The sequence below is a fragment of the Ailuropoda melanoleuca genome, chromosome 6, assembly GCF_002007445.2.
Source record: "Ailuropoda melanoleuca isolate Jingjing chromosome 6, ASM200744v2, whole genome shotgun sequence".
NCBI lineage: Eukaryota > Metazoa > Chordata > Mammalia > Carnivora > Ursidae > Ailuropoda > Ailuropoda melanoleuca.
Window position 1 is genome coordinate 53283223 of NC_048223.1, and position 61646 is coordinate 53344868.

At 38.8% G+C, this 61646-nt stretch overlaps 2 protein-coding genes across 12 annotated transcripts in view; one reads left to right on the plus strand and one right to left on the minus strand.

The window, feature by feature from the left end:
* Positions 1 to 15183, minus strand: part of ZNF248 (zinc finger protein 248) — an 18789-nt gene extending 3606 nt beyond the window's left edge. Inside the window, exons 1-7 of one of the 6 annotated variants that reach the window (XM_019794286.2) lie at positions 14990 to 15182; positions 14135 to 14206; positions 13308 to 13409; positions 13166 to 13207; positions 3394 to 3520; positions 3008 to 3103; positions 1 to 793 (exon numbers count right to left, since the gene is read on the minus strand). The exon at positions 1 to 793 is cut by the window's left edge and continues 3606 nt beyond it. In XM_019794286.2, coding sequence (XP_019649845.2) covers positions 1 to 793; positions 3008 to 3103; positions 3394 to 3520; positions 13166 to 13180 — 1031 coding nt within the window. In that variant the 5' untranslated portion in view covers positions 13181 to 13207; positions 13308 to 13409; positions 14135 to 14206; positions 14990 to 15182. The other 5 variants (XM_011218642.3, XM_034662413.1, XM_011218639.3 and 2 more) reach the window with 5 other exon arrangements.
* A 6870-nt stretch (positions 15184 to 22053) lies between these two features.
* On the plus strand, positions 22054 to 50433 carry LOC100476283 (zinc finger protein 33B-like). Of its 6 annotated transcripts, none has more exons than XM_011218637.3 (5): positions 22054 to 22248; positions 24434 to 24496; positions 31957 to 32083; positions 32336 to 32431; positions 42821 to 50432. In XM_011218637.3, exons 1-5 carry the CDS (start codon positions 22069 to 22071, stop codon positions 45070 to 45072), a joined length of 2718 nt encoding a protein of 905 aa, XP_011216939.3. In that variant the 5' UTR covers positions 22054 to 22068; the 3' UTR covers positions 45073 to 50432. The 6 variants fall into 6 exon arrangements, with proteins under 6 accessions (XP_011216939.3, XP_034518307.1, XP_034518306.1 ...); XM_034662416.1 differs by lacking the exon at positions 22054 to 22248 and adding an exon at positions 22256 to 22470; XM_034662415.1 differs by lacking the exon at positions 22054 to 22248 and adding an exon at positions 22256 to 22409.
* Positions 50434 to 61646: the final 11213 nt, after the last annotated feature.

A 61646-nucleotide genomic window follows, 5' to 3' on the forward strand; every position in this document is an offset into this window, starting at 1 on the left:
TGTACTATCTGATGTTTAAAGACGGTTGACTTTTCCCACATTTTAGGACCCACTTTGTATTCGTGGGGAATCTTTCTTGCATAGGTTCCCTGATGGATAATGAAAGTTGAGTTATCACAGAAGGTTTGCCCATATGCGTCGTATTCATAAGGAGTCTCTCCTGTAAGAGTTCTCTGATGTCCCAATCTTAAATCTGTATAGAAGGACTTCCCACAAATATTACATTCATATGGCTCCATCTCCAGATGAGTTCTCTGAGATAAACTGAGTTCTAAACTGTGGATGAAGGTTCTTCCACATGCATTATATTTACAGAGCGTCTCTCCTATCTGTATTTTCTTGTTTGTGAAAAAGGCCGCTTCCTCACAGAAGGCTTGTCCATTTTCATTATACTCAGAAGGCTGGTCAAAAATTGGCTGACTGAGATCATGGCTATGATTAAGCACATTCCTTTTCTGATTATATTTGTAAGATTTCCCTCCAGGAGTTTTTTCATGCTTAATATCAAGGAGCAATTTCTCATATACATTAAACTCATCAGGCTTCTTTCCAGAATAGCTCTTTCTACTAATAATTAAGCCTGAAATATTTTTCAAACTCATTTCACACGAGTCACATATCTTATATGGAAAATTTCTTGAAGGAACAGAATCTGTGCCCAGATTGAAAGCTTTTGTTACTCTATCACCACTATCTATATTTAATGTTTTGTTGGTGGTGAAAGCAAGTTGCCAAAAATGTTCATCTTCATTGTCCTGGCTGCGGTCTATCAGGTCATCAACTTTCCAGTCTTCTAGAAATGAGAAAAATAACCACATCTTATGAATCCTAGTACACGTCTAATGGGACTGAACTCACACAAACGCCCTTTCATGTAGTCGATTCTTTTGTTTTAGGCTCAGTTTCCTGGCGTGAACTACATCCAAGCATACATTTCCTTTATCCTCCTGGTCTCAGCCGAAAGTAAACACATGCTGCAGTGGAAACTGGGAATGGAAACTGGCAAGGACATTTAACATTTTAAATATAAAACCTTCAAAACTGGACAGAAAAGGGTGTAAATTCAAAGCACAGGGAGCTGGGAGTGGCTGATTCAGGGAAGCTCAGAGAATGGGGTGAGCGGGACAGAGACACTGAACATTGAATTAAGTGATGGTGCCATTTAAGGTAGTAATAGGACGGTAGGATGTTCCTTATTGGATTCCTAGGAAACTAGGCTCTCCTGTTTTCACCTTGCTTAGACCCTTCCTCCCCAAGCTCCTCTCGTGATGAGATTGAATGGATTTTCACATCTTGTAAAAGTGGAATTGTTCTAGGACCACTGCTCTCATGTGTAAGCAACCACTCTCTAGAAAAGGAGTCTGCACACTAAGACTGCTGAGCAAGGGTCCTTGAGCTATGAGTGTTTTTTACATTTTCAGAGGGAAAAGATAGCAGAGACAGTAGGGAGGAGTGAGGAGGAAGAAGAAAGGGGAGGAGAGGGAAAAACAGAATCAGGAAAGAGGAAGAGCAGACACCCAGACCACATGTGGCCCACCAAACCTAAAATATGTGCTACTGTCTTTACATAAGAGTCCACCAACCTCCGATCTAGAAGCTCTCACCCAGCCCCGTGCCTTTACCACCACCCACAGCTGATGCCTCTCGTGTGGGCACTTCTGGCTCTGGCCTCAGCCACGTGCACCACACTCACATAGAACCAACGTCTTATTCAACACACAGACTGGGTTCTAGCAGTTCTCTCATGTCCAAGTTTAGGTATGTCGTAAGTCCCCTATAATCTAATTTCCCCTCAGTAAATGGTACCCTGATTTACCCAGTTGCTTAAGACCTATCAGTTGAGTCATGCTGGACTCCTGTCTCTCTTCCACACTATCAACCCAACAGCAAATCTTGTTGGCCTCATCGTCAAGATATATGTACAAACCTACGACTCCTCAGCCCTCCCAACATCACCTAAGCCACTATCCGCTCTCCTCTGGACTACATGATAGTCTCCTAAATGGTAATCCTTCCTTGCACGTGCCTAAGCACCACCTAACCACCAGATTGTATTTACTGCATAAACTGTAAATCAGATCTGATGATTTAATCTCACTTATATTTACTCAAAAAAACAAAAAAAACCCCAAGGATTTCTCACATCACTCAACATAAAGTTACCATGGTCCATGCTATTTCTTAGACATCACCTCCTATCACTCTCTCCCTCACACATGCTCACCTCTAGCCACAACAGCCCCCTTGACATTTTTCAAACACTAAGAACACAGCTGCGAAGTTTGGCACCTGCCTGGAAGAGCTCACACTTTCACTTTACTAGGGCCTCATCCCTCCTGTGGACCTCATCAAACAGGTATTCTCTGACTTCCTTACCCATTAGCACGTGCCATCATTCTCCACCCCCTCCCCACTGCTTTAACTGTCTCCACGGTGCTTACCACAACAAATACTGCATGTACACATTCACACACATACACTTGTGTGTGTGTGCACACACACACAAACATGCTTCTTGTCCCTCACTGTAATACACACTCCATGATAAAAGGGATGTTAATCTCTTAATTACCTAAAAACGTAACTGGGTTGTAGTGAGTGTCCAACATATATTTGTTAAATGAATATCTCAAGTATAGCATGAATACATACCAGGTAACAAAAGGTGTCCAAAGAGAATAGAGGGAAGGCAAACAGTTTTAAAAGATAAATTAACCATGAAAAATTACCTAAGATGACGTCAACTGAGTCTGCATTATAGGTATTGGTAAATCACTCTAAAATATCAAAGGACAAAGGAAAGCATTTATGCAAGAAAGTGACATGTGGAGGAGTGTGATTAAGGTAATGGAGGGATGTGGGCCAACTGTCCCTAGTCACTTCCAAAGGTCTAAAATTAAAAAAAGAAATTTCTGAAGAATATTTCACAAGCAATAAACCCTAAACCAATGGCCTAATAAGACCTCATTCCCTTGTCTTCCACCTGCCTGTGCAGTCACTAACTCACCTTGGTTGCAGTGGCTTGGGAATCCTGCCTCTAATATCCAGGGCTCTTCTCCTTGTTCTATCTTGAAGACCACTTCTGGCTTAGTAATGCAATATCCTGTTGAGCAAAAATAATACAAGATGATGGCTAAATAGCCTGGCTTCAGGGACTCTGAAAAAATGATGGGGAAGGAAGGTACAGCTTCAGAAGTTGCCCAAGGGAGATGCCCATATGAACCAATGCCTAAGCAGTTTAAGAATACAGCATTGTTTATGGTGGACAAAGAGACTGGTCATCTTAGGGCCTTGAATCTCAAGTGTCAATCAAAATTCCACAGGCAGTTCATATGTTTCAACAACTAGAAACGCATGCTACTGGTAGTCACAAGGAAAAAGAAAGATTCTTACCTACTGAGACAAAATGGCTGTAATTTTCTAGAATCACATCTCTGTATAGTATCTTCTGAGCAGGATCCAGCAGATACCACTCTTCCTGAGTGAAGTCCACACATACATCTTTGAATGACACTTGTTCCTGTAATAGTATATTCCTTTTCTATATGAAGCCGTCAGAACTATATGACATGGAAGAATTTTAAAAGAGCTAATCCCTTTAGAGTTTGCTAAAAACTGATACACAGGATGCCTTCTTTTGTGCTATTTACTTTGTAGGATAAAAGAAATATCTTGTACAAACAGCGTTTCCACTAAAGGCCTAAAACTGTTCTCCTTGCTGCAAATACTACTGATGAAAACAAACACACAACATTCCTATTCTCAAAGTGCTTATGATCTAATGAGGAGATACATACAATAACATTTATTAAATTGTACACTGCAGGAGCTAGCAGTATGCACACAGTAGACAGGGAAGGAAAGCAGACCAAGAAAAAGTTAGTTCTTTAATATTATCATTTATATGATAGAAAAAAATAGACAATAAAACAGACAAAGCAGACCAGAAGGGGACCCAGATACCAGAAATAATAAACAGGAACTTCAAAATGGAATGTGATTAATATGTTCAATATAACAGAGGAAAATACGAACAAAATAAGTGGGAGTTCAATGAATATATGGTATGTGTACTGTGCAGAACAGAATTACTAGAGCAGGCCTGAGACTGCCATCCTTTGAAAGGTCTGCTGCTATGAAGGTATCCCTTGGCTGGCATCTGGGAACTTAAATTCCCTAATAAGAATGGTTCACTGAGCCTAAACTCTTTGTGTAAGCAATATGGTTTATGCTGCACACATACATTCCTTCTAAGTCCGGAAGTTTCTGCGCCAAGCAGAGAGGACCAATGCGATCAACTCCCAATTAAAAACACTGAGCACCGTCTGCTAAGCTTCCCTGGCAGATATTTCACATTTATTGTCAATCTCATTGCTAGATTTGGGAGAAGACTCTTAGAAGTTTGCTCCTGGCTTCCTCTCAACTATGCTCTGTGTGCGTCTTTTCCCCTTGTTGATTCTGCTTTATAATATAAGTCACAGCCGTAAGTAGAACCAGCCGCAGACTCACCCTAGTAAGTCACTGAGCCTGGGGATGGTCTTGGGGACCTACGATAGATGTGTATACAGACACATCTACATGCACATGCATACAGAGATACAATGGGTATTCTAGAGCTGAGAAATACAACACTGGAATTAGGAACTCATTAAGTGGGTTCAAAATCCTATTAGGGAAAACATATATAAATCTAACAAGAGTATCAAAACATGTATGCGTCTAACAAAATGGTACCAAAATACATATCCCCAAAACTGATAGAACTGAAAGGAGAAATACACAAATTTATAATCATAGTTGGGAGGCTTCAACATCCCTCTGTCAAAACTGAGAGTTCAAGGAGGCAGAATATCAGTAAGTATACAGATGACCTGAACCGCACTACCCATCAACATGATCTAAATGACAGTTACAAAATACTCCATCCAAAACAATAAAACACACATTTTATCATTCTATTCTAGCTCATATGTAACATTCACCATGAGAGACCATAGTCTTGGCCACAAAACACATCTTAACAAATTTAAAACAATAGCTATCATACCAAATACATTCTCCGAATACAATGGAAAAGAATTCAATAAAGAGAGAGCTGGAGAATCACTCGAACACTTGAAAATTAAACAACACACTTATAAATAACCTGTAGTTCAAAGAGAACTCGAAAGAAAGTTTTAAATATTGTACATGAAATAAAAATAAAAACGCCACTCATCAAAATTTGTGGGATGAATTGAAAGCAGTACATAGAAATTTACAGCAAGTGTATATATTAGAAAAGAAAAATTTTAAATCAGTAACCTAAGTTTCCATCTTAACACACTACAGAAGAAAAGTAAATTAAGCCAAAAGGAAGCAAAATAAAAGGAAATATTAGAATAAACCAATGAAATTGAAAACGTGAAAAAAAGAAAATTAATGAAACCAACAGCCACTTCTTTGAAAAGATCAATAAATTAATAAACTTCCAGAAACCTAACCAAGAAAAAAGAGAAAAGAAACAAACTGTGAATCTCAGAAATGATAGGTCAACACTACTGATCCTATGAACACTAAAATAATAAGAGAATACTACAAACAATTTTATTCCTGAAAAATTAACTTAAATGAAATGGATAAATTCCTTAAAAGACACAGAAGGGGGAATGAAGCATGAGAGACTATGGACTCTGAGAAACAAACTGAGGGCTTCAGAGGGGAGGCGGGTGGGGGAATGGGATAGGCTGGTGATGGGTAGTAAGGAGGGCACGAATTGCATGGTGCACTGGGTGTTATACGCAACTAATGAATCATCGAACTTTACATCAAAAAAAATAAATATAAATAAATAAAATTTTAAAAAAAGACACAGCTACCAATTCACACAAGGAGAAATAGATAACCTGAACAGATCTATATCTGTTAAAAAACAAAAAACCAACTGAATTACTAATTAAATCACTTCCAAAATAGAAAGTACTAAGCCCATACAGTGTCACTGGTGAATTCTACTAAACATTTAAGGAAAAAAAACTAATTTTCCACAATCTCCTCCAGTAAACACTTCCAAACTCATATTATAAGGCCAACATTACCCTGATACCAAAACTAGATAAAGACATGAGAAACTAAAGACCAGTACCTCCCATTAGCATACATAAAAAAATCCTCAAATACTGGCAAATCAAATCTGGCAATATATACAACACATTATAAACCATAACCAAGTGGAATTTATTCCAGGTCTGGAAGGCCAGGTCAATATTTAAAAAAAAAAAATCAATCAATACAATGCAGCACATCAATGAGCCAAAGAAGAAAAATTACATGATCAAATCAATTGATGGAAAAAAAGCATCTTACAAAATCTAACAGCCATTCATGATGAAAATTCTCAGTGAACTAGGAATAGGGGGAATGTTCTTAGCTTGATAAAGACCATCCATAAAAACCCTACAGCTGACATCATATTTAATGTTAAGAGACTGGGACACTTTTCCCCTAAAGGGCAGGAATAGGGCAAGGATGTCTTACCTCAATACTCCTATTCAACTCTGTACTAGAAGTCTTAGCTAGTGCAGGAAGACCAAAACCAAACCAAACCAACCCAAAACCAGAAATAAAACATAAATGATTGGCTCTCTATCCTGTTTCATTGATCTACGCGTCTATTTTTGGGCCAGTACCATACTGTTTTGATTGCTATAGCTTTGTAGTATAGCTGGAAATCTGGGACTGTGATCAATTTGTGAAACAAATCCAACTTTGTTTTTCTTTCCTAAGATTGCTCTGGCTATTCAGAGTAGAACAGAACAGAGAGAACAGAAACTAGACCAACAGTTATATGGTCAGCTAATTTTCAACAAAGAAGGCAAGAATATCCAACGGAAAAAGAGAGTCTCTTCAACAAATGGTGTTGGGAAAACCGGACAGCCAGCTACATGTAAAAGAATGAAACCGGACCACTTTCTTACACCATACACAAAAATAAACTCAAAATGGATTAAAGACCTAAATGTGAGACCTGAAACCATAAAAATCCCAGAAAAGCACAGAGGTAGTAACTTCTTTGACATAAGCCATAGCAACTTCTTTCTAGATGTGTCTTCCAAGACAAAGGAAATAAAAGCAAAATCAAACTATTGGGACTACACCAAAACAAAAAGCTCTGCACAGCAAAGGTAACCATCAATGAAACAAAAAGACAACCTACTAATGGAAGAAGATATTTGCAAATGATATATCCGTTAAGGATTTGATATCCAAAATATATAACTTACACAACTCAACACCAAAAAAACCCAAATAAGCTGATTAAAAACTGGGCAAAGAACCTGAATAAACATTTTTCCAAAGAAGACGAACAGAAGACCAAGAGACACATGAAGAAATGCTCAACATCACTAATCATCAGAGAAACTCAAATCAAAACCACAATGAGATATCACCTCACATGTATCAGAATGGTTAGAATAAAAAAAAAAAAGAAATTACAAGAGTTGGTGATAATGTGAAGAAAAAGGAACACTTGTGTACTGATAGTGGGGATGAAAACTGGTTCAGCCATTATGGAAAACTGTGTGGAGTTCCCTCAAAAAATTAAAAATAGAACTATCCTATGATCTAGTAATTCCACTACTGGGTATTTTCCCAAAGAAAATGAAACCACTGATTGGAAAAGATATGTTTATTGCAGCACTATTTACAGTAGGCAAGATATGGAAGAGTCCATCGATAGATGAAGGGATAAAGAAGATGTGGTTTATATATACAATGGAATATTACTCAGCCAAAGAATGAAATCTTGATAACTGCAACAACATGGATGGATCTAGAGGGTATAATACTAAGTGAAATAAGTCAGAAAAAGAAAGACAAATAGCATATGATTTCACTCATGTGCAATTTAAGAAACAAAACAAAGCAAAAAAGAGACAAAAAAAGAGACTCCCAAATATAGAGAACAAACTGGTGATTACCAGAGGGAAGGTGGGTGGGAAGAGGGGATGAGACAACTGGGGTGTATCACTGAGAAGGAAAAACAATACTCTCTTTATTTGAACTCAATATTATTGTCTCTATAAAAAATCTCAAGTAACTTACAAAAAGAAAGAAAAAATCTACTAGAAGTAAAAGGAAATATCAAAACATCACAGGATTCAAGGTCAATATAAAAAAGTCAACTGTTTTCCTATATCTGAATAAAGAATTAGAATTCCAAATTTTCAAATGAAAAAAATACTATTTACAATAGCACCCCCCAAAAAAGTACTCAAGTATAAAGTGTAACACAATATGTATATACAGAAAAACAAAACAACTGATGGAAGAAATCAAAGATCTGAATAAATGGAGAGATATTCCAAATTCATCAATAGGAAGACTCAAAATGCCTAAGATGTCAATTCTTTCCAACTTAATCTATAAATTCAGTGCAATCCAAATAAAACCCCCCAGCTATTTTGCAGATATTGACAAAATGATTCTGAAGTTTACATAGTAAAGAAAAGGATCCAGAATCGCCAACACAATGTGGAAGAAAAATGAGAATTCACATTGCCTTATCTTGAGACTTACTATAAAGCTACCAGTAACCAAGACAGTGTGATAGTGCTGAAAGAGACACATACATCAACAGAACAGAATAGAAGGTCCAGAAATAGTCTACCAAAATAAAGTCAAATGTTTTGACAAAGGCACAAAGGCAATAAAAAGAGAAAGACAGTCTTTCAACAAATGGTGCTTGAACAACTGGACACTCATGCAAAAGAAATGAACCTAGACACAGACTTTACACAAGTGTTAACTAAAAATGAATCAGAGATCTAAATGTTAAATGCAAAACTTTAAACCTTCTAGAAGAAAATACAGAACAAAAAATAGGTGAAAAATCTCTGTGACCCTGGATTTTGTGACAAGTTTCTAGATACAACAGAAAAAGCATATTCATTCCATGGGGGGGGGGAAGCATGTGATGGATATTATTAAAAATAAAATCATCTGCTCTGTGAAAGACATTTCTAAGAAAATGAAAGGACAAGGCACAGATTGGGAGAAAATATTCACAACACATGTATCTAATAAAGGATTTGCATCCAAAAAATACAAAGAAATCTTAAAGCTCAAGAATAAGAAAACAAATGACCCAATTGAAAAAGGGCAAAAGAGCTAAAGAAACATTTCACCAAACATATAAGGATAGCAAATGAATATATGAACAGGTGCTCAACATCACCTATTAGTGGGAAAATGCAGACAACATGACACATTTATTAGAATGATTAAATCCAAAATAATGACGATACCAATTTCAGGTCCAGAACCAGAACAACAAANTGCAGACAACATGACACATTTATTAGAATGATTAAATCCAAAATAATGACGATACCAATTTCAGGTCCAGAATCAGAACAACAAAGATTCTTTTTTTTTTTTTAAAGATTTTATTTATTTATTTGACAGAGATAGAGACAGCCAGCGAGAGAGGGAACACAAGCAGAGGGAGTGGGAGAGGAAGAAGCAGGCTCATAGCGGAAGAGCCTGATGTGGGGCTCGATCCCGTAACGCCGGGATCACGCCCTGAGCCGAAGGCAGACGCTTAACCGCTGTGCCACCCAGGCGCCCCAGAACAACAAAGATTCTGATTCTGATTCATGGTTGGTAGGAATACAAACTGATACAGCACCTTTGTAAAAACAGTTTGGCAATTTCTGCAAAGCTAAACATACATACATACATACATACATATATACATAACTGACCCAGCAATTCCACACTCTACGTGTTTGAAAAATTATGTCTGCTTAAAAATCTACATGTGAATATTACTAGTACCTTAATTCGCAATGGCCCCAAACTGGAAGAATCAAGAGTCCATGGGTTAACAACTCTGAAATCATGTATGTGTATTCTGGAATTGAACTATCAAATAAGTGAAATCCAGATGATGTTAGCCGGATTCTCTTTGTAGAGTGGGAGATTACAGATAAGCAAGGAGAGAAGGTTAGAATGTTCCACGTGGTAATGTTTACAACAGGAGACAACAGTGTGAACTAATATTTAGCTTAATATGGATATAGATGGTTACATACTGAAATATTTATAGACACTGTATATACACGAATGAGTATACACATATATTTCCTTGTTCAGTTATTTGAGAGGGTCTGCAAGCAATGACACACCAGTAGCAACAAACACACCTAGTCCCCCAATCTTGGTTTCTCATACTATGCTCCAATGAAAAGAACCAGAGCTATTTAGGGGGAAAAAAAAAAAAAGGCTAGTTCTAGAGCAGGAAACCTGGAAAATCTACTACCAGGGAGAAAGGAAGAAGTATTCAAACAATAACGGGGTATGTCAAAAGACACAGGAACCAACAGAAGGTGCTTTTTAAAAGATGTATTTAATTATTTTTGAGAAAGAAGGAGACGGAGAGAGAGCGTGAGCAGGGTGGAGGAGCTGAGGCAGAGAGAGAATTTCAAGCAGGCTCCACACTCAGCAAAGAGCCTGACGTGGGGCTCAGTCCCAGGACCCTGAGATCATGACCTGAGCCAAAATCAAGAGTTGGCCACTCAACCAACTCAGCAGCCCAGGCGCCCCTAGAAGATGCTTTTAATAACCAACCTGGAACAACTTGAGCAACAAAAGGAACAACGGAGCACTATACTATAACCAAAATATAAAATAACTAGCCATGAATTCATCCTGATATAAATAAATGGATTAGTAAACAGGAGAGAACAGAAAAATCTCCTGTGCAGAATTCCTGATAATTTATGTAGATGCTCCAGCAGGAAGGAGGTATACTGTAACTCCCGACTTCCTTCCAAATAGTACAGTGTGAAAACAGAGGAAAGAAAAAGTAGCTTTACCACTACTCGTGACCACATTACTTCAGCCAAGTGATCAACAGTGATACATCACTATAATAAGTCATGTTGAGAGCGCTTACCCTTGACATGATGTGACCAAATGACATTATATCTCTGTGGTCTTCCTCCAAGAAACCCATAACCTCAGTCTAATCATGAAAACAACAGCAGACAATTCCCAATTAAGGGACAGTCTACAAAACACCTGAATGTACTCCTCCAGACTGCCAAGGTTATCAAAAACAAGGAAAGTCTGAGAAATTGTCACAGCCAAGGAGAGCCTTAGGAAACAACTAAGTGAAATGTGATACCCTGAAACAGAATACCTGCATGGAGGAGAAAACACCATGGTCAATTATCAAAAGACAAATTACATACCATAATAGTTTGCAACCCATATAACAGACAAGCATTAGTATCCCTATATATAAAGAGCTAGTCACTGAAGAAAAAAAAGACAGAAACTTAAGAGCAAAATGGGCAAAAGATATGAACAGAGGGTTCACAGAAATGTAAATACATCTTTCAAATATATGAAAAAATATTTAACCTCACCCAGTTAAGAAAACTGCAGATACAAAGTTCATAAAATACCACTTTGTATCTATCTGTTGCCAAAATTCCAAAAGTTGAACCATGTGTTCTATGGGAGAAGCTACAGACAAACAAGCACTCACGAGGTGCCAATGGGAGTGACACAAAATGATACCATAATCCCAAATGATCAAGTTTATCAATTATATTCACCCTTTGACCTGGCAGCCCACTTCTGGGAATTTATCTGATAGAAAAACCCTGTATGTACCAGGTCATCCATTAGAACATGGTTTGTAGTAGCAAAAGGTTTGAAATAGTTCATAACTAATAACCAGTTTAATAAACTGTGGAATGTCCATGCTTGGATTACTGTGCAGTTATAACAAAGAAAGAAGCAATCCACGTTCTGTTTACAGAAAGATGTCTGAGACAGGTGGAAAACAGTGGAAAAAAAAGCAAAGAAAGAATGGAAAACCGTGTATAGACTCGCTACTCAAAGTGTGGTGCCCGGAGCAGCAGAGTCAGCTTCACCTGGGAGCTTTTTAGAAATGCAAAACCCAGGGCCCCACCAGATCCACCAGATCAAAATCCGAATTTTTGCAGATGCCAGTGATGTACAGGTGCATTGAAGTTCGAAAAGCCCTAAGGATGATGGAGTCCCTTCTAAATAAAAGTAGGGGGCATACAAGAGTATCTTTTAACTGAATAAAGAAACACTGGTAGGACAAACAAGAAAGATGGGTATCTACAGTAGGGTGACCATACAGTCCCATTTGTCTGGGACTGTCCCAATATATGCCAGTTGTCCCACCATAACTTTACAGAACCTCTTTCATTCTCGGCGGAAGTGTCTCAATTTAGATGAGAAATAAATGTCACCCGTCCTAGAGGGAACATAGCTCAACCTTTTAGCCATGTTAATACATTACTAATTCAAAAGTATTTTATTAAAAAAGAGAGACAAAACCAGTCAAGAAAAAAGACTGAAAAAAGCAGTGAGCCAAGGACAGTTAAGCAATATACCCAAGGAGAGGGAACATTTGGAGCTAAAGGGAAAGACAACTTCATGAGGGACAGAAAGAGAATGTATCAGAGTTAAGAAAGGAGAGCTAGGAGGGAGGTGTCAGAGACAAGAGAGACTGAGGATTATGCCACAGGACGGTCAAGTAAGACAAAGACAAAAATTAGATTTGACTACAATATGGTGGCCTTTTCCAGAACTGATTCAGGTGAGTGGTGGTGGTGAAGGAGCAAGAATGCATGCATGAGGTTGAAATGTAAATGAGAAATTCAGAGACCAAACCCACAACAGTCTGCTACTTAAGTTAGAAACACAACCAAGCTGACACAAACACTTATGGAGAGCTATCTGCAGGACGTGTGGTCCGCCATTCTGCCAGGTCTTCAAAGTCTTATTCCTGCATCAAGCAGGACCATGGAGGGCTGTCTACTCAAACCTCTTTGTTTGGTCCCCTGAAAAGCATCCACACATCTTTGGCACAGTGCTGTGTCTATCAGAAATGATTATAGGCAATTTCAGTGTTGTTATTAGAAAAATTAGAGGAAATTTTACAACTTGCACAATTCTGTGAAATTAAGAGTCCTGCATCTGATTCTGCCAACTGTTCTTTGAATTTGCTACTCTCAACATATTTCCCTTCAAGTAATTCTTGCCTATTTCTATTTTTTCTTTTTAAAAATATGAGTCCTTACAAACTTTAGAAAACCCATTTTAAAACAAAGTGGGAATAAATAAACAAAAAGCTCACCTGGGATCTGTTCATTTTCGGCTCTTACTGAAGGAGGGAGAGCTGAGGAAGACGGAAGGGAGAAGGAAGTTAGGAAAGACTTGGCCTGCCTTGCAGTTCCTGGATTTACCTGCCTACACAGCTCCACATACAAGATACTTACGTGTCCATGTGTGGCTCCGATATATGTTGAGCTTAGACATGATACTTTTCACTGAGTGAATGTAAACATTTGTTTCTTATTGATTTATTACCAATTTAGGTTCTGTGACACAGAAAAATTAAAAACATGAGAAGATGAGTTTAACATTTAACAGTAACCTAAAGGAGGAAACACTATGGATTTGTCAGAACTGATGTGGTACGGAAAAATTAAAAACCTCAAGCCACATTGTTAATCTGTTTTCCTCTTAACACCATTAATCCCTTGAGGTTAGATTATCCAAGAAACCTCTGAAAAAAAGAGATGGGGGTGTTTAAGGCAAGATAAAAAAATGTTTCACGCTTGTTCTAACCTTCTTACAACTTTCAAAATGTCTTTTAATAAGAAGCTATCTTTGACTTAACAGTGACAAAATGGGCAGTGGCCTGGGAATTCGCAGACCTTACTTTTAACCATGGTTCTGCCACTAACAAACTGCATGATCTCGGTCAGTCACCTCAGACTTAAAATCTTTTTTTTCGTTTTTCAAATAAGGTCAGAACAGATAACCTCAAAAAAAAAAAAAAAAAACCTTGCCTGCACTACCATCCCGTGCGTCTACGAGGCCAGGAGAGCGGGAACCTCCGCATCTTTCTAGATGCCATCAACAAGGGGAAATAGTGAACGGAAAATGAGGGGAGGAGGCGGTGTTCAGGGAGGGGTGATGACAGATTTGCCTTCGTTATAGCTGGTGAGCCTTTCATTCCCGACCATGCCCTCACAAACTCTCCAAAGAAGTGACATTTCCTGTGTCGCCTGCGTGCCCACCCCTCTCAGCTCCAGCTCACCTCGCTCTTCTTAAATTTGTCCCAGACCTTCCACCGTCACACAGCCTTCGATGGCTTCAGGATACTGTCATGCTTATACATAACAAATAACAAATGAATACATAATAAATAATAACTGGGGACCTGGGGAATGTCAGAGCCAGGAAAGGGCCTTGGTGGCTAGCTAGCCCAGCCTCTTCCCTCTTCTATTGCACAAATGAGTTAACTGAGCAATGAAGGCCCCAGAGACTTGTCCAAGCTCCAGCCGCATGTATTATATACGTAACAAACAAATACAACAGCAGCTAACAAAATCTGAGTGCTCAGAACAATGCCACGCAGTAAGTATTACTGACATCCACACTTTACAGGTAAGGAGACGAAGTCTCAGGTAGACTATTCAGTCAGAGCAATTCAGTCACATCAGACGCCCTGCCTGGTTCCCCTACAACCGCACCCCTCCTAGTACGCCCGGCGCACATACGACGCACGCGTACACGTCACAACGCCAAGCGCGCACGCACGCGCGCACGCGCACTCACTCCTTCCCAGCCCCACCCCCTCCCCGTGGGCCCAGCGCACACGTCACGCACGCGCACTCCCCACCTGCGGCCGCGCGACGGCGCAGCCAGCTTAACGCTGGGGCTGGACACCTGCGGGCCTACGAGCCCGAAAGCCCTTGTTTCCGCGCGGGACCCTGGGTCCCTTAGTAAGAGACGCCCCCGCCCGCCGTCCTTTCAACTCCGCAGACGCCGCAGACGCCTGGGGGGGTCCCTCCAGTGTCCGCGGGGCTATCACCGCCGCCCCCGCCGGACTCCCGAGCGGCGCAGGGACCCCTCGGCCCACGCCCCCACGCCCCCAGCCCCTGGGGCTCACCCGCAGCTCCCTCGCCGCGTGGACCCGGAAGCCAGGAAAGGTTTCCCACGAGGGGCTGGAGGCCGGGGAAGGACGAGCCGGGAGAAGGCGGGGATGCACATGCGCAGAGGGAGGGAGCGGAGCGGCGCGGCGCGGCGGCGGAGGGTAGCTGAACTCCGCTCCTGGCAAGTGCCTCTACCCTTAGAAGGGATGCCTCGCCCCAAAGCTAACAGTACCGAGCTAACAGGGTTTTAGTGAAGCTTAGAGGCGTTTAGGACGTATGTCTGGCACATAAATTGTTCAGTGGCTCTCGCAAGATTCTCTTCCCCTGTGTACATCATGCCCATTTCTTGAGAAATCAGCTGGAGAGTTTCTGCCGACTTTGCTGAGTTGAGAGATTACTGAGATACTCACTCCTGCTGCCTGGAGCCAGACTTCTGTCCTTGCCCCTCTACCTGTGCATCAAAGCAGTGTGCCTTTTAGACACAAGCCGAGAGAAGGAAAGCTGTGCTTGAATTTCATTTACATATGTGGTATCTGTGACCAACATGGTTAAACAATGCTTAAAAAAAAGTTGATGTGTAAAAAACTTCGTCTACCAAACTTGAGGAAAGCACGCTGTCATCTCCCACAAGCTCCCATATACACTTCACCCAACTTTCCCCAATGTTAACATTTTACAGAGCCATGGTACTTTTATCAAAACTAAGAAAATAACTCGGGTGCAATTCTATTAACTAAATTAGAGTTTATTAAGATTCCGTCAGTTTTTCCGCTAATGTCCTTTTACCGATCCAGGATCCAATCCCCATCCGACAGTGCATTTAATCATCATGCCCGCTTCAGTCTGTGGGAGATTTTTCGTCTTTCCTTGTCTTTCATGACTTTCACATGGTTGAAGAATAGTGGGCAGGTATTGTGAAGAATGTCCCTGAATTTACGTTTGTCTGTTTTCTCCTTACTGGACTGAGGTATAAATTTTTAGGAAGAATACCTTTGGGAGGATGTGCCCTACCGATATATCAGGTGACATGATATCAACATGATTTGTCATACTAACCTTTAGTACTTGGTTAAGTGGTATCTGACAGGTTTCTCCACTATATAGTTAGGATTTTTCCATTTCCAGTAAACACTTGAGTGGGTTGCTAAGTCCAGTGCACACTCAGGGACAGGAAATTAGCTCCATTTCAAATTTGTGGTCATCTTTTAAAACCACCACGTATATTAGTAAATTTGAAGAGAGGCCCTCTGACGCTACCCAAATGTACTGTTTCTATTTAGAGTTTTGGCCACTCATTTTAGCTTTCATTTCTGGATCTTGTCTGCAACCACTTTTACTGTGGTGTTCTAAGTGGTGATTTTTCTATTCTATTTCTTCTATATTTATTGGGATTCTTCTGTAAAGGAAAGATTTTCATTTTCCCCATTTATTTATTCCATCATTTACTTATGTCAGTACGGGCTCATGGATAATCTATTTTCTTCTCCACCATTCTTACTCAGTCCCACATTTCTCACCCAACCCTTTGATCTGTTTTATGTTTTACAATTTTACCCTTTTCAGAATGTCAACTAGATTATATAATATGTATCTCCTGAATTTGGCTTTTTTCACTTCACAAAATTCGTTTAAGATTCATTTGTGTTATTGCTCCTTTTCTCAAATCAGCGCCTTTCTCCCCACTCTTTTCATTTCATCCCATGCTATTATGTTATTATATTGCTTAAATTGTTCCAGTTTGGGCACTGGGAGCTATCACAAGTTAGCTTTTGGGTCCTTCTTTTTTTTTTTTTTTTTAAAGATTCTATTTATTTATTTGACAGAGATAGAGACAGCCAGCGAGAGAGGGAACACAAGCAGGGGGAGTGGGAGAGGAAGAAGCAGGCTCATAGCGGAGGAGCCTGATGTGGGCCTCGATCCCATAACGCCGGGATCACGCCCTGAGCCGAAGGCAGACGACGGTTAACGACTGCGCCACCCAGGCCCCCCAGCTTTTGGGTCCTTTTAACAAATCTTTGTCATTGTTTCTAAAGCACTTCTTTATTTTTTGATTTTTTTTTTGTATTTTCTGTGCCCCAGCCCCAGAATCAGGCATTTTTCCAAGAAGCTCGTTCCTTTTATTGGAGAAAATCAAGATCTGAACTCTAGGTGTGCTGATTGGTACTGGGTGAAACTGTTTCTAGACCCTGTCTGTGAACACATCTAAGAAATAAATGTATGTGTACCAATCCAGGCTAGTCATCTGCCTCACAGTATCCATATTTCTATATCTGTATACATACACATGACTACATATATGAAAATTAATGAGCTAGCACTGACACTTTTTAGTCTAACTCAGGGTTCATTCTAGCCTTCCTACTCACCCCTTGCTTATTTTTAACCTCATAGGCAGACACTACATTATCTACAATATATGTATTCTTTTTGCCCTTGTGTATGTGTAGTTTCAGAATTGCTAACCCCTGTGAGAATTTACCAACTAGAGTGAGTTCTTTTTGTTTTCAGTCTTCACGTATCCAGTCAAAATGTTGTTTTTACAGAATTATTTAGGTCATCTCCTTTTCCCCCATTTTCTAACTTCAGATTCCGTGATACCTATATTCGTAAAAAAAAAACAATCACTTGTCACGGTCTGCATTACATCTGTACCCGTTTGATTTTTTTTCTTTATTTGAATAGCTACGTTCTCTCTTGGTGCTGTACAGCTCTGAGTCTTGATGAATGCATCATCGTGGTACCATGTGCAACAATCCTATTACCATAAAAATTTCCCTTGGGTGACCTGTTCTTACTCAACCCCTGCTTTCTCCCCTAGCCCCTGACATCCACTGATTTGTTCTCTGTCCTATGATTTAACCTTTTCGAGAATGTCAAAATAGATTGAATGATATAAAATACAGTTTTTAGGTTTGGCTTCTTTCACTTAAGCAAAAGTCACTTAAGATTTTTTCCTATGGTAGTGTGAGGCATTAATTCATTCCTTTTTTTTATTACTGAATAGTATTCCATTTATAGACATTTCACAGTTTATTCACCTATTGAAGGATATCTGAGTTTTTAGCTGTTTCGGTGATTATGAATAGATACTATAAACATTTGTGTTGAGGCTTTTGTGTTGACTTAGTTTTCAGTTCACTTGGGTAAATACACAGGAATAGGATCACTAGATTGTATGGTAAGTACATGTTTAAATTTATAAGAAATTGTAAAACTGTTTTCCAAAATGTTCGTATTATTTTGCATTCCCATCATCAATGAATAAGAGGTGTTTTTTTAAAAGATTTTATTTATTTATTTGAGAGAGAGAGAGAGCACGTGTGAGCACGAGTTGGGGGAAGGAAGAGGGAGAAGTAGAGGGAGAGGGAGAAGCGGACACCCCGCTGACCAGGGAGCCTGACTCGAGGCTAGATCCCAATCCTGGGATCATGACCTGAGCCAAAGGCAGACGCTTAACCAACTGAGCCATGCAGGTGCTCCAAAGAATAAGAGTTCTTGTTTCTCAAAATCCACAGTGGTATTTTGTATTTTTAGTGTTTGTCTGTTTGTTTTTCTATTCTAATAGGGTTGGAAAGGCCTTATGGCAGTTTAAATTTGCATTTCCTTATAAACAAATGTTGTACATGTTTTTCACATGCTTACCTGCTAGCCGTGAATCTTCTTTAGTAACATGTCACATCTTTTGTCTTTTTTAAAGTTGGATTGTTTGTTTTATTTGTGTTTTTAAGAACTCTTTATATATTCTGATACAAATGCTTTGTCAGAAATGTGATTGGCACTTTTTTTTTTTTTTACTAGTGCGTGGCTTGTCTTTTCAGTTTAATAGTATCTTACACAGAGCAAGAGGTTTCAGTTTTCATTAAAGTGCAGTTTATCAGTTTTTCCTTTTATGGACTGTGATTTTGGTGTAAAACTTAAAAATACTCTTTGCCTAAGTCAAGATCACAGAAATTTTCTCCCATTTGTTCATTGTGAAGTTTTAGAATTTTAAGTTTACCGGAGTCTAAAATCCACTGAGTTAATTTTTGCAGGAGGTGTGAAGTATAGGTTGGTGTTCTTTTTGTTTGTTTGTTTTCATTTTTTTGCATTTGAATGTTTAACTGTGCCAGCACCATTTGTTGAAAAGACTATCCTTTCTCCCTGACTTGGCGTTGTACCTGTGTCAACAACCATATTTGTGTGGCTGTATTTTTGTTCCTGTATTCTGTTCCACTGATCTCTGTGTCCATCCTTTCACCAATACCACACTGTCTTTAATATTACTGGTTTAGAGTAAGTCCTGAAGGGAAGAATTAACACATAATATTGTTGTTAGAAGCCAGGAACATCATTTATTTAGATCTTCCTTAATTTCTTTCATCTGTGCTTACAGATTTCGGCATATATCCTATACATGTTTGTTAAGTTTACGTAAGTACTCCGGTTTGGGGCACTTTTAATATATATATTTAACAATATATTATGTTATATATTTTTTTAAATATTTACATTTCGTTATTTCTTACAATATACTTTAATATACGATAATTGGATTGCTCTTTTATTGTGTTTTAGGAACACTTCGAATGATTTAGATGCATATTCTTTTTTTTTTTTTGGCAAATTCTTTATCAGATATGTGTTTAGCAAATATTTTCTCCTAATCTGTTGTCTTTTCGTTTGCTTAGCACTGTCTTGCACAGAGTAGATGTTTTTGATGTTAATAAAGTCCAACTTGCCCATTTTTTTTGTTTCATGGATGATACTTTTGTGTTGTATATAAAAATAAATCACCAAAATCTCTTAGATTTTCACCTGTTTTCTTCTAGAAGTTTATTAATTTGGGGTTTTACATTTAGGTCTATGGTCCACTTTGAGTTAATTTGTGTGAAAAGTGTAAGTTTAATGTCTAGATTCATTTCTTTTGCATATGTTTGTCCTATTGTTCCTGCATTATTTGCATATGTTTGTCCTATTGTTCCTGCATTATTTGTTGAAAAACTATCTTTTCTCCATTAAATTGCCTTTGCTCTTTTGTCAAAAATCAGTTGACTGCATTTGTGTTGTTTTCTATTCTGTTCTATTGATCTCTGTCTTTATATGCTAATACGTACCATCAAAAATGAATTGGCCACAGATGTATGTGGTCATTTCTAGACCTTCCATTCTATTCATTATTCTATATGTCTATTCTTAAAGCAGCACCACAGTTTTTTTCTTTTCTGTAGCTGTGTAGTAGGTTTAGAAATCATGAGGTGTGACTCATTCAGCTTTGTTCATTTTCAGCATTGCTATGGCTATTTGAGATGCTTCATATTTCCTTATGAATTTGAGGATTGGTTTTTTCATTTCTGCAAAATGGCTGTTGGAATTTTGATGGGTAGTGCATTGAATCTATAGACTGCTTTGCGTAATATTTCCATCTTAACAACATTATGTCTTCCAAAGCATGAACATGGAATGTCTTTCCATTTATTTCAGTCTACTTCAATTATTTCTGTAATGTTTTACAGATTTCAGTGTACAATTTCTTTATTTCCTTCTTAAGATTATTCCTAGGTATTCTTTTGTATGCTTTTGGAAATGGAATTTCCTAATTTCCTTTTCAGATTATTCATTGCTGCTGTATAGAAACACAAGCAATTTTTCAGTATTGATTTTGTATCTTGAAACAATGTAACTCATATACCAGGGCTAGTAGAGTGTGTGTGTGTGTGTGTGTGTGTGTGTGTGTGTGTATTTGCTTGCTAGTATTTTGTTGAGGATTTTTATAACTATACTGATAATTTTCATCTGTAGTTTTCCTTTGTGATGTCTTTGTTGTTTTGTTTTGAATACGGAGAATGCTTGCATCATAGAATGAGTGAAGTGTTCTCCATAGTCTTATGGGAGAGTTGGGAAAGGATTGATGTTAATTATTCTTTTAAATATTTGGTTGAATTCTCCAGTAAAGCCATGTGATCCTAAGCTCTTCTTTGTTGAGGGGTTTTTCATTTCTGATTCAATCTCTATTTGTTATGGATCTGTTGAGCTTTTCTATTTCTTGAGTTTTGGTAATTTATGTGTTTCTTGGTAAGAACATTGTTTTATATTTATCATTGGTGCATTTATCTTTTACCTTACATGAGAAACAGAAGTTACTAAAAAAAAAATACAGTGAAACTGGTTTTTTATATTTACCTATGTAGTTATCTTTACTAGTATTATTTCTTAATATAGCTTCAAGTTACTATTGAATGTCTAGTGCTCTTCCTTTTCATGCTAAAGGACGCCTTTTAGAATTTTTTTACAGGTCAAGCGCACACTGACTTAGCTTGACTAAATTTTGGTCAGGCTTTGCTTCCTTTCACAAGCTCCTGAATTTTGTTTTGTCCCCAGGTCTGAGCAACACCCTGAACAGCTCATCCCAAGGTTGCTGACCACAGTGGGAACATTTCACGTCAGACTACCTCCCCCACTCACTTGCCCAGTTTCTTCTCAAAAGTTCCTGCTGACCCATCTTAGTCCACCCTCTAAAAGAAAAGTCTTTTTCTAAAGTTTATTTACTTATTTAAGTAATCTCTACACCGAACATGGGGCTCGAACTCACAACCCTGAGATCAAGAGTCACACACACCCCCAACTGAGCCAGCCAGGCGCCCCAGAGAAGCCTTTTTGTATTTGATTTTGAGATGCTTTCAGATCCTGAAGTCAGAGCATTGTTCCTATTGCAACAGTTTTTTTGAAATGTTTCTCCTTACCGAAGTCTGGATTTATTTTTATATTTGAAGGTCCCAGTTGCTTACCTTCTTCACTGCTGAAATTCTATTATTTTATCCATTGTTTACTTTGAAACTGTATTATTATTTTACTGCTAGCATTTCCTAGTATCTAATTCGTTTAGCTTTCTAGTATTTAGGGTACCCTTTCTACTTCTATTCGTAACGCACATTGATTTACATTTTTGCCTCCTGTGGTCGCTTGGCGTTCAAAAGGCACACTGGTTGTGAAACGATTTCTTTGACGTACTGAAAAAATTCAGAGCTGCATACAGAAGCGACAACCCCAAGCCAGAATCTCTGAATAGCTAAAGAAACAACGTTTCCGAAATTCTCCCAAGTCCTGGGCGAGCAGGCTTATGGGAACTGAAGTCCGGAAGTCTGTGAACCTGCCGGACGTGGTCATGGGAGCTGGTCTTCTGCGGCTCCTTCTGCGCATGTGCAGTACCTCGCAGGCTCTTCTAGATGTTCCGGCCTGCTGTGGGAGACGGTCCGGAACCTCCAGGATTCTGGAGGGCTGCATGCTGCTCTGGGAACTGGTGCGGCCCGAGTGGGAGGGTGGGCGAGGCCAGAGGGTTGGGGAGATCCAAGAGGGTCCCTGCGTGGCTCCAGGAAGCGGGTGGGGGCGACGGTGCCCGGCAGTAGGGAAGAGGTCCGCGGACCCCGGCGGGACTGTCGGCTGTTCTACCCGAGAGACTGGGTACGAGGAGGCGTTGGCCGGGTGGAGGACCACGGGACGGGAGAGTCTCTATTAGAAGGAGGTAGGGAGGCGGGGACTGGGTACCCCGGGGAGGATACAGACTCCGCGTGGATCCCCGGGCGTGGTTTGTGCGGCCGCGGGAGGAGAGCGCGTTGGGCATGCGCGGTGGGTGCGCTCGGTCGTGGAAGGTTCGGAGTTCAGCGGGTGCTTTGATTCGTGCAGGGCTGAACAGGTTTATTTATTTGAGAGAGGGAAAGAGAGAGAGAATGAGCGGGGCGGGGAGAGGGAGAAGCAGGCTCCCCGGTGAGCAGGGAGCCCAATGAGGGGTTCAACTGAGCAGGGCTTGATCCCTTGAGATCATGACCTGAGCCGAAGGCAGCTACTTAACCTACTGAGCCAGCCAGGCGCCCCACTAGGAGACAATTTTAGTTATTTCCCAAATGTCATGATCTTTGCAGCTTGCTGTCTTGGTTATAAAAGCCACCATTGCATCCTACACAGCACTTAGCAGAAATAATCTTTGAAGAAATGATTTGAACGATGAATCTTACATGTAGTAGTTCTGTTTCGGGGATTTCTAGATGTCTTCAGAGCCTTTGATAGAGACAGCGTAGTCTCTCTCAAACTGAGTTTTGTAACAGTTCTCAGCAGCTTTGATTTGAGTTTATTGAAGGAATAACAAATACATTTGAACTATGAGCCTGGGTGACAATTCCAGTTAAAATGAATTTACCCGTCAGGCGCATTTCTCTAATACCTAAGAGCACCTCTTGTGAAGTAAGAAGAAGGAATCTCTAAGTGCATAACGTTTGGTGGAGAGAACCATCCCACTGTTTGAGTTTTTGTTGTTGTTGTTTTAAAGTAGGCTCAGTGTGGAGCTTGAGCTCATGACCTGAGCTGAGCTGAGTCAGTCGCTTAACTGACTGAACCCCCCGGCACCTCCTGAATGAGTTTTGAGCACAGTGTAGTTCCCAGAGAGGAGCAGATCCTAGGTTTTCACAGCCTGTTCAGAATGAGTAAGATTTGAGAATGTTACCACATTCAGAAGCTTTCCCAGCCTGCCTGATGGAGGGAAGCCTGGACCAGGGCAGCTGGGCTAAAAGGAGTGAAGGACCGTCAGGTGACACAGGAACTAGAACTTCACTGGAGGTGTTCCAGGGATATGTGGGAAAGGGCCTTAAAACTAGATGTGAGTCAATTTTGTCTCACCAATCCCAGTTCAACCCCCACTCCATTTTTCTCTCACTCCTCCCAGATTCTGAGCTATTCTCACACAATGAATCTGGCATTTAAAGTTGTGCTGACGAGTTCTCTATAGGACAGCAGTACAGGAAGAGTTTGTTTTTCTTCTTGCAAGTTGAGGAGAAATTGGTGCTGAGCGTCTAAGTGAGTTTTTCTGGGTTTGTGTTGGGCCAGAGCCCAGAGGAGATGTTGAGTTTCCCCACCCCAGTTGGTGCTGCCCACATCATCACTGGTAAAACACATTCCTTGAAACACAGCCATGTGAGAAATTGCACTTGCTTTAGAAAAACAATTAAAAAGTACCTTTACCTGAAAGTGCCTCCATCCTTTTTTCCATAGCTTTGGTTGTGTTCTCTAACTTGAGGAGTAGGCAAGGAAATATACATGTAACAACTTTTGTTGTACGACCTTTGCTGAAGTTCTAGTGTTCCTTCATTTAGTGTATTGTAATTTGCTTATTAACCAATTTTCTCATTTTTAAAATTTCTTTGAAACAGAACAAAGGGGTACAGACACAGTTTAAAAATGTCCTAGATAACAGTTCCATTCACCCAGTGAAAAATTGCACACCCAAGGTCTGCATGGCCAAATCACAGTTGCACACAGATGTGTGGTTGCTTTATCACATGTCTTCTCCGGCCCCTTCTGCAAGGTGAAGAGGATATTCTCCCAGAGAGAGGCATTTCACCGTGGTGATGTTTCCAGCTTTTTAAGAAGGCAAGTCCAGGAACTGCAAGGCAGTCTGTACCTCTAATGACTTCATTCCTCTTTTTCTATCCCAGCTCTGCCTTCAGAGATTTCAACATTTTTCCAAGAGAGACCAGCAAAATATGAAGAAGTCCTATGTGAGTTGGTGTTGAAGTCATTTTCTGCTTTGTTTTATAATGGATCTTAGTAGGTTAATGACTCCTATATTTAAAATGGAAAAGTAGAAATAGATAAAATGAACCTGAGGGAAACAGCATGACACAGTGGTTCTCAGACTTTGGTGTGCATCATATTGAAAGTGGGAAGTTTGTTCAACCATAGACTAGGGCCTGAGAATTTTCGTTTTGAGCAAGGTTGCAGGTGATGTTGAGGTCTGTAGACGAGTAGCATTGGATTAGCAGATCAATAGGGCAGCGTTGGCAAGGGATACACACACACACAGATCATACGAAGTTAGATGGTTATCAAGCTGAACTTGCAAATATTTCTGACCTTTTAGCCATGACTTGCCCACCACCCCCCATCCCCAAAAATAAAACACACACATAGAGCATCCAGATTCCTTTTGGACTTAAAGACTTTGGCATTGAAAGCTGAATAAAAACCCTTCGTGTCTGTTTATATAAATGATGAACAACCTTCTGGTGGCAAACCATGAACTAAATGCCTGTAATTATCCTTCAGTGGAAGCAAAAGACAGAGTACCAAGCAGAAACGAGTTAATGATGTTTTTTAGGAGAATGTATTACTGGAGCCCATATAGACAGCTTTCCCATGGTCGTGGTTTGTTTTTGTTTTCCATTGATAAAACCTAGAACTTCTACAGAATAAACTGCATGTCCTTAAAATAACTCCAAAATTCACAGACCCTGGCAACTACTAATCTACTTCCTGTCAGTATGGACTTGCCTCTTCTGGATCTTTTATATGAATATAATTGTGCATATATGTATTTTTGTGTGTGTGTCTTCCTTCACTTAGTATAATGTTTTAAAAGTTCGTCTGTATTGGAGCATGTTACAGACTTTGTTCTTTTTCTTTTCCGGCTTTATTAAGGTGTATTTGACAAAACTAAGATATGTAGTGAACATCGTGATGATTTTGATATTTGTATACATTGTGAGAGGATTCCTCCCGTCTAATCTAACACATCCATCACCTCACATATTTCTTTGTTGTTTGTTGTTATTTTTTGGTGAGAACATTTAAGTTCTGCTCTCAGCAAATTTTAATTTTATCATACAGTGATATCGACTATAGTCACCATATTATACATTAGATCCTCAGACCTTCATTTTGTAGTTGAATGTCTGTACCTTTTTACCAAGACTTCATTCCTTTTTATTGCTGAAGAATATTCCACTGTATAAATAGACCACATTCTATTTACCCACTTATTAGTTAATGGACATTTGGCTTGTTGCTGCCTTACCACTATTCTGAATAGTGCTGCTCTGGACATTCATGTGCAAATTTTGCTTGAATACATGTCTTTGGTTCTGCTGTGTATTTACTGAGAAGTGAAAATGCTGTCATAGTCAACTAGTCATACACTAGTTGTAGTTTTAACTTACTGAGGAACGGCCAAACTGTTTTTCACAATGCCTGCACAATTTTATATTTCCACCAACAGTGTATGAGAGTTCGCTTCTCCTCGTTGTTGACAATGCGTGTCTTTTTATGACAGCCATCCTAGTGGGCCTGAAGTAGTATCTCATCGTGGTTTTGATTTGCTTTTCCCTAATGACTAATGAGTACCTCTTCATGTGCTTGTTGGGTATTTGTATATCTGCTTTGCAGACATGCCCATTCAAATCCTTGGCCTATTTTTAAATTGGATTTCTTGTAAAAGTATTTTGGTACTAGACTTTTATCAGACATATGATTTCCAAATATTTGTTCCCATTCTGTGAGTTGTGTCTTTTCATTTTCTTGAAAGTATATCCTTTGATTCATAAAAGGTTTTAATTTGGTAAAGTCTGGCTTATCTCCTCCTTTCCCTTGTTGCATTTGCTTTTGATGTCGTATCTGAGAATCCACTGTCAATTTAAGATCATGAAGATTCATTCCTGTTTTCTTCTAAGATGTTGTAGTTTCTAGCTCTTACATTTAGATCTTTGATCTATTTTCAGTTAATTTGTATATATGATACGAGGAAGGGGTCCATTTTCATTCATTTGCATGTGGATATCTAGTTCTAGTACCATTTGCTGAAGAGACAGTTTTTTTCTCCCACTGAATGATCTTGGCACCCTTGTTGAGGATCAGTTGACTATAGATGTATGGGTTTATTTCTGGACTCTCACTTCTGTTCATTTGCTCTATATGTATATTATCATGCCAGTTCCATCCTGTTTCGATACTTTAGCTTTGTAGCGAGTTTGAAGTCAGGACATGTGAGTTCTCCAATTTGTTCTCCTGAACAAATTCTTGACAAATTTGTCAAGATTATTTTGGCTTTTTTTTTTTTTTAAAGATTTATTCATTTGCTTTAGAGAGAGAGAGTGTACACAAGTGGGAGGGACAGGTACAGGGAGAGAGAATCTCAAGCAGACTCCATGCCAAGCACAGAGCCTGACATGGGGCTTGATCTCACGACCCCAAAATCATGACCTGAGCTGAAATCATGACCCGAGCCAAAATCAAGAGCCAGACACTTAACTGACCAAGGCACCAAGGCGCCCCTGTGTTTAAAATTTAATGTTGCATCTAGGATCTATGCAAATTGGTTAATATTTGATTCCTTTTAATATTGTTATGACAGCATACATTTTAGTTGTCCATTTCTTCTTATGTCATTTTGCTTACCATTATTATGTATAATTCTTCAGTGACTGTTTTATATTTTCTCTGCCATATAAGAGCGAGCATTTCAAGCATTCCGTAGTGTACACACGATTAAAATTGTTGGGTCCTAAAGACTAAGGACTTCCAATGTCACTTGGTACTGCCAAGTTGGTCTGAGTGACCATACAACTCACACCAGCTGTTGCATGATAGGAACAGCTTTCTTTGCCTCCTTGTTGACAGTTGATACTGTTATTTCAAAATTATGGCCAGTCTCGTGGACGATGAAAACCTCATTGTTCTGATTTGTATTTCTCTGATTATGGGTAAGATTGGGCCTTTTGTTGATTTATATATTTTGTATATTTTTACATATTTTTCTGTAAATTTTGTTGTGTATTTCTTACTAATTTATAAATATCCTTTATGAGTTTTGTATAGTAATCTTTGTTTTATTCATCAGTAAATATGTTCTCCAGGGTTTGTCTTCTCTTTCCACTTTATGATATCATTGGTCATAGGAAAGTTTTACATTTTGATGTAGTCAGATTTGTGAATCTGTTTTTCATGGTTTTTGTTTTTATTCAGGCTTTTTGTTTTGTTTTTTCATTGTTGTGTTGTTTTTTGCAGTTCTTTTATTCTTGGGGTTATTCCCATTGTGATACATAGTCACATTCCTGTGTCTTGAATTTAGCATATATTTCCTCTCTGAGGTGTACCATCAAATTCAGACACAATTCGATTCATTTGTTTCATGTGCTCCTTGTTTTTAGGGTTTTGTTTTCATTTTGATAATTACTTTCATATAAATATAAAAAATATTAACATTTTTCTGAAGATGGACTATGAATATAAAGCAAAGCATATTCAGAGATCAGTCTGGCTTCTGTCTCTGCCCCCTCTATCCTATTCCTTCCCTTACCCAGTGTGGGTGGCCATTTTTTTTAAGTATTTATTTTTTTATATTTTTTAAAGATTTTATTTATTTGACAGAGAAAGACACAGCCAGCGAGAGAGGGAACACAAGCAGGGGGCGTGGGAGAGGAAGAAGCAGGCTCCCAGCGGAGCAGGCAGCCGGATATGGGGCTCGATCCCAGGACCCTGGTCTCACGCCCTGCACCGAAGGCAGACGCTTAACGACTGAGCCACCCAGGTCCCTTAAGTTTTTATTTTAATTCCAGTTAATTATCATACAATTTTATATTTTAGATGTGCAGTATAGTGAGTCTCATTATTTTTAATATAAGCAGGCCCATATGTAGATCTTTGTGTGTCCCACATTTTACTTGATTTTCTCACTTAAACTTTGTTTTGTCACTTAATAATATATTATAGAGTTCACCCTGTAGCCCTACATTAGAGATATTCCTCAGTTCTTTTTCCAGTTCCTATCACTCCATGGTGTGAGTATACCATAACACATTCAACCAATTCCTTGCTAATCAATATTTGGGTTGTTTCCAGTCTTTTGTAAATATAAATAGTGATATAGCCTTGTCCCTACACCTCCTCTTTCTTTGGCCTCTTTCTTGTGGCTGGTTCCCAGAAGTGGGAACAGACTCCCCGCTGAGTGGAGAGCCCGATGTGGGACTCGATCCCAGGACCCTGAGATCATGACCCAAGCAAAAGGCAGACGCCCAGCCAACTGAGCCACCCAGGTGCCCAGTTTTGTTCATTTTCTTATTACAACTTCATGCCTAAGTATTTTTACTTCAACTTTTACATTTTACAAAATTAAAAAGTACAGGCATTTTCCCCACATATTTTCTTTATCTGTGATATACCCCTGTTTGTACCCAAAGTGTCCTTTAAACTTTGTTGGGTTTAGCATCCAATCAAAGATCGTGCCCTTGTATTTTTTCATATTATGGACTTTTTTTTTTTTTTAGCCCTGGTCACATGTCTTCTTGAGTAGTTGTTCTTGAACTTAACTACGCTTTAGAATCATCTGGAACTCTTTGAATATTCCTGTACCGAGACTACACTCCATACCAGTTAAGTAAGAGACTCTGGGGGTGACACCTGTCAGTGTGCAGCCGTGTTGAGAAGCATGACTGTAGAATGCTGCCATGTCTGTGTTGAGTGATCTGTTTTTCCTCATGATTAGATTCAGAATATCTATTTTTATTAGGCTCATTTATTGTGTACTGCTTGTATGGTCTGACTGTACCATTATTGATAATACCACCAAATATCTCCACTTGAGAAGTAGACTTTCTTTTCTCCTTTTGTAAGCTAATAATCTGTTGGGTGAAACTTGGAGACTATGTGAACATTTTCATTCCCAATGACCTTTCATCCAGTGGTTGACTGTTTAAGTTGAGCACCTTTTCCTGTGTTTATTGGCCATAGATCTTTTCTCTTGTGAAGTCATCGTTAGGTCCTTTTTCCACTTTTCCATTGGATTGTGGTGTTCATATTGATTTTAGAAGCTTTTTTATATGTTTTGGATATAATCCCTTTATCATTTCAGTATGTTGCCAACATTTTTTGCTTTCTGACTTGCTTTTTTTTAAACTAATGGTTTCCTTTTGATTGAAGTTCTTATTTTTAATGTCATCCAGTTTATTTCAGTCTTTTCCTTTATGATTAGTGCTTTTGGTGTCTTGCTTAAAATTTTCTTCACAGATTGTAAAGATAGTTTTTTGTGTTATCTTCTGGAAGTTTTACTGATCACATTTTAACCTATAATCCATCTAGAATTGATCTTCACATATTATGTGAGTTTGAAATCAAATTTGTTTTTTTCATGTCCTTTTCTCACTGCACTACTGTAAACACTTTTTTATAAGCCAGGCGTCCATGTTTGTGGGTCAGTTTCTAGACTATAAATTTAGTTCCATTGATCTTTCAGTTTATTCTTTTACTGATAGCGCACTCTTAAATTACTGTAACTTCAGAATAAATCTACATCCATTAATACATCAGTTTTCTACTTCATAATAAGTTACCTCAGATTTTACAGGTAAGAACAACACACATTTATTATCTCACAGTTTTTGTGGATCAGGTGTCTAGAAATAGGTTAGCTAGGTTCTCTTAGGCATAACGCTGCAGTCAGGGTGTCATCTGGGAATCCTTGTCTGAGGTTTGGTTGGGTTCCCTTCTGTACATATGTGGCAGAATTTATTTCTGCACAGCTGTAGAACTCACAGTAGCTTGCTTCTTCTTTGAGGTCAATAGAAGAGTGTCTCTGATATTTTTACCTTCTTTGAAAGACTCACATGATTAGGTCAGGCCCACCCAAGTCAATCTCCCTTATAGACCAAAATCAACTGATTAAGGGATCTTAATTGTACTTGCAAAATCTGTTTTGCCATAGAATGTAACATAATCACAGGGACATAAGTGTCTTCCACTTAAGAGGAGTTTATATTAGGGTGTTAGATCCACTGGAGGTCATCTTTTAGATTCTTTATACCACAATTAGCAGGAAGTTATCCACTCTGTTCTCCAAGATGGGTTTCATTATTCTTGCCCATCTGAGTTTCTATCTAATTTTGAGAATCAACGTAGCAGTTTCCACAAAAATATCTGCTAAGATTTTAATTCTGATTGTCTTGAATTCATAGGCCAATTTGTGGAGAAATGAGATTTTTTATAATACTGAATTGTCCAAACCATGAATGTATTGTATTCCTTCATTTATTTAGGTATTCTTTGTTTTTTCACAGTAATACTTTATACTTTTCTGGATAATAGTTTATTCTTTTTCCTATTACCCAGTTTTTAGTTTGTGGCACGAGTATTGATTAGCTGTTTGTTTTGATAACCTGGGAATGACATGTCTCTGTTTCTGCTTGCAATATTTTCCACAGTGGTCATCTCTTAGTGGGTGGCGTATAACCTAGGAACTGTACAAGACACTCTGTTCAGTTATGGGAAGAAAATATTGGGGGGGGTCTCCCAGGGTTTATTTTAATCCATAAAAAGAAGAATGAAGAAATTTAATACACAGTAAAATGAATGTAGATAGTAATATTGTACTACAGTTATGTAATGTGATAAATATAGCTACATTGGCAATCATTATAATATGCGAGCGTATCAGAGTTACACAATGTTACGTGCCAAATTTATTCAGTCGAAAAAAATAAAAGTGACTTAGAAAAAATAATAATAAAGCAATGTAATATATAGATTGGCATTATAAGGTAACTATTTATATAAAAAGGTTTCCTAGATGGAAGAGTAACCAAAAGTTTTGGACACCCCTGTCCTACAGGAGTTATGTCCAGAGTTACTCAGTAACATATTCCCCGAAGACTGCTCTATCTCGTTACGTGAACATAGCCCAACAGTACTTTCCTCTGTGTTCACTTACTCCTTTAACTACGTTTTAGATGTGTACATGGTTATGCCATTGCCCCAGGCTCATGAATGATACTCTATTACCAGTGAAACCCACCCTAATAGCAGGAATAGAACTTTTCTTCCCTCTGTAACCTCCCTCTACTTTGCACATCTTTTTACTGTAGTAGCACGGTGTGCTATGTGGTAGTTGGATGCTTAATGTTTGTGTCTGTTTGGCAGATTACATGCCCCTTGAGAACAGTGATACAGTTTTATTGGTTTTCACATTTGTAAAGAGTTCTTTATGGCATTTAGGCACATAACGGAACACCAGTAACTTACCACAGTGGTGAGGAATGTCCATCATGCTTTCTCCTTCTCCAACCAAGTAAAAAAAGGAGACGTGCCAGACATATTTTCTAACTGTGAATAGTGAATTCCATAACAATTTTCTGACGGCTTTTCCATGCCTCCCAATTGTGATTACTTACATTTGAACACAAATGTGCTGTTTCAGGGATCCTTGTCATTTGAGGATGTGACTGTGGGCTTCACCCAGGAGGAGTGGCAGCACCTGGACCCTGCGCAGAGGTCCCTGTACAGGGATGTGATGCTGGAGAACTATAGCCACCTTGTCTCACTGGGTAGGGATTGTTTTCCTTGTAGACTGCTAGTATGCACTTCTTTTCTTGGTTTGACACCTGTAGATGCTTTGAGTTTAATGATATTTAGGCTTGAGATTCAAGTATTAAGCAGGATTGTTGAAACACTATAAAGAATGTTTTCTTCTTCAATGAAACACTGTAATTGGCCCCGGAAGCTTCATTTTCTGTCTTCTTCAAGGGCCCTGAAGCCCGTGAGCCTAGCCTAATTCCTATGTCATTTCCCAATTACAGGGTGTTGCATCCCTAAACCAGAAGTGATCTTGAAGTTGGAACAAGGAGAGCAGCCATGGATACTAGAGGAAGAGTCCCCAGGTCAGAGCTACCCAGGTGAGTTAGTATGTGTTAAACAGGTGGACACCAGGTGACATGGTATGAATTGTTTTTATTCTCAAGTGTTTGCTTATATGTTCATTTTCATATTTACCAAATACTGAGTACCTGCTGTGCCTCACTTAAGTTTTAGGTGCTGAACACATCAGCAAACTAAATTTGTTCCTGACCTCATGGACCTTACATTTCTGATAGGGAAAGATAAGAAATAAACAACAGTACGTACATACACATACTTTATGTATAATATGTCAATAAAATAGCAAGGAAGTTATAAATTGAAAATAATGAAATGTAATACTTGAGAAGAGGAAGTTCAGGAAGGCATTTTGATGATATCACCTTGAGTGAAATGAGGGTGAACATCATGGCGAGTCTTGATGGCAGAGGTGACACTAAGTGTGAGTCCACGACGGCAGGAATGTACTTGGTGTTTTGGAGGACCCACAAGTATCGCTGTGGATTGGGGGAAAGGAGTGAGCAGAGAGTGGTAAGAGCTGGCGTTGTAGAGGTCATGGAGCTCAAATTACGTAGGGCCATCGGGCCGTGGTAAAGACTTTGATTTTATTCTGAGTGAAGTGAGGTACCATTGGTATAATTTTACCTAGTATAAGTGACATATGCTTATTTATCTTTTAAATTTTCTCTCTGGTTGCTGGGCAGAGAAAATACTATAGGGGCAGAGGGATGAAAGACCATTAGGACAGTTTTTCAATCTATGAAAAGGTGATGATCGCTTACCCTTGGTTGGAAGTGGTGAAGAAGATTAAAAGTGATTGGCTTCTGGATATGTTTTGAAGATGGGACCTCTAAGAGTTGCTTTGAGTTGGTAAGGAAGGTGAGAGAAAGCAAGCAGTCAAGAACAACTCCAAGAATTTCATCCAGGGCAGTTGGATGAATGGGTAGCAGTTCCCAAGATGGGGGATACTGGAGAGAAACAGTTTTGGAGGGGTTATTAGGGGTTTAGATTGCACATACCAAATTTCAGGTAATTATAAAATATACAGGTTCATATGGGAATAAGCATTTCACTGTATGAGCAGAGGTAATTTAGGGAAGACCCCAGGTTGGAGATAGTTATTTGGAAATTATCAACTTATGGTAGGATTTAAAGTTTTTAAATTTAGTTTGAAGCTAAGGGATCAGGTAACCACCTGTCCCTAGAGGTAAGAATGAACAGATTTGAGAGGTCTGAAGGCTGTCCCCTGGAACACTAACGTTCAGAAGTCATGAAAATGAGAAGCAGCAGTTTGGGGATAAGGGGGAAACAGAGAACGTGGTGTCCTGTAGCCAAGTTAAGACAGTTTTCAAAGACAAAATGAACTTCTTGAGGAAGGTATATAAAGTCAGCATTTTTTGTCTCTGCCTGCAAATCATCCAGAAGCAGTAAGGAAAATGAGCAACACAATTTTCACTATACAACACTAGTGGATATCTGAAATCCCAAATCAGTACAAGTGTAAATGCAGCAAAGTTGATGAAAGGGTAAAGGAGCGTATGTATCAGCAGGTGGGTAGAAAACAAAAGCATTTCTGACGCTCACAGGGACTGGCAGTGCGCTTTTCATGAACGGAGCACATCCTCTGAGGCGGGAAACATAAGACTTACATGAACAACAGTGCCGTCCGCGAGATAGCTGAGCTCCCTTGCAGACAGTTTGGTTCTGCAAAGCAGATGTAGTAAAGTGTAGAAGCTCAAACCATAGTTTTCAGTAGTCCTCTGTTTCTGTGATGATGCAAGAAAGGTGGTACATTTGGGAAAACAACCTCACAGACACTTAAATGTGGAGAAATAATCTTCCATGCCATCTTAGTGGGTACTCCTGGGACACAGAATTTGTAGCAAAAACTTACCTGGTGACAGTTGGTCAGGATGTGCAGACGTTCTGCAAAAATGAGGGAAGCAGGGGAGTAAGGCTGGTTAGGAGGAGGGGAAGGTTCAAGGGGGTGATTAGCTCTGTTAACTATAGCTCTGTAATTAGCATACCTGATTGCTCCAACCAGCAGGGTGTTTTCTGAGTGTTGATGTGAACCACTGTGTGCCAGAACAGCTGGTCAGAAAGAAATGAAATGAAACTAGCTCTTGTCTTGTTCCTCTCTCTCAGTAGATGAAACTGTTCTGTAGAGAGTTTTAACTACCTTTGTTTTCTGGATTGCGTCAGTTTGTCTGGGCAGATGCCGGGGAAGTCAGAGCCTCCCTGGGCCCAGTTCAGCCTCTTGGGCTTGTGGTTTCTATGAAGTCAGCTCGACACTCCACTTTCTTCAGTTTGGAGCTGCAGCAGCGCCAGCCCCAGGGACCGGACTCCGTGATTACCAGGAGAGCAAGCCATTGCTGAGGCTGCTCTGACAAGGAGGAAAGGCACATCTTACATCTTGGTTGATCTATAAACTGAGACCAGTACGTGTGTAAAACAACTTGCTCATAATGAATTACCTCACTAGCCTAAGACATGATTCTGTTCCCTCGCCCAAGTAAACCTTTTGCTGTTCCTTAAAAAGCTCACATCGTTTGAGCCCAAGCAATAGAAAAGGAACCAGCACAGAATGCGTACAAAACTACTGCAAGAGAGAAGGGTGAAAAAGATCGGGAAGAAAGCTAGCTGGTGAATGAATTATCATCTGATCAAAGTAGTCATAAAGTAGATAAATTATGTGACCAGGTATTAAATCATGAATTTCCAAAGGCTGAACTAATTGAATTAGTTATCTCTGTGATACAAGAATTTAAGGAAGATATTAATAAGGGAATAGTAGCAAACACATGGTGGGTATCAAACTCAGAAAAAAATACAACAGAAATTAAGATCACAGTAAAGAAAGTAAATTGGAGGCATCCCAAGGAAGATTGGGTACTGTCAAAATTCTGTTGAGAAAGAAATGAGAAATGTAAGCAAGAAGAAAATGAAATAAATTTTGAAGATTACGTTAAAAAGAGAGTTCACATACATACTATACATACAATTCATTCTCCAAAATAGAAAGGAAAAGAAATAGAACAAATACTTAAAATATTTCAAGAACAGTTTTTCTGGGGGAAGAAATGTACAATTGAATCTACATAAAAGAGCCAATCTTCATCAACATTAGGGTATATTCTAATAAAGGGACTAGATTTCAAAAACAAATAGTCATTTTGACAACCAGCCAATACAAGAGAAAGTCCAACTAGCCTCAGACTTTTCCCAGTAAAATCTGTACTTAAGAGCAGAGCAGTTTCTACAAAATCCTCAAGGTGTCACATTGAGAATATTATGCCTGGTTAAGAAGATATTCTTTAACAAATACAGCAAATCTTTTCTGAATAGATGAGAACTCTATGATCTTTGTTCCTAGAAGCCTCTATTAGAGAGTGGGTATCAGGTAACAAAGGAATGGCATAAAGAAGCATGGTAAAAAGGCTGGTAGTGGGCCCTGAATTTAACTGAACAACCAATTTTATTTTTTTAATTTTTTTAAAGATTTGAGAAAGAGAGAGAGTGAGCATGGTGGGGAGAGGGAGAGAGAAACAGGCTCCGCGCTGAGCATGGAGCCTGACGAGGGGCTCTGTCTCACAACCCTGAGATCACGACCAGAGCCGAAACCAAGAGTCAGACAGTCAAGCGACTGAACCACCCTGGTGACCCCGAAGAACTAATTTTAAAGCAAATGTGGAAGCTAGATGACAGAAGAGATTGTACCAGTTGCAAATCTGGGCAACACAGAAAGGCTGTGTATCTATGTAGAGAAGAGGAGGCTAAAAACAGACGGAGAGGGAAGAAGGTGTACAGATACAGTGGATTCTGTTATAACATGACGTGTGTTCCACTGCTCCATATAACGTGGTGTGCTGAAAATCACAGGGCTAATGGGAAAAGGGGGTTCGGGATCTAATGCTCAAAAGCTTTGTCAGGGACACAATGAGAGGCAGCGTTGAAGTCTCCAGCTGTAATTTTGTATTTATTTCTCCTTTTGGTTCTATTGGTTTTTGCTTTATCAATTTAAAGAATTATTAAGTGTATAAATATTAGGATCTTTATGTCCTCTTGATGAATTGACCCCTTTATGATGATGTCTCTATTTCTGGTAGAACTTTTTGTTCAGAAGCCTACTCTGATATTAATACAGCTCGTCCACAAATCCTAGCTAAGCCATTTATGAGCTTAGACAAGTCACTTAGTTTCTATGAGCCTCTGTTTCCTCATTGTAAACTTAGATAATAAGACCTTTGTCACAATACTTGTGAGCATCAGACAAGGCAACATACAAATACACAGTGCCTTGCTAAAATAGGCATTCAGGAAGTTTATACTTTTAACTAACATTTAACTGATGTCCTGCTAAAAGCCCAGGATGTATCAATGAAAAAGAAAGCCAAGGACTCTGCTTTTGTGGAGCTTAGATTCAGGAGGGAGGTGTAGAGGTAAGGACCACAGAGGAAGAAAGGATTCAGATAAATCAATCCTATAATTTCAGGTCATGCTGAATGCTACGAAGGGTTTTAAAGACAAGAAAATGAGATGATGTGATAGAGGGTATTGGGGATAAGTGGACTGTTTCAGCCAGGTGGCCAAGGGTAGCCTCGTCAAGATTATATTTGGAAAGGACCTAAATTATGTGGAAAATCTTGACAGCAAAGATCCGTGAGAAAGTTACTCCTGAGAGAGGCAGGGATGCCCTGGGCAGGATCACAGCTGACTCATTCAGTCAATAGTAAGATGGCTAGTGTGTTTCTAGCATGGCAGGCACAGTGAGCCATAGCGTGAAACAAAGTTGGACACATCACCGTAAACTTGATCTTGAAGTTGTAGGCCATGCTGCAGAATTTGAATTTCATTAAAAAAAAAAGGGGGGGGATCCATTGCAGTTTTTAGTAGTGAGAGAGACTATAATATAACAAAAAAAAAATTTTTTTTTTTATCTTTGCCTGTGATTCCTGGCACACAGCTCCTAAAACCGTTGGAGTCTCTAGCGTGCAAAGTGTCTTTCGTATACTGAGATAATGGGTGGCTGGGGGCCGCTAGGTCACTTCAGTGTGGGGGTGGCCACACCAGTGGCCAGTGATTTAATCAATCAAGCCTAGGTAATGAAGCCTCCGTAAGAGCCTCTAAGCCACAGAGTTTGGGTAGCTTCGAGTGGTGTGCTCAGGAGAGGGTGTGGAAGTTCCACGCACCGCACACATCCCCAAACCTTGCCTATGTATCTCTTCCATTTGGCTGCTCCAGAATTGAATCCTTTATAATAAATTAGTAATATATAAGTAAATTGGGCTTTGAGAGCTGTTCTGGTGGATTATCACATCTGAGGTGGGCTGGCTAGTCATGGGAACCCATGGGAACCCACAGTTCATAGTTAGTCAGAAGTGCTGGAGGCAAAAAACCAAAAAACCATACATAGTACCTTCAGCTTTCTTATAGTGTTTACGTGGTATATCTTTTTCCATCTTTTTACTTTTAACCTATTTACATTGAGAATGAATTTCCTGTAGATAACACATGGTTGGGTCTTTTTTAACTAATGTGAAAACTGCTGTTCTTTAATGGGAATATTTTAACCACTGAAGTGGTTGCCCTGTGGAATACAAAATACCTTCAATTTGCCACAGTCTGATTTCAAACGACATCATACTATTTCATACAAGGCTGTGCAGTGTTATAACCATATGCTTCTGTTCCTCCCTCCCTTTCTATGTGACATTTTACTTCAAACCCCACAAGGCAGCAGCTCTTTCTGCATCCAGGTCTTCATTTGTGCAGGATGTTCTCTCTAGTTACAGAAATCTGGATCAATACTCTTTTCCATCCATACTTGATTCACTTCATTGTCTTCTGGCTTACGTACTTACTTTCTCCTCTGATTTTTAAATCTTTGTTTTTCCATGTTTAATATTCTATTTTCTCTTGTTGCCGTCAAGATTTTCTTTTCATCTTTGGTTTTCAGCTGTTCAGCTCTGATGTTTCTAGGTTTACCTTTGATTTGGTTTTTGGGGTTTCCTGGGTATTTTTCTTGTTGTTTTCTCAGTTTCCTAAATGGTTTGATGTATTTCATCCTTTATTTTTTCCTGGGACTCCAGTTACTTATGTGTGGCTGTATTTGATACTGTTCCCTAGTTCTTGGGCCTGTTATGTCAGGAGAATTTTCTCAATGTCTGTGCTCCATTTTCAGCCTTTGGCTGCCCATCCAAGCCTGTGTCACAGAGGGTTTATCTCTCTACTCCTAGTTCTCTTCCAGCAGTCGACTGAGCTCATGCTGTTTCAATGAGAAGTAAAGCCGGACACCAGCTAACAGTGATAGATACAGATTTTATTCAGTAGCTTTTGGAATAGGAGGCAAGAAGTATCAATAAAACTGAGTTCAACTCCAAATACTGCGAAGACAGGCTGAGTGGGGGGATCACTGGCTAGAAGATTACTAAGAGAAACATCGACAGTAGGGGGATTCTTGCTGAATGCAGACCAGGCACTAATACATCAGGGGCAAGGTATAAGGAACTTGATCAGATATCAAGGATGAAGGGATTGTCACTAGACTGACTGAAAGGATTCTTGCTAAAACTGAGCTCAGCCCAGATAGACCTGGAAGGCCTAGTCAAGGCCTAGTTGAAAATAGGGCTCAGAGGACACTAACCAAGGTTTAGTCAACAGGAGAGTTCGTGTCAGAGCACATCATAAAATAAAATAAATTATAAAAGCTGTAATTGTGTAATTTCGTTGTAAAATTCTAATGGAGATACTATAGGAAAAGAGAAAATGAAACCCAAAAGAATGTTTGAGATGAAAGAAGGAGTGGTAAGTGATAAGAAATGACAAAACATAAAGGTAAATCTGAACAGTAGGTATATAAAGCGATTATACCTAATGTGTAGGAAAAAAACATGATACACAAAGCAATAACTGCATATAAATGAGGTGAGAGGTGATCAAATTGAGTTTGATGCTTCTGTTACTCATATGCAGAAAAAGAGGTTTAAGATACTGAATTACTCCAGATTTTAAGTTAAATGTTCATGGTATGATGTGATAGATAGCCACCTAAAGCTGAGAACCAGGTGTGTATAACTTCTAAAGTTGTAAAGAAGATAAAATGGGAAAGGTATGAAATTATCAAAAAGAAGGAAGAAAAGTACAATAGAATTGATAGTAAAATTGTGACAAATATAAATTAGCAAGTAAAATGTGAGAGATGACTTGATATACTTCAGTAATCATCATAAATGGAGACAGACTTCATTTACCTGGTGAAGTACAAATTGTCAAATTGGATCTTCAAAACATAATAATACCTTGCTATAGCTAAGGTAATAGGTTTTCATTTATTCTGATAACCACATACTTATATTTTCAGCATCTTTTGCCCACTGGACATCAGTGTCATACCAGTCTGTATACAGAATATTCAGGATACCCTCATCCCTTCAGTGTGGCAAGAAGTAATATCACAATTAGCATTCACAAATCATTAATTTTCCCCACTTCATTTGTTACCTTCTATGAGTCTTCTCTTGTAACTGACAGTCATAGTATCATTTATTTTTGTCTTCCTTTCTTACTAATGTTAGATCACTATTGTTATATTTTGTAAACTTTAAAAAATTCTTTTTATATTCTCACTTTGCACTGATACCACCCAAAACTCTTGGGCATACTGTTTTACTCTTTGATTGTTTTAATTCCTAAAGACAATTAGACTTTGCCCCCCAAAGCATCTAATTTATCATGTTAATATCTTGAGTTGTATTTTCCCCAGTATGTATTATAGCAAATTTATGTTTTTCTCATTTAACGACCCTTAATCATTTTTTGCCTTTTTAAAAAGATTTTATTTATTTATTTGTTTGTTTATTAGAGTGAGCACACATGAGTAGAGGGAGGGCAGAGGAAGAGGGAGAGAGAGAATCTCAAGCAGACTCTGTGGTGAGTGTGGAGCCCTACACCAGGGCTCAGTCTCACAACCCTGAGATCGCAACCTGAGCTGAAACCCAAGAGTCGGACACTTAACTGACGGAGCCACCCAGGTGCCCCGGTGACTCTTAAATATGGCTACATCTCATCTCTGTGGCACAAAACTGGTGCTATACTGCAATTTAATCCTTCTTCGTAGGATTACCCACAGATATGCTTTCCTGCCATACAAGTCCACATTTCCTTCCGAACATACTTGGAAATTCTTGGGAATTAATACATGAAAAGTACATGAGACGGTGCTTGGCTTATGGTAATGGTTACTTTTCCTGTTGTTAATGTCATTACCATTGTTTTTAAGCACATTTTTAAGTTTAAGCTCAGCTTTCCACAGCTTTTGTAAAATGTTCCTTCCTTGCTTTGATTTACATTATCTCCTATAGAATCTAATTTCTGATAGTGCGTGGATGTTGACTGAAGAAGGTATTATGTGGATTATGATTTCTTCAAAGAGAGCTTATCTTATTTTGTCATATAACATAATGGATATTGGATCATTACTTAATTCATTAACTGTGCCTCTTGACGAGTGAGAGAGCTTTTATAAGCAAAAAATACTACAAAGAATTAACTTCTAAATGGACATGTTGGATTATAAACTTGTAAGGTTATAAAACCTAAAAGTTCAAACTTACGGATTTGTATGAAACATGAGCTTTGTTTTGAAAAAGCACACCACTTGTTAAGGACCAACTTTAATATCCACTCAGATATATTCAGAGGAAATCAGATGTAAATACTTGTGACACCGTAGGTTGTAGTTGGAAAAAAAAAAAAAGATACTGGAGTATTTAAAATTTCAGCAGTTAACAGTATATTTTAGTTTCAAGGGAGTATTATCCAACATTCTAATATCCAACATCTAATTCTAATGAGATGTATAGAATGTGATTAATTTTAAATTTCAATGTAAATAGGGCTTAAAATGGTGGAGATGTTTATGAACACTTATTATGAGACAGTGTCATTTTCCTAAAGAGTGAAGTTCTGAGCAAGTCCAAAATGGGAATAAGGCAGCTGAGTTAAAACTCTTGGTTGGGGGCGCCTGGGTGGCACAGCAGTTAAGCGTCTGCCTTCGGCTCAGGGCGTGATCCCAGCATTATGGGATCGAGCCCCACATCAGGCTCTTCCGCTGTGAGCCTGCTTCTTCCTCTCCCACTCCCCCTGCTTGTGTTCCCTCTCTCGCTGGCTGTCTCTATCTCTGTCGAATAAATAAATAAAATCTTAAAAAAAAAAAAAAAACTCTTGGTTGAACTTGAATGATTTTTGGCAAATTAGTAGTCTGGCATTTCTAGAAAGAAGACATTTATTATGGACTAGTAAAGTGACCACTTGAATACCTAATATGTATGTTGTTGTGGACAAGTTACCCCCCCCCCGAATTAAACTGCAGTGTGTTTGCTCTAATGGTGCTTAGAGACAATGGGCTTTGAATAGGTTTTTAAACAGGGCCATCATTGTTACGTTGTATGTACTGAACAAGAAAGTAACGTGAAGCATAGCGGAGAATTCGTAGGGTAAATAAATATATCATTGAATGTTTTAGGTCAGGTCTTCCATGGTTATAAATATGAATACAACCAAGAAATGTAGAAATCTGGGTATAAAAGAAAAAAATTTATTAATATTATGTCAGAGCAAGTTTACAGTGCGGGAAAACTAGCATCTGGCGGTAGGATATCTGACCAAATAAGCTTGAATATACCACAGCTAAAAACAACTGATGGATTTGGTCGGCTTTCAGTCTTCTTTCTCATCTTTTTTATTTTACTTTTCCTGGTAGACATTTGTATTTTTTCTAAGTAACATGAGTAGAGGGAAAATTAGAAAACTACACTATAGGACTCTGTTCACAAGCACAAAGAAATCAGTGCTTTCAGAAATTTGATATGATATTAACAGTATACTAAATTAACGTATAATAAAACAAGTAATTTTAAAAGGAGGAGAATGAAACTGGAAACATGGAAAGTGTAGAGAGAATTTAACTGCACTAATGTAAGTATGAGAGGGAAATTATGTGACGTCTGATCTTTCAAAATGTCAGATCATTCCTCTATTTCTTTAGGGTACTCTTACCTACTAAGTTTCATGGCCTCTCTAGGTCTCTGCATTTCCCCTTCCTAGAAGAGCCTTTTTTTTTTTTTAAGTCTGTTTTCTTTTTTCCACCATGCTTTATATATATTTCTAATGTATATATTAAGCTTGAAGTATGTAGTTGTAAATTGCCAGATGTAGATGTGTGTGTTATAAGTTTCTATCCCCCTTTTCCAGCCTGTCAGGTGTTGTTTTTTTCTAATCCGAAAGGATGGGGCAACATGACTATTTGGATCATTCTTATTTCACAAAACTAAGTCAGTGATGTAAAAGGGCATTTGTTTTAAGTGTGATTTCATCGTAATTATAATATGATTCATGGCTTATGGTTTGTTTGTTTTTCTCATTTCTAGAAGTCTGCAGAGTTGATAACCGACTAGAACAGAATCAAGAAACCCAGGACAGACATTTCTGGCAAGCTCCGTTTATCAACAACAAAACACTGACTATGCACAGAGGTAATGTATTAGGAAGCATTTTTAATTTCAACACAGACACAGTTCCTTCCATAAAAATACCCTGTAGGTGTGACTCATGTGTTATGAATTTGAAATGTATTTCAGAATTAATTATTAATAAGAAAAACTATTTAAGTAAGAAGCCTGTTGGCCTCAATACATACGTGAAGTTGTTCCTTCATATTAACCATGAACAAACTCAAATGGGAGAGAAACCTTGTGAATTCATTCAAAATGGAAAATACCTCATTCATAATGAAGATTTCATCCCATATCAGAGAATTAAAAATATAGAGCAATCCTTTATTCAAAGCAATAAGGAATACAAGGAATGTGGGAAAGCTTTCCATGAGAAGGCAGTTGTCATCCCATATAACCAAGCTCACATAGAACACAGTCCTTGTGAACATAATGAATCTGATAAAACATTCTGTAATAATTCAACCCTCATGGTCCATAAGGTGGCACAAAGAACAGAAAATCTTTATGAGTTTCATGAATATGCTAAACCTTTTGAGAAGTCATCTCTCTTGGAACACAGAGTTCATTTAGAGATGAAAGGTTATGAGTATATTGAAAGAGTGGATAATTTCAATGGGAGATCAGACTTTCCTGACAGAGGAGAGAGAATATTTGAATATAACAACTTGGGAGAACCTTTCTGGGAGAAGTCAGTCCTTAATGTAACTCAGAGAACACACATAGGAGACAAAGTCTATGAATGTAATGAATGTGGAAAAGCATTCTGCAAAAAGTCAAAACTCACCAAACACCAGAAAATACATACAAGAGAGAAACCCTATGAATGTAAGGAATGTGGGAAGTGCTTCTCTCGGAAATCTCTCCTCACATTACATCTGCGAATCCACACAGGAGAGAAACCCTATGAATGTAAGGAGTGTGGGAAATGCTTCTCTAGAAGTTCACACCTCATAATTCATCAGAGAACACACACAGGAGAGAAACCCTATGAATGTAAGGAATGTAGAAAAAGTTTCTACCATAAGTCATATCTCACAGTACACCGGAGAATTCACACAGGGGAGAAGCCCTATGAATGTAATCAGTGTGGAAAAACTTTCATAAGCAACTCAGTCCTCACAATACATCAGAAAACACACACAGGCGAGAAACCCTATGAGTGTAACCAGTGTGGGAAATTCTTCTCTAGAAACTCCTACCTTACAGTACATCTGAGAACTCACACAGGGGAGAAGCCCTATGAATGTGAGATATGCGGGAAAACCTTTTGTCACAAATCAGATGTCACTAAACATGAGAAAACTCACATAGGGGGAAAACCCTATGGATGTACTCAGTGTGGGAAAACGTTTAGTCGCAACTCAGGTCTAAAAGTACATCAGAGAACTCACACGAAGGAGAAGCCATTTGAATGTGGTGAGTGTGGGAAATCCTTCTCTGAGAAATCAGTCCTCACAGTACATCAGAGGATACACACAGGGGAGAAACCTTATAAGTGTAATGAATGTGAAAAAACCTTCTACAATAAATCAGACCTCACTAAACACCATAGAACTCACACAGGTGAGAAACCCTATGAATGTAAGGAATGTGGGAAATTCTTCTCTAGGAATTCATACCTTACAGTACACCAGAGAACTCACACAGGAGAGAAACCCTATGTGTGTAAAAAATGTGGGAAGACCTTTTGCCATAAGTCAGACTATACAGTACATAAACAGACACACAGAGGGGAGAAATCCTATCACTGTCAGCAGTGTGGGAAGACCTTCACTTGCAGTTCGGTCCTCAGATCACATCAGAGAACTCACACAGGTGAGAAGCCCTATGAATGTAATGAGTGTGGAAAGTCGTTTTCTGAGAAATCAGTTCTCACCGTACATCAGAGAATACACACAGGGGAGAAACCTTACAAGTGTAACGAATGTGGGAAGTCCTTCTATCATAAGTCAGATCTCACTAAGCATCGGAGAACACACACAGGAGAGAAACCCTATGAATGTAATCATTGTGGGAAAACCTTCAGTTGCAACTCAGGCCTCAAAGTACATCAGAGAAGACACATAAGAGAGAAACCCTACGAGTGTATTGAGAGTGAGAAAACCTCCAAGAAATCAGTTGTCACAGTACATCCAAGGTTACACACAGGGGAAGAAAATTTGTAAATATAGCAGTGAGAGAAATCTTTCTCTTGTGATTTATACCTCAAAATACCACAGAAAATTCACAAAGGACATGACCCCTCTGAATGTAAAGAATGGCAAATCTTTTACTGTAAGTCATCTTCCAAAGTGAACAAGAGAATACTCATACTGGAAAATACTCTGAATTTGGTGAATGTTTGAAAAACTGTTGTAAATAGGACAACTAAAAGTGACTGTTTGTAGAAGAAACTACTAATGCATGTAGGAAATATGGGGAATTATTTTATTATGAAGTAGAGCTTATTAAACAAAGAACTTACATAGGAGATAATCCTGTCAATCAAACAGATGGGTGAAAATGTTCTTCCAGAATTTGGCCATAAATAACAATCAGACCACACTTGGGAAAATGTGTCAACATCTTGTATTTTTTTGAGATCTTCATACACAAGTTGTACTCAATGTATGTCAGGGAAATAATAAGGAAGATACCCAAAGAATGCAGGAAATGTGGTTGACCCTTTATCAAGAAATGCCATTTTGTTGAGCAATACAGTTGATATTGGAAGAAGTCATAAAGATGTTTCTTAAAGTTATGTTTTTCTCTGAGCTCAAAATTTTTAATAGAAATAAAGCTGAAAACAGACATTTATAAAAACATTAACTGTGGAATGTGAAGCTTTTTGAAAGAACAAATAAACTGAATAATCTTCTCAGACTCTGAGTTCACTGTGGGAGAAACACCACCCCATGGCCCTCCCTATCATGAGCCGTCATAGGTTTTTGATTAGTTTGTCCCCAGACTATGCTGTTACCTCCACAAATAAGGCTTGTTGGTCTGGTTCATCCTGGGGTCTACTCTAAGCATTCTCCCCATGGGCTGGACCCATACCAGAATGTACACTGCCACCAGCCAGGGACAGTCTGGAGGACGTATCTGCTTCCTCGTCTTAGGTTAAGGAACCAGAAGTAACATTGAATGGGTTAATGGAAATGAGTAGAGTACTGTAGGGCATATGACCTTTGTGTCCCAATTGAAATTTACAAGAAGCTCACCATAGCTCCACTTTCTTGAATTCAGGCCTGTTGACCCAATGAAAGCCCACCTTTCCAGAGGAGAGAAACTTAGTGTTGTTTTAGTGAAATATTTCATATATGTGTCCAGTTATGAGGAATACTATAACCATTGGTGTGTCTGCTGCAGGTTGGAAGTAATGTAGTGCACTGATACTTGCAGTATCTGCACACCATCCTCAAATCCATTCCATATCCTATAACTTTTCCCACCTTCAGCACTTTTCTAAATTTGGTTAATATTGATCTCACATCTCATTACTTTTACAATAATATTTTACATATATTTCTCTGTGTGTGTGTGTGTGTGTCATATTGTTTTGCTAGTGTGTCAGTGGGAAAACGTGTTTTGCAACTTGCTTTTGTCTTCAAGTGCATGGTTTTGATATTAATACATACTGATATATTTAGCTTTAGTTGACTCATTTTAATAAAGCATAATATATGACTATAACAATATTGTCTACTTTCCTGTTTATGATTTTCAAAATTTTAAGAGTTTTGTTATTAAAATAATAATGTTTCCAAATTTTTAAAAATTAACTCTGGGCAATAATTTAAATAGGGATAAATATATCACCTTGAGTTTTAGTAAGAGTGTACTCATGCATATGACTCCTACAGTTAAGAGAGACACACCATTACCCAGAAGGGTTTCTCATTCCCTTTCCCAGTCACTCCTGGGACTTCCCCCTCCCGCCTGGCCCCTGGCAACCAATGATCCGCTTTCTGTAACTAACGCTAGACTGACTTTTTAAAATATCATTTCACATAAACGGAGGTATCCAAGATGTCCCATTCCTTGTCTGTCTCTCATTCAGCATGATTTTGAGATGCGTCTGTGTCTTCATTTTTTATTGTCATATTTTATTGTATGCATATACTACAGTTTGTTTATCCATTCTCTTTCCAGTTTTTGATTATTATGAACATAGCTGCAGTGAACTTCATGTGCATCTTAATGTAGGCGTGTTTTTATTTCTCTTGGGTAAATACTTAGAAGCAAAGTTTCTTGGTTTGTAGGATTAGTATATGTAATGTCAGACTTTTCTGAAGTGGTTGTCGTGTATTTAGATTTCTGTGATGAATGTGTGAGAGTTGTAGCTATTTCACATTTTTGCCAATGCTTAGTATTGTTACTTTTTAATACAGCCACTTTAATGTGCATAGTGGTGTTTCCCTGTGCTTTTCATTTGCATTTCCCTGGTAAAGAATAATATTATGCATCTTTCACTTACTTATTGGCCATTTATGTTATCTTATTTTATGAAGCATCTGTTTAAATCATTTGCCCACTTCGGAGATTGTTTGTCTTATTTTTGAGTATTTTTTATTGATTGAATATTTCCCCCCAGTCTGTGCCTTTTTTCCCCCCTAGTTTGTTGCTTTTTAGAAATTTTTCATTTTGATAAAGTCCACCTTACCAGTTTTAATTTTTTCTAAGAAATCGTTACAGACCAGTAGTATTAGAGATTTCCCCCCTTGTTTTCTAAATGCTTTAGCTCTGTGTTAGGTATGTATATGATCTGTTTGGAATACATTTTTGTGTATACTGTTTTAAGGGTCAAAATTTATATTACTTCATTTGAACATTCAGTGTTTTCAGCACCATTTGTTGAAAAGACTCTTTTCTCCATTGAATTACCTTGGCACCTTTTAAGACATCCAGTTGATTATTTGTCTTTGTGTGTGTCAGGGGATGGCTTCTACCTATGGACCCTTTATTCTGTCCCACTGATCTGTTTAGCTTCTCTACGTTGTCTGATTCCCATATATTTGTTAAGTCTTTAAATGAAATTGTATAAATTCTCCAGCTTTGTTCTCTTGTCCAGAATTGTTTTGGCCCTTCCAGGTCTTTTGCATTTCCACATACATTTTAGAATGAACTTGTCAGTTTCTAAAAACAAAAACAAAGGCTGCCTTAATATTGCTTTTAGGACTTTATTGACTCTATATGTCTGTTTGCGGAAAGTTGACATCTTAATAATACTGAGTTTTCTGATCCATTTATATGATCTATCTCACCATTTAATTAGGCCTTCAATTTCTCTCAAAAGCGTTTTGTATTGCCTGAGATAATTGTATGTTTTGTTAGATTTATCCCTATATTGTATGTTTTGTTAGATTTATCCGAGTCTGTCTTGATTTGCATGCTATTATAAGTAGTATTGTTTATGTAATTTCACTTTCAGTAATTCTTTGTTAATCTGTAGTGATACAGTTGATCCTTGTATAGTGACCTTGTTTCCTGTAACCTTGATAAACAAACATCATTTTAGTAGCTTTTTTGATTCCATAGTTTCTAATTGTATATGATCATGTCTCCTGCATTTGCTTCTTTCTTTTCAGTCTCTATGCTGTCTGCATCTTTTTTTTCTTTTTTCTTTTTTTTTTTTGCCTTTACTGCATTCTCACTACAGTGCTGAAGAGAACTGGTGACAAAAGACATCCTTGTCTCTCTCAGTCATAGGGGACAGCACTGAATCATCTACCATGTGTTTCATGTCAGCTGTGGGTTTCTCTGGCACAGAATGGTGTTTCTTACTCAAGTTTGCTGAGAGTTTTATCATGAATAAATGTTGATTTTTGTAATTTGGCCTTTTAAGCACAAGGTCTAATAATTACAAGATTCTTTTTAAAATTTTTCTAGTATGATTAATTACATTTACTTTTAAATGTTTAAACAACCTTGTATTTCTGGAGTAAAATCCATTTGGTTGCTGTCATCATTTATTTATTGCTGAGTTTGATTTGCAGATTCTGTGTTAAAGACAGTTGTGTCAATATTCATAAAGAATGATGTCTGTATGATCTGTACTGATCGCCTCTCTTTTGTTTTTACATTGATAATTTGTTTTCTCTCTTTTTCTTCATCGGTTTGGAGGAAATTTACCAGTTTTACTGATGATGTTTTTCAAAAGAATGAGCTTTTGGTTTCATTGATTTTCTCTATTTGTCCTTCTTCTGTTTCATTGACTTATGTTCACTTCTCTACTGTTTTTATCTTTCCATTCACTATGGGGTTAGTTCTTTTTTTAACTTCTTAAAATGAAAGCTGGGTTTTCACTGGTCTTGATACTATTTTTATCTTAATTATAAGCTTTTAAAGTTCTGAATTTCACTCTAGCATCTAGAAAATCTGGAAAGTTATGTGTTCATTTTCATTTAGTTCAAAATATTTTCTAATTTACCTTGAGATTTTTCCACCCACCCCTGCCATGGGTTATTTAGAAAAGTGTGTTCATTTCTAACTTGTGTTCAGAGAATATAATCTTTATGATTTTACTTAAGTTTATCTCTCTTGGTGAATGTTCCATGTGAACTTGAAAAGATTGTGTTTTGTGCTCTTACTGGGTGAGATGTTCTAAAATGTCAGTTGGTTGATAATGTTTTACAAATTACACATATCAGTGCTTAATTTCCCTTTCAGTTGTTTTAGCTATTCCTGAGCAAGGTATGTTGAAGTTTCCAGCTGTAATTGTGATTTTGTGTGTTTCTGTTGTTGGTTTGTCATATAACTTGAAGCTCTTATTTTAGGCACAGTTACATTGAGATTGTTACATCTTTCTCTTTGTGAAATTTTCCTATTCCTGGCAAAATTCCTTTTCCTGAAATCTTTTTTATATTAATACCACCACTTCAGCTTCTTATGATTAGTGTTTGCATGGTATATCTAATTCCATCTTTCTTTGGTCTATATTTGTCTTTTTATTTAAAGTGAATTTTTTTTATAGGATATAGTTGACCCTCGCTCTCTTATCCTGTCTGATAATCTTGAGTAACTTCTTAGGTGAACATACGCCGTCTTGCTATTTTTTTTAAATGAAATTTTTATGAGATGACTATAGGTTCACATTCAGTTTTAAGAAACAATACATGTAAGTCCTGGGAACACTACTCAGTTTTTACTAATGGTAACATTTTGCAAAACTGTTGTATAAATATCACAACCAGGATATTGACATTGATACAGTTCTCAGGCCTTATAAAGATTTCTCCAGTTTTTCTTCATTTGTTTGCCTGTATGTATTCAATACAGTACAACTTTGTCACTTGTGTAGGTTGTCTGTATCTGCCACTATAGTCAAAATACTGTATATTTCCATCATTGTAAGGACCTCTCGTGTTGCCCTTTTATAACCACACGCTCTTTACTCCTGTGTGCTCTGCCGTTGTCAGTTCAAACATGTTACATAAATATATATGTATGTCACTTTTGGGATTAGCTTTTTTCCCCTAGACACAGCACCTTGAACATTCATCCAAGTTATTGTGAGTGTCGATGATTCATTCCTTTTTGTTGCTGAATAGTGTGTTTGTTTATTTATTTATTTATAACATTTTTTTAACCATTCATTGATAGATATCCGGGTTTTTTGCAGTTTTTGGCTATTACAAATAAGCTGCTATGAATGCACCGTTTGGTGTTCCTGCCAATAACGTGTAAGTCATCTAGTTTCTCTGAATCCTCACTATCATTTGTGTTAGGACTGTTTTTTTTTACAACTCTGATAGGGGTGCCTGGGTGGCTTAGTCAGTTAAGTGTCTGCCTTCAGCTCAGGTAGTAATTCTGGGGTCCTGGGACCAAATCTTGCATCAGGCTCCTTGCTCAGTGGAGAGTCTGCTTCTCCATCTGCCCCTCCTCTTGTGCTCTTTCTCAAATAAATAAATAAAATCTTTAAAAAAAATTCTGATGGGGCGCCTGGGTGGCTCAGTCAGTTAAGCGTCTGTCTTTGGCTGAGGTCATGATCCCAGGGTCCTGGGATCAAGCCCCACATAGGGCTCCCTGCCCAGCAGGGAGTCTGATTCTCCCTCTCCCTTTGCCTCCCCCCTTGCTTCTTGTGCGTGCTCTTCCTGTCACTCTCCCTCTGTGTCAAATAAATAAATAAAAATTCTGATAAGGTGTGTAGTGACAGCTTGCTGTCATTTAGTTTTTTCCTTTTTTAAGATTTTATTTATTTGCCAGAGAGAGAGAGAGAGAGCGAGCACAAGCAGGGGGAGTGGCAGGGAGAGGGAGAAACAGACTCCCTGCTGAGCAGGGAGCAATCACGATCCCAGGACCCTGGGATCATGACCTGAGCTGAAGGCAGATGCTTAACTAACTGAGCCACTTAGGTGTCCTGCTTGTTGTCATTTGAATTTGCATTTCCCTAAGGGTGTCTGAAATGTTTTCATCTGTATATTTGCTGTCTTGTGTTGCTTTTTGTTGAAATGGTTCTATTTGTCTTTTGCCCATTTCTGGTAAGTTTTGAGAGTACTTTGTGTATTCTGGATCATAGTTCTTTGTTAGATACAGGCATACCTCAGAGATATTGCAGGTTCAATTCCAGGTCATGACAATAAAGCAAATGTCCCAATAAGTGAGTCAAATGAATTTTTTGGTTGCCCAGTATTTATGAAAGTTATGTTTGCACCATACCGTAGTCTGTTAGGTGTGCAATATTATTATATCTAAAGAAAAAAATCGTACATACCTTAATTTAAAAATACTTTATTGCTAAAATATGCTAACCATTGTCTGAGCTTTCAAGGAGTCTTAATCTTTTTCCTGGTGGGGGGTCCTGCCTCAGTGTTGCTGTCTGCTGACGGAGCAGTGTGGTGGTTGCTGAAGATCAGGTGGCCATGGTGATCTCTTATGGCAACAATGCAAAGTTTGCCACATCAGTTGATGCTTCCTTTCATGAACACTTTCTCTGTAGTATGTGCTGCTGTTTGACAGCATTCTACTCACAGAACTTCTTTCAAAATTGGAGTCAGTCCTCTCAGACCCTGCTACTCCTGAATCAACCAAGTTTATGTGACAGTCTAGATCCTTTCTTGTCATTCAACAGTCTTCACAGCATCTTCAGAAGTAGATTCCATTTCAGGAAACCACTTTCTTTGTTCATCCATAAGAAGCAACTTCTCATCTGTTCAGGTTTTATCATGAGATTATAGCAACTCAGTCATATCCTCAGGCTCCATTTCCAATTCTAGTTCTCGTGCTCTTCCCACCACATTATAGTGACTTTCTCCCCTGAAGTCTTGAGCCCCTCACAGTCTTCCATGAGGGTTGGAATCAACTTCCTCCAATCCCCTGTTAATGTTGATATTTTGACCTCTTCCCATGAACCACATGGGAATCTGGAATTAGGGAATCCTTTTCAGAAGGTTTTCAATTACTTTGCCCAGGTCTGTCAGGGAAATCACTCTGGCAGCTATAGCCTTTAAAAAATTTTTTTTTCTTTTTTGAGAGAGAGAGGGAGTCCAAGTGGTGGGAGGGGCAGTGGGAGAGGGAGAGAAAGAATCTTAAGCAGACTCCATTGCCTGCCTCGGAGCTGTACGTGGGGCTTGATCTCATGACCCACGAGATCATGACCTGAGTTGAAAACAAGAGTCAGATGCTTAACCTAAGCTGCCCAGGCACCTCTAAAATGTATTTCTTAAATAGTAAGACTTGAAAATCAAAATTATTCCTTGAACCTTGGGCTGCAGAATGGATGTTGTGTTAGCAGACATGAAAACAAGATTAATCTCATTGTCCATCTTCATCAGAGCTCCTGGGTGACCAGGTATATTCCTGGTGAATGAGCAGGAATTTTTTTATCTGGGTGGTACATGTCAGTAATTGACTTAGAATATTCAGTATAGTATGATGTAAACAGATATGCTGTTATGCAGCCTTTTTTTTATTTTTTATTTTTTTTATTATGCTATATTAGTTTTTGATGTAGTGTTCCATGATTCACTGTTTGCATATAACACCCAGTGCTCATGCAGTACGTGCCCTCCTTAATACCCATCACTGGCCCAGCCCAATCCCCCAACCCCCTCCCCTCTGAAACCCTCAGTTTGTTTCCCAGAGTCCATAGTCTCTTGTGGTTCATTCCCCCTTCTGTTTAACGCCCCCTTCATTTTTCCCTTCCTTCTCCTACCGATCTTCCTGCTATTCCTTATGTTCCACAAATGAGTGAAACCATATGATAATTGTCTTTCTGCTTGACTTATTTCACTTAGCATAATCTCCTCCAGTCCCGTCCATGTTGCTGCAAATGTTGGGTAATTGTTCTTTCTGATGGCTGAGTAATAGTCCATTGTATATGTGGACCACATCTTCTTAATCCAGTCATCTGTTGAAGGGCATCTCGGTTCCTTCCACGATTTAGCGATTGTGGACAATGCTGGTATGAACATTGGGGTGCATATGGCCCTTCTCTTCACTATGTCTGTATCTTTGGGGTAAATACCCAGTAGTGCAATGGCTGGGTCAATTATTTTTAACTTTTTGCGGGACCTCCACACAGCTTTCCAAAGTGGCTGTACCAATTTGCAGTCCACCAACAGTGTAAGAGGGTTCCCCTTTCTCCACATCCTCTCCGACATTTGTTGTTTCTTGCCTTGTCAGTTTTTTATGCAGGCTTTATTATTCCATTTACAGAATACAAGCAGAGTAGATTCAGCGCAATTGTTAAAGACCCCAAGGTTTTAGTAATGGTAAATGAACATTGGCTTCAATTTAAAGTCACAAGCGCATTAGCCCCTACTGAGAGTAGCCTGTCCTTAGAAGCTTTGAAGTCAAGCATTGACTTCTCTCTAGCTGTGACAGTCCTAGATGGCATCTTCTTCTAGTAGAAGGCTGCCTTGTCTACACTGAAAATCTGTTGGTCAGTGTAGCTGCCTTCGTTAATTATCTCAGTTCCTGGAGAACTTGCTGCAGCTTCTCCATCAGCATCTGCTGCCTCACCTGGCACTTTGATGTTATGGAGGTGGCTTCTTAAGTGTCATGAACCAGCCTCTCCAAGCTTCCAACTTTTCTTTTGCAGATTACTCACCTTTCTCAACCTTCACAGAATTGAAGAGAGTTAGGACCTTGCTCTGGAATAGTCTTTGGCTTAAGGGAATATGGCTGGTTTGACCTCCTATCCAGACTACACAGACCTCCTCCATATCAGCAATAGGGCTGTTTTGCTTTCTTTCTTTCTTACTTGAGTAGCACTTTCAGTTTCCTTCCAAAACTTTTCTTTTGCATTCATAACTTGGTGACTGGCACAAGAGGCCTAACTTTTGGCCTGTGTTGGCTTCTGATCATTTCCAGCTTTTGATAAGAGACATGTGACTTTTCACTTAATACTTAGAGGACATTGTAGGGTATAAATTGGCCTAATTTCAACATTGTTATGTCTCAAGGAGTAAGGAGGCACATGGAGAGGAAGAGATGGGGGAATGGCTGGTCCATGGACCAGTCAGAACACACATTTATGATTAAGGTCGTCGCCTTGGATGGGCACGGTTCTGGCGCCTCCAGATAACTGAAGTGCTGACGTCAAAGATCACTGATCACATCACCATAACAAAAATAATAATGAACACGTATGAAGCATTGTGAGACTTAATCAAAGGTGACAGAGAGACATGAAATGAACAAATGCTTCTGGAAAAATGGTGCCAGTAGTGTTGCTGGACCCAGGATCACCACAAAACTAATTTGTAAAGAATGCAGTATCTGTGAAGTGCTATAAAGCAAAGCACAATAGAAGAAAGTATGTGTGTATTTGAAAATCTTTCAAATTTGGCAGAAAATGTAAACATCCAGATTGAAGAAGGAAAGTAAACCACAAGAGGATAAATTAATACAAGTCCATGCAGAGACACAATCAACCTAAAAACATTAATAACAGAAAAAAATCTTGAAAGAAGTTCGAGAAAAACTGTGTATTAACTTTTAGGGAACACCAATACAAATGGCAAGAGATTTCTCACCTGAGACCTTGGAGGCCAGAAGTATATGGAGTAAAATTGTTCAGGCCATTAAATAATTGTCTGCTGTGAAGTCTATATTAAAAATAGCCATTGGGAATAAAAGGGAAATATTTTCTCCGATAAAGGAAAACAGAACTGATTGCATGGTGACCTACCTTCAAACAGTGGCTGAAGGAAATTTTTTTCAAGAAAATGGTAACAGAAGGAGTCTTGGAAATTCAGAAAAGAAAGAAGGAATGGGTAAAAATATGGGTAAGTGTAAAACTATTTTCATAAGCTTCTTAAGTTATTTCATGTTGGAAGCAAAAAACCATAACACCACCTGATGTGGTACTCAGTATATATAAAGAAAAATACTAACGACCAATTATATTTCAAAATAGGACCGGTAAAGAACATAGGTAGTAATTTTCCATATTTCATTCAGTGATAAAACATCAGTACCAGTGGACTATGAGCAAATGGTAAGAAAATGATAGGGAAGAAACACACTGAACGTTAATTTTGCCCTGGTCATCCCTCAGTGGGATCTCTTCTGAGGTGCATCCTTTAGTGTGACTCAGAGTCCACAGTGGTGTTAGACACTGTTCTCTCCAGTGGCACTTTGTTAACTTTCCCTCCATAACTGTCCAGCTCTCTCCTTACCCTTCCTGTTTTCCCAGGGTGACCTCCAGAATAAACTCTGTGCCTATCCTTGTCTGTCTCTGCTTTTGTGCAAACCCAGCGTAGTCCTGTTGGTGCCAAAAGTGTTCCTTGAAATGAGAACTTGAGTTTTGGAATCTAAAACTAGATTTATTAGTCACATTTCAACGAAGGCCGCGTTGCTGATAGTATGAGGATAACCCTTGTCATCCTGTAATAATAGGGGGATTCTCCTGTGTGGTAGATGCAGGGGAGGACGGGTAGATGGTCCTGTGCGGTAGCACCTGGAACAGGATGGGGCGATGATAAGTTTGTGAATTGTGGACTTACAGACTTTTCTGCCTTAGAAGCCTTGAAGATACAGGTTCAATTTAGCTAACTGTCAACACGGGGCACACAGTGAAGGATGGTAGACCTCCATGAAAGCATTCCAAAGATTCCTATGTCCTGAGAAGTGAGGCTGTGTCCTGTTAAGTCATGCCCAAGGTTTAACTTCAGGATGGAGGGAGATTGCAACGGTGCAGGTGTTACAGACTTCTTGTGCGAAATTCAGGAATCTCATAAAGGAGTGGAAAACTGAGGGGCGCCTGGGTGGCACAGCGGTTAAGCGTCTGCCTTCGGCTCAGGGCGTGATCCCGGCGTTATGGGATCGAGCCCCACATCAGGCTCCTCCGCTATGAGCCTGCTTCTTCCTCTCCCACTCCCCCTGCTTGTGTTCCCTCTCTCGCTGACTGTCTCTATGTCTGTCGAATAAATAAATAAAATCTTAAAAAAAAAAAAAAAAGGAGTGGAAAACTGAGATCTAGAATGGGGAAATTGGCAGCTGTTCTGAGCGTAGAGGTTCTCTTAAACTCTTCAGGCTGGCTGCAGAAGCCATTTCTCTTTAATAGAATACCCTACCACTTCTGGAAACTGTGCAGGTTCCTTCCATGAGACAGTTGCCTTTCAGGATCATACTGGGCCTTCTCCAAAACTACCATCCCTCTCCTCATTTCCTCCATTGATATTTAATGTAGCTAATGATGGATTTAGTTCTATAATTTCATTATTTATGTTTGGTCCCTCTTTTTTTGTTCTCTGATTTTTTGCCCCTTTTCTATTGAATTTGAGTATTTTTAGAATTCCACTTTAATTGAGCTGTTGGCTTTTTAGCAATATCTCTTTGCATTATATGTATAGCAGTTGCTAGAGCAACTACCTCAGTATACATCTTCAACTTTTCACCTTGTAGTTGGAATTAATAAGGTACCATTTCACACAAAATGTTAAAACCTTGCAACCATAAAAGTCCACTTCCCTCCTGCCTGACACTGTTCTTTTTGTTTTAATTGTTATATGTGCATTATACATCCAAGACGAGGTCATTTTTGGTTTCTGCTTGTTATGGACTGAATGTTTGTGTCCCGCCAGAATTCATTTGTTGAAAGCCAGCCTCCCCATATGATGGTAGTAGAGGTTGGGGCCCTTGGGAATGGACTAGGATGACATGTGGTCATGGGGTGTGGCCTCTACTTGCTCTATATTTGATGTTAGTGTTGCCACCTGACTTGTGCGGTGTCACACTTCCATCATCTCCTTTGGCCTTCGTGAGAGCAGTTCCATAGTGTCTCCTCCCATTAGTCTTGGCCTACAGAGGACAGTCACCACTGAGCTTGCTTGTGCCTGTGCTCCCCTCGCTGGTATGTTTCTTCCCATTTTAGTGTCCCCTGGGCCCTACAGAGTTGGCATGGTCTCTTTGAGAGGACCAGCCCTGTGACCCAGCAATCCCATTCTTCTTTGTAACTCCTGAAGCTTTGGTTTTAAAATTGTAGGATGACATCTATTAATAGGCTGTTCTTTCAGTGGATTTGGGCAAAACATGTTCATATGCAAGGCTGAAATAGAATATAAAACGCATTATAAATAGTGAGGGTGTCTTTCCAGGAAGTTTTTTAGGATATATTTCAGTTGTATTTGTATATACTATACGTATTTTTTCCTTCTGTCTATAATGCTTTTACTCTAGATAGCGATGTGGCTCATCTGATTATATCCTTACAGTGTTTTCTCAAGTATAATGTCATTCAAGGACTTACTTGACCGCCCCCCCCCCCGCCGCCATCAGTTTTCTAGCTTGCTTTGTTAGGTTTTTATCCTAGAACTTACCACAGTCTGCCATAACAAGTATCTTACTTTTTGACCCCCTACCTGCCCTGTCTTCCCCAACTAGAAATAAACCTCTGTGAGTGCATGGAGTTTTCTTTTGTTCACTGCTATAAACCCCATGCCCATGCCAAGAATAGTGCCTGGTACATAGTAAGTGTTCAAACGTTGTTGAAGGTATGACCACATTTAAGCTCTTATTGCTGTCGGAGAAGACTGCATTGCTTAAAGGGAACTGAAGTTAAAAAAATAGAAAAAAAACTTGTTTAGCGAAACTCTCATAATGTGTCCAAGACTTAGTAAGTGCTCATATCAATAAGTAAAAGGGTAAAATAGAATTGATTAGAAAATAACATCATGGGTAGAGATGATATTGTTTCATGCAACAGTGTTTCAAGTTGATATGCAAGCATTCGTGAATATGTATGTAAATATATATAATTATATGTATATTTGCATTTGTCATGTATTCACATATCATATATTCCGACATATCCACAAAGTTCACTTTCTCATTCTTCAGTCAGCTATTTGCTGAACTTTACTTTTTCTCAGACCTTCTCTGACCCCGTTACAATTGAATTCCCTCTTTGTAATTCACTTTTTTTTTTTTACAATAACACTGGCCATCTTGTGTACTATATATGTAACCTTTTTATATTTCCTTAACTCTGTTCCTCCCCCAACACCCTGCCCGCCACAATACAAGTGTTACTAAGGTAGAGCTGTTTTTATTCACTACTATTTCCACGGTGCCTAAAATAGTTCGCGATGAATGGTAGATACTTAGTTTCATGAATGAATTAAGTTTGTGTAGGTGTGTTGATCATGAAATATAAATTATTTCTTATAGTGTGGAAGTTTTTTTAAATGTTTAAACACTCTATAAAGAAATTTTTACTCATTGCAAAAGTATGGGCAATAATTATATTTAACTATATTAGTGAATTCTCTTATTCTTTCATATGGTGAAATTACATTTCACTAATAATAAAAAATTGGAAGCTAAAAGTTCAACAACTGAAAAGATTCTTGTAGTTTTATAAAGTATCATATTATGTAATAGTTTAATAATCAAGTTATATACATAGATCAATATGGATAAGTCTCAAAACCATAGAATTGAATAGTAAGTTTCAGAGCTTACATGTTACCACTGATAGAAAAATTGCAAAGCAAATAATATAGATTATTTCTAGATACGAACTCTAGATATAAAGTAAGAGTATAAGTAAATGGAAAATAAACAAGTTTAGAATAGTTTAGAGTGGAAAGGTAGTTTGGGGAATGATTTTGCAAAGATACCATGGCTTTTATTTTTGTAACCTTTTACTTGTTAGCAGGGGAATAGCTGTTCATGTTATTCTCCCTTCTTTTCTGTTTTATGAAATATATTTTTTTTAAATGACCAGGCTTCCAATAGCCTGAAAAAGGTTATCTGTAGCACAGAAACTTGCACCTCACCTGGTCCTAGTGCTTTTCTGGGAATTGGACTGGTGACACCAAGGGCACATGTCATGGAGGTTTCCAGAAATGGCAGTTCTCTAGATTCATGGCATGAACATTTTGCTCCTAGAAGAGGCAGGGATGGCCTGAGGTACTGGTATCACCTACCACCTCTGGCTGCTCTCAGTTTCTTCAGGGGGAGATTTTGGTCAATCTTAAGCTCCCCTAAGGAGGATTCTAGGATGAAAGAGATTGACAGGCACTATGTGGAACGCTGAGGCCAGTCTTGTCACAGACATGTGAGATGGGATGGTCACAGTCTTGCAAGGACTCCCCCCAGGGTGTGTTGAGAGTTTGAGGCGAAAGAGAAGTTCAAGCCAAGGGAATGATGAGATGATGAGATGTTGTTCATGGTGTTGGAGCCTCTGAACAGATGTTTATAATTAGGGAGTCCATATTCTGTCAAAAAGTTAATTAAGAGATACTCTGTACACAAATTTACTCATACCAGATAGTTGTGCTAAAATATAGAATTCGTTTATGAGGATAAATGGGAAATTATAGACACAATGAGAACAGTGAATCTTAACTATTCTGTTTTTTTAGGTAAACTTAGTAGTTTGGGAGCTAACAGAAATCAGTCTGGGAAGTCTACCTTTAAGTAGCCTATGCAGGACATCAGAAAATATAAATTTTTATGGATTCTCTGAAGAAAAAAAGAGAGTTTAACTGTTAAGTATATTCACAGGTTGACTCTATATAATGTCATTGTTCTTCTGGTAGCAACTCCACATTAGTTAGATCTGTATCATTTTCCTCATTAGAAATTCTCAGTTTCGGGGCGCCTGGGTGGCACAGCAGTTAAGCGTCTGCCTTCGGCTCAGGGCGTGATCCCGGAGTTATGGGATCGAGCCCCACATCAGGCTCCTCCACTGTGAGCCTGCTTCTTCCTCTCCCACTTCCCCTGCTTGTGTTCCCTCTCTCGCTGGCTGTCTCTATCTCTGTCAAATAAATAAATAAAATCTTTAAAAAAAAAAAAAAGAAATTCTCAGTTTCTCTCATTTTGGTCAAAACAGTTTTGACCCCGAAGTCTTGAGTCTCTTCAGTGCAGAATCACCCTTTATTGTTGGCTGAGCATACTGGAGGTGTAGCAGCCGTTAAGCACCTGGGAATCAGACGTATATAAGGATTCTTTCTGTGCAATATTCAACATCAATGTTATTTCTTGGTATTACTCTAATGAATGGATGTATTTTAAGTCTGTGGGGCCTTTACAACTTAAGCTGCTTTGTCCATTTGTTTCAAAGGCAGAAATAAATGGATCAGGGGTGCCTGGGTGGCACAGCGGTTAAGCATCTGCCCTCAGCTCAGGGCGTGATCCCGGCGTTATGGGATCGAGCCCCACATCAGGCTCTTCTGCTATGAGCCTGCTTCTTCCTCTCCCACTCCCCCTGCTTGTGTTCCCTCTCTCGCTGGCTGTCTCTATCTCTGTCGAATAAATAAATAAAATCTTTAAAAAAATAATAAATGGATCAAATATTCTGGTAATTTTGATCCATGGTTTTATTCTTGCAGCACTTATTATTAAGCATATAAATACAGGAAATGATCCTTTCCAGTGTGATTTTAAGACTGACATTGATTGGTGTCTGTTTTAACATATATAATCTTATTATGGAACATGGAGAGGTGTTTCTGGTGATTTCACTTTTGGAAATGCAGTTCTTACCTTTCAGGCATATGATAGTTTACATGACATTAGATATTTGATAATCTCAATTTATGAGGGGAAAATTCAGGCTATTTTTTAGATCATTTAGTAACAATTTCATGAGACTTTACAGGGATTTTAAAAGTATAGATCACATTGCCATTATCATGAGGAATGGTCATAGAACCTTAGGCTAAGCTATTTTGAGCTTTTCTTTTAAAGATTTTATTTCTTTATTTGACAGAGAGAGAGAGACAGCCAGTGAGAGAGGGAACACAGGCAGGGGGAGTGAGAGAGGAAGAAGCAGCCTCCCAGCGGAGAAGCCTGATGCGGGGCTCGATCCCAGAATGCCGGGATCACGCCCTGAGCCGAAAGCAGACGCTTAACAACTGAGCCACCCAGGTGCCCCTATTTTGAGCTTTTCTGAAAGTGTCATGTATTAATCACATTTTTTTCCTGTATTTTATGTTTGGCAACTTTTTTTTTTTTTTTAAAAGATTTTATTTGTTTATTTGACAGAGATAGAGACAGCCAGCGAGAGAGGGAACACAAGCAGGGGGAGTGGGAGAGGAAGAAGCAGGCTCACAGCAGAGGAGCCTGATGTGGGGGCTCGATCCCATGACGCCGGGATCACGCCCTGAGCCAAAGGCAGACGCTTAACCGCTGTGCCACCCAGGCGCCCCTTATGTTTGGCAACTTTAAAAAGCTTGCTGGCCAGGGAGAGTCTGCCTCTTTTAGAGATGGCAAAGGGCTGGGCGTGGAGCTCATCTTTCAAATGCAAACCAACTCATCCCAGCCCCTAATGTCCTCCTCTCTCTCACAGCAACCCAGTGCTTGCCCT

Coding starts and splice junctions, on each gene's coding strand:
- LOC100476283 (XM_011218637.3), top strand. CDS start 22,069: ATGGGAACTGAAGTCCGGAAGTCTGTGAACCTGCCGGACGTGGTCATG. Junction 22,249..24,433: donor GCATGCTGCTCTGGGAACTG/GTGCGGCCCGAG, acceptor TTTCTATCCCAG/CTCTGCCTTCAGAGATTTCA. Junction 24,497..31,956: donor AAAATATGAAGAAGTCCTAT/GTGAGTTGGTGT, acceptor GTGCTGTTTCAG/GGATCCTTGTCATTTGAGGA.